The sequence below is a fragment of the Pristiophorus japonicus genome, chromosome 2 (assembly GCF_044704955.1).
Source record: "Pristiophorus japonicus isolate sPriJap1 chromosome 2, sPriJap1.hap1, whole genome shotgun sequence".
Classification (NCBI taxonomy): Eukaryota; Metazoa; Chordata; class Chondrichthyes; family Pristiophoridae; genus Pristiophorus; species Pristiophorus japonicus.
This window is the reverse complement of record NC_091978.1, coordinates 76,694,884-76,766,972: the sequence shown is the minus strand read 5'-3', so window position 1 is coordinate 76,766,972 and position 72,089 is coordinate 76,694,884.

Here is a 72,089-nt window from a genome sequence, read left to right as displayed (position 1 = left end):
ACCTTCAGCCTTCCAAGCTGCCCAGAAGCCGTCCCAAGTGGAGGCTAAACAGGAATTAGCCTGGCCACCCGGAGACGGGTGCCAGATGTACATACAGCAAGTTCTTAATGGTATGGGAATTTAAGTGTGGGGAAGGGAAGTTTAGATAGTTTAGTTTTAGTTATAAGTGACCATGTGAGGACTCGTTCAACCGTGCCAACCCGGAGAATTGTCTCACGGCATGGCTGTCTTTTATGTATCCCTACAGGAATTGGGAAGGAATTTAAAATGGAAAAGGTGCTGCTCCTGCTTGCCCTAATGGGGGTGAGCACCGGTGACCGAGGCGACGTGGAGGAATCCCGCATTTATGGGTGCTCGGGAGCGAGGGCACCAACGGTGACTACTGGGGGTGGCACACCGGGTGTGGAGAAGATCGCGATCTACTTCCACGAGGGGAGGTGGCCAGGGTGGCTGCGGTTTAACTCTACTCGGTACTCCAGCCAGGACGGATTCACCTACGGGGAAGTCTCCATCCCATGCCCCAGGGTACAAATGGTTGCGGCGCAGGTCAGTGTTACTGAAAGAAAACATGTGTGCCTTACCTGTAAAGGACAGATTCCTCTGGATAGGTGGTGGTGGCTCAGGAAGCTGAGCAAGGATGCGGTAGACCACAGAACCGATGGGGAACGACACCTACCGGACGATCACGGGGACCGAGGAGGGAGTGAGTGTGTGTTGGGATAAGTGGTGGGAGTCTGAACAGGGGATTTATGTCTGCATGTGGGGATCAGAGAGGATCTGTCCCGCAGGCATGTCAATTGCCTTTGCCAGACAGAGGGGATGGCGTGGTACTCTCGCCTGCTGGCGTGTGAGGTCCCATATTCTCCGGTCCCAATTAAAGCCACTGAACTGGTAGCACACCCCAAAAAGCCCCTGCCTACTACCCCGACAGTACGGACAGTAATACAAATGTGTCCTACCACCACCAAGGGACCAGAGAATGGATTAGTTCTAGTACCAACCGAAAAGGTACTCTATGCAGTAGCCTCAGTTATCTTAAACCTTACCGAAGTACACTTACGTGCATGGTGCCCCAAAGGAACGGAACAACTATACCAGGCATTACTTAAAGAAATGTTTAGAAAATTTTCCGAATTTGATTTCGGCAATGTAGACAAAACAGAATTATACAATTTAGACACCAGAAATACTATGGGTACCGGGAGACAAAAGAGGGGAACCTGGAACGATGTCTTTATGCAATTCCTCCTCTACCCGAACATCTTACCTCTTTGTTGAAATCTGTGGAAATATCGCAAAAACATTTCTACACTCTGGAACAAAAGACAATTAAGATAGGGAGTGAGATCTTGGCTATCATAGTTCCACCCTGGTGGGACATTTTCAAAAATATAGAAGTCCTTTCTTGGACCAGGATAGCCTCTCATCTTTTGGTAGTATTTCAACTCGGGATAGTGCTCTATCTGTGGTGTTCCAAGTGCAAAGGGAAGAACAGAAGGCACCAATCCCGATATTACAGGGTGGTGGACAAACCTCAGGAACCCTATTAGCAATTTAAGTTTGTAATTTTGTGTGATGTATTTGAAATATGTATTATTCTTGTGAAGTGAAGTGTAACTTGCCTATATGCCTGTAAAGGGAAGAGGATGCAACTGAATGCTGTATCACGTAAAAGGGAATGTATGCTATTGGTGTTTAGTTTAGGTAATTTGCGGGAAGGTTGGCTCTTGGAAGTCAGGAATTTTTGCTCACCTGCAAAGTGACACTATGGTTGGATAGTGTCATAGGGGGGACTGAAGAGTTCCCAAAAATTCCCATGAATCCCTCTCCCTGAAAATTAATGAAAGGCTCCTCTTGGACTGTTAAAAATGAGCTTTGGATTTTTCAAGTGGAGATCTAAGTTTTAAAAGGAAAAAGGCAAAAGGGGGCCAACCTCATGGAACCCCTCCCCCCCACCGCCCAGTGTTTGGACTTTTTGAAAAGAAAATTCAAAATGGACCTAAATTACAGAAGCCTGAGATCCCCTAAACATCTATGGGAAGGAGATATCAATTTTAAGATTCTACAACATTTTGGCTGCAAAAAACAGTTACCGAATACAGGAGGTGGGGCTAACCTCTGTGAAGCAAATTCGTGTATTAAAGATCCCAGACTGTCTGGGGTAACTATGCAGCACCAATTCATCCCCTAAGAGATAATCAAATTACCAGCCATTATCTAAACTACAGAACTCATACAAAATATGCAAGAAGTCAATTACCCAATCAACCACTATGGAAATCATGGGCCCAACTAGATGGCCAGGAAACTGGACAATCCTAAAACAATGCAAAACCAGTGATAGCACATTGTCACACCCTAATCGAGTTACTGCTGACTAGCCCACCAAAAACACTGACAAAGAAGACATTTGAAAATCAATGGACAGAACAGTTTAAACAAAGCCCAAGAACTTATTTGGCGTGAAGATAAGGAAGCCTGTTTTCGTATAATTGAAGGCCTGTTCTGGCAGATAGGTGTGCTTCTAGAGACACTATTGAGGTAGCAGGCTCGTTGCACACCAGCCTCGAAAAGTGGGACCCCGAAACATCAGTGAAAGGAATCTCTAAAACCCAGAAGGACAGCACCACGACAGCAAACAGGTTTTCAAAATGACTATCGGAAAGTTTCGGACCATCGCGACCAATCAAACAGTCAACCGAAACCAACCCGACAAAACCGAAGAAAAAACGAAGATTTTTCCACTCTACAAGCTGGTCCTACGCTACCAAGGGGTACAGACTACAGAACCTGGACAACTAAGGCGAACCCCAGAGTTTGGAACTGTCAAAAGGAAATTGGTGAGCATGGTTGCTGAAACCCCAGCTAGATAGTGGGTCGGGGAGGTTGGGTTTTTCTTACTGTTCCTACCTGTTGATGTTCTGGTGTGTTTTCCCCTTCCAGGTTTAGTGCATAAGTATTTTGGGAGGTGGGAGGACTGTGTTCTTTTAATCTGTTATATGTGTTATGTGTTCTTCCCAAATATAGAGCATTTGAGTTGCCATTTCTCCCTGTTTGTACCTGATTACTGTGATTATTAAAAACGTGCCTTTTTACTCTGTTTGAACACAATAAAACCAGTTTTGCATCCTACCCAACTGACTCTGTCTCAGTTTCTCACAACCCCCAAATCAGTCCACAGTCTAGAATCCAAGGTGTGGGGCGCCTTGAAAACGTCAAGGAGTCAGAGAAACCTGACCAAAACACCACCCCCTATATGGTTGACCCTTGGCGGGTTGTTTCGATCTTGGGTGAGTGGTTGGTGTTTCGTTGGCAATAGAGTGCTGGTGGTTTCTGTTTGTGTGTCCATGACCACTCCATTCTCTGCCCCCCCACATATAGATTTTGCCGGAGGCTCATTACATTCATATACTTTCAATCCAGAAGAAAAAGTGAATTAACATCATTACATTTGTGGTTCAGTTGTGAGGCAAGTACATTCTTGATATGTACTGGGAATCGGTACAGGTGTCAGCACAGGCGCTTAAGGACAAGCTAGTTCCAGAACTGCTGGATGGTGTCCAGGTAGTCTGGTGGTGGTATGGTGCCCAGTGCTGGCAATGGGAACCCGGTTGGTTCAAGTTGCCTGCTCTCGGGGCTTTTGCCGTTGCCCCTCGCGTCGGGCAGGTTCACAGATGCCTGTGACCTCCCTGTCCTTTTCTTGCGCCCTGGGTCACTGCTGCTCCCTGAGGAGCCGTCGTCTAGCAGTGCGCAGGGAACTGCTGACTTGCTAGCCTGGGCGTTGTTTTGGTTTGGGATCCTGGCTGGACCGATCCCATTTGGGAGAACTGTTGCGGATGACCCTTTGTTCCCAGATATGGCCTTGGTGGCGATAAGGTCTGGGGGCTGCGCCTTGGCACAGTTTGCTCTTTCAGGCTCGTGGTGGTTGGTGCCATCGGATGTCTGAGAGGTGGAGCTGATCAGGGACAGGGTACTGAAACCGGTGCCATTGCCCTCCTGAGATCGCTTGCTCTGCAGCTCATATGTATTGGCTGCTTGTGGCCACACTCCATGGTGCATAACTCTGGTCCCAGGGACGCAGGCTACAGCACTGGGTAGCTCGCTGGACCTGTGTGCTCCCAATGGGTATCCGCCCACTGCATTGACTGAATGCAGTTGAAATCCTACATCACACAATGTTTTATTACTCATTGTAAATAACCTATAGCTCCAATCACGATCGCACACCTTTTCTTTGCTTATTGCACGTACACAACTCTGATCATCAATTGCACATTTTACATCTAACTCACAGTTGCTCTTACATTGATTGAAAATGTGGAACTGTCCCTTTAAGTGTGCTGGGTTGCAGGCCTCCTTTAAGAGAGCCTTGCTATCTTTACCCCAATCTTCTTCTCGGTTTGGTGCCACGTGTTGTTCCATCAGCGCTGCACCTCGTGGTCTGGCCGCCGCCATCTTTTTCTTCAGCGCATCACCTCATGGTTCAGGCGCCATCTTTCTTCCATCCATGATGTCGACTGCGGTGATCCACTTCTCCCTGGGTTTTGCCACAGAAGCTGGGAAATCGCCTTTGGATCCGATTTTCTTCCTCCGGAGTCCTGCCACTGGACCTGGAAGGTGCGCTTGGGTCGTCTCAGCTGGATCATCTCCACGCAGTCGTGCTGAGTGGTCTGTGCCTCGGGTGCTGTGCTGGTCTGCTCTCTGGTGCCAGGTCCACCCTCAGGTGAGGGCTTGCTTTGCCTCTGAGCGTGGAGGACGTTGATCACTGGAGGGATGAAGTCTTCCTAACTTCAGTGGATCTTCTCCATCCACCTTCTTCCACGTAGCCTGGGTCCATCACCTGCAACAATCCACAGAGGTAACTTGTGCATCGCGCCATCATGGAGTACCTTTATATCTGCACTACGAATAACTGGGAAAAGTTCATCGGTGTAGGTGCGCAGCTTTGCCTGACCCAGGACCAACTTGGGTTGTTCAGTTTGATTGTCCCATAGCCTCTCAAAGGCTTCTTGATTCATTGCTGACTGGCTCGCTCCAATGTCCATTTCCATGAAGACTGGAACGCCATTTATCTCGACTTCCATCCTCAACGGGGAACACTCAGGTAAACATGCTATATACCTCGTCATGGGTCTGAGCTGCTTCTCTGACTATCGTTTCATAATCTGCGCTGGATTCATGTCCATCTGCAGACTCTTCATCGACACAATGAGTCATATTTCTCTTATACATTCGCTGGAGGTAGTCCTTTGTGCTGCAGCCTTTGCATACATAGTCTTTAAAACGGCACTGGTGAGCCCTGTGATTCCCTCCACAACGCCAGCATGGAGCTACTCGTTTAGCCCCCCTCGGCGGACTCTGAGTTAAGGGACTCGGGGGCCTGTTCTCTTTTGCCTGAGAAGGTTCACGTTCTACAGTCCAGTCTCTAAAAGGCGCCACTCTGTGCACAGTACTTGCCGGGTTTGAGTCCTGAGGGTGAGTCATCTGCCTAGAGCCATAGGTCCAGGTCATGAATGCCTGGCTCACAGAGATGGCCTTCTGCAGTTTGACTGTGATATCCGCAGACAGTAGCTTATGAAGAAGGCCCTCATGGCTGATTCCAATGACAAAGATGTCCCGCAGTGCTTTGGTGAGGTAGTTGCCGAAATCCCACGGTGCAGCCAGTCTGCAGCATATTTCGCGATTTCCTGGCCTTCGGGCCGTCGGTGTGTATAGAAGCGGTGTCTGGCTGTGCGGATGCTCTCTTTGGGGTTGAGTTGCTCTTGGATCAGCATTGCAAGCTCCTCATACGTCTTGGACGTTGTCTTCGCTGGTGCCAGCAACTCCCTGACGAGGCTATAGATGGTGGGCCCACCTGGTTAGCAGGATAGCTCGGCGCTTACATCCAGTGTGGTCGGATTGTCGCCTACCAAGTCGTTTGCTGTGAAGAAATGGTTGAACCTCTCCACAAAGGCATCCCAATCATCACCATTGGCGAACTGCAGCAATGTACCAAGAGTAGCCATTTTCGCGTGAAGGTCCGTAAACTCGTCGCCAATTGTTATGTCTTTAGATGCTCTGATAATGACTCCACTAGACAATGTGTTGTACTTGAACTGTAGTGACCTTAGTCCTTTATTGATAACTCCAGAGTGAGGATCACACATGGTGGCCTGCCTTTTATACTAGGCCAGGCACACCTGTACAGGTAACCTGCAAGTCTCCCACTGTGGTGCCCTCTGGTGGCACACCTTGTAATAGTACAAGCAGTAACCATGTGGGATACATGACAGTACCGGCCCCAAGCATCTCGCCACAGGGCACCCCATTTGTCCCCAGAATGGCGCCGACCCCGCGGAGGACCCGTGGATGCGGCAGGTCTGTTCCATGAGCGCCACATGACAGCGGAGAGATGGTACAGTTGTCCAGGAGGATTGTAGACATTGGTGACCCACTCATCGAAGCATTGGGGGGCATATCCCAACAGCTGTCCACCATGACCGAATACATTCCGCGGATGGCAGAGGCCCTGGATGCGATAGCCAGGAACACTGCTGCCACAGGCCTCCCAGTGGTCCTGAGCATGGCACTCCACCCCTAGGTTCTGCACAACCACTGCGAATGACAGATGAGAGCAAGGACCAAGATCCTGCTTCTGCATCAGAGAATGTTGCTCCCTCGGCACCCCCCGCTCCTGTACCCGTACAATGATCGCATCTGCCTTCATCCCCCCAATGAGGCACTGCCTGAGGAGCTCCTCGGCCAGGCGTCATGGAGCGAGGAGGGGAAGGAGTAGATGTGGGGAGAAGAAGGGAAGGGGGTAAGGAAAGTGATGTGCATGTTCGCAGGTGTTGGGTGTTATATCTCCATCAGGGTGCTGGGGACCATGCTCCTGCTTTGCCTTTGTATTCTGTGTTGCTGGACATGTTGAACATGTGATCTATGTCAATGGTGGAAAAAGTGAGGTTTGGGCAGGGTTTGGGTGTTATTGCCTTTGATACTTATGATTTCAGAACAATGGTGGTGTAAAATTTTTGTTATTGAACATAACTTGTTGCACATTGTCTCAGATATCTGCACTGTTGCACACTGGTGATTCCTTAACATCAAAGGTTTAAATACAACATTAATCAATGTAAACTTTAACTGGCACCAAGATGATGGGCACCATTGATGTCTGAGCTGCACACACACAGCAATGTGTCAGAGTTGTCACTCACATCAACGCTCTTTCAGCAAATCTTTCAGGTCTTAGCTCCACACATAAGAGTGGGATTTTAAACCGTTGGCGTTCGTTCAGAGAAGTTCCACTTTTGTGGGCGAGCGATATTGTGGGCGATATGTGTGCGAGGCGGTGAAAGTGACGCTTGGCAATCTCATGGCCGCTTGTTTGGGTAAATATGCTCTTTACGACAAAAAAAAGTGGGCGGGCTGTATTATTGAATCTCGGTGTTAAATTAACGCTGGGCGATATTATGGGCGTTGATTTCGCCCATTCTGATGATTCCGCCCCAAAAAAGTGGGCAAGCGGTAATATTTTTTCCCGGCATTAAGCACATGGGGAAAGTAACGCTCGGTGATAAGTTTCCTAAAAATAGCCGCCAGTTTCCATTTTGTGGCTAAATGGGCGACATCTGGACGTTATACGTCATTTCAGCGGTAAAAGTGGGCGTTAAGTGGGCGTTGCATGCAAAAAAAGTGGAGGTTCCAGCCCTCTGTCTCATCACATTGAAGTTCAGCCTTACCTAAATCTGGAGTATTAGGCAGTGAAATTGCAAAGTCCCCCGTCCGGGGCGATAACGTTTGCGGTAGCGCATAAGTGCCACAGACGCTCCATGTAGGGCTCCGACATGAACAGCACCTAATCTTGTGCTTCAGTTAAGTGTTACTTCAATAGCAACAATATGTGATGTGCCTGGCTACCATACATAGCAGCCATGATCTTATAAAATGGCGGAGTAGACGCGAGGGACCAGATGGCGTACTTATTTCTTATGTTCTTATTACTTAACATTTACAGAACAAAAACAGGCCATTCAGCTTCACTGGTCTATACCAGTGTTTATGTTCCACACAAGTCTCCTCCCCACTCTACGTCGTCTAACCCTATATGCATATCATTCTATTCCTTTCTCTCTCATGCACTTATCAAACTTCCCCTTAAAGTCATCTATGCTATTCGCCTCAACCACTCCATGTAACAAGTTCCACATTCTAATCATTCTCTGGGTAAATAAATGTTTCCTGAATTCTTTATTGGATTAATGACTATCTTATATTTAAGGCCCCTAGTTTTGAACTCCCCACAAGTGGAAAAATCTTCTTTCCATCTCCCATATCAAACCCATAAAAGGGCGGCAGTCGGGAGAGCAGCTCAACAGAGGGAGAGCGAGGAAGAGGCATATAAATTGGCCAGGAAAAGCAGCAAATCTGAGGACTGGGAGAAATTTAGAATTCAGCAGAGGAGGACTAAGGGTTTAATTAGGAGGGGGAAAATAGAATATGAGAGTAAGCTTGCAGGGAACATAAAAACTGATTGCAAAAGCTTCTATACATATGCGAAGAGAAAAAGATTAGTGAAGACTAATATAGGTCCCTTGCAGTCAGAATCAGGTGAATTCATAATGGGGAACAAGGAAATGGCAGATCAACTGAACAAATACTTTGATTCTGTCTTCACTAAGGCATACACGAATAACCTCCCGAAAATACTAGGGGACCGAGGGTCTAGCGAGAAGGGGGAATTGAGGGAAATCCTTAGTAGTCAGGAAATTGTGTTCGGGAAATTGAAGGGACTGAAGGCCGATAAATTCCCAGGGCCTGATAGTCTGCATCCCAGAGTACTTAAGGAAGTGGCCCTAGAAATAGTAGATACATTGGTGGTCATTTTCCAACATTCCATGGACTCTGGTTCAGTTCCTATAGATTGGAGGGTAGCTAATGTTACCTCACTTTTTAAAAAAGGAGGGAGAGAGAAAACAGGGAATTATAGACCAGTTAGCCTGACATCGGTGGTGGGGAAAATGTTGGAATCAATTATTAAAGATGTAATAGAAGTGCATTTGGAAAGCAGTGACAGGATCGGTCCAAGTCAGCATGGATTTATGAAAGGGAAATCATTCTTGACAAATCTTCTAGAGTTTTTTGAGTATGTAATGAGTAGAATGGATAAAGGAGAACCAGTGGATGTGGTGTATTTGGAGTTTCAAAAGGCTTTGACAAGGTCCCACACAAGAGATTAGTGTGCAAAATTAAGGCACATGGTATTGGGGTAATGTATTGACGTGGATAGAGAACTGGTTGGCAGACAGGAAGCACAGAGTGGGAATAAACGGGTCCTTTTCAGAATGGTAGGCAGTGACTAGTGGGGTGCCGCAATGTTCAGTGCTGGGACCCCAGCTATTTATAATATACATTAATGATTTAGAAGAAGGAATTGAATGTAATATCTCCAAGTTTGCAGATGACAATTAGCTGGGTGGCAGTGCAAGCTGCAAGGAGGATGCTAAGAGGCTGCAGGGGGACTTGGACAGGTTAGGTGAGTGGGCAAATGCATGGCAGATGCAGTATAATGTGGACAAATGTGAGGTTATCCACTTTGGTGGCAGAAACAGGAAGGCAGATTATCATCTGAATGGTGACAGATTAGTAAAAGGGGAAGTGCAACGGGACCTGGGTGTCATGGTACATCAATCATCGAAGGTAAGCATGCAGGTACAGCAGGCAGTAAAGAAAAAAAATGGCATGCTGGCCTTCATATCAAGAGGATTTGAGTATAGGAGCAGGGAGGTCTTACTGCAGTTGTACAGGGCCTTAGTGAGACCACAACTTGAGTATCGTGTGCAGTTTTGGTCTCCTAATCTGAGGAATGACATGCTTGCTAATGAAGGAGTACAGCAGACTTATACTTACTGGAATTTAGAAGAATGAGAGAGGATTTCATAGAAACTTGTAAAATTCTGGACAGGTTAGATGCAGGAAGAATGTTCCCGATGTTGGGGAAGTCCAGAACCAGGGGTGATTGTCTAAAGGTAAGGACCGAGATGAGGAGAAACTTTTTCACTCAGAGAGTTGTGAGCTGTGGAAGTTGTTGAGTCCAGTTCGTTGGACATATTCAAAAGGGAGTTAGATATGGCCCTTACGGCTAAATGGATCAGGGGGTATGGAGAGAAGGCAGGGGTGGGGTGCTGAGGTTGCATGATCAGCCACAATCATATTGAATGATGGTGCAGGCTCATAGGGCCGAATGGCCTGCTCCTGCACCTATTTTCTATGTAACCCCTTCATAATTTTAAAGCCATCTATTAGGTGAACCCTTAGCTTTCTCTTTTCTAGAGTAAAGATCCCCGGCTGTTCAGTCTTTCCTGATAAATATCTCCTTTCAGTTCTGGTATCATCCTTGTAAATCATTTTTGCAACATTTCCAGTGCCTCTATATCTATTTTATAAAATGGAGACTAACCAAGGTTCTATTCATGTTTAACATAACTTCACTGCTTTTGAATTCTATCCCTCTGGAAATGAACCCCAATGCTTTGTTTGCTTTTTTTAGTGTCGCTACTTTTAGTGATTTTTGTATCTGTACTCCCAGATCCCTTTGCTCCTCGACCCCATTTAGACACATATTTACCAAGGAGTATTTGGTCTCCTTATTCTTCCTATCAGAATGTACCACCTCACACTTATCTATATTGAAGTTGTTTTACAAATTACATGTCTATTCTGCAAGTTTATTAATGTGCTCCTGTATTTTGTTGCAGCCCTCCACTGTATTAACTACACCCCCAATTGGGTGGCGTCCATAAATTTTGAAATTGTAATTCCGATTCCTGAGTCCAAATCATTTATGTAAATGGTGAACAACAGAGGTCCCATCACCGATCCTTGTGGGACATCACTTCCCACCTTTTGTCAGACTGAGTAACTACCTTTAACCCTTAATCCCTGCTTTCTGTTTTGTAGCCAGCTTGCTATCCATTCTGCTACTTGTCCCCTGACACTACATGTTTGAACTTAATCATAAGTCTACTATGCAGTACCTTATCAAAGGCCTTTTGAAAATCCAAATATATTACTTCTACTGCATTACCCTTGACTGCCTTGTCTGTTCCTTCTTCAAAGAATTCAATAAGGTTGGTGAAGCATGACCTGCCCTTTGAAAATCCATGCTGACTACTCTTTATTATATTTTTAGTTCCACTACTATTAACGTGGGGTTAAATATAAACACTGTAGTGCAGTTTACATGCTACTATACCGACCCGTGTTACAGATTAGGGCATTACCATGTATTGCTGCAATACTGTGATGCTCATAACAGCTATCCTAAAACTGTTAAACATTTGGGGTTGGATTTTCGGCTTTCGGGGTTTTTCGATGAAAACGGTAGCGATACATTAAACTTACCGTTTGCTCCAAAAAAATCAGCGGATGCCAATAAAACGGCGCCCAATGGTGGCAAAAGTAGAGCCCATAAATCAGGGATGCTCAAGAGGACAGAATTTGAGGAACCAGACATCTCGGGGGGTTGTAGGGCTGGAGGTGATTATAGAGATAGGGAGGGGCGAGACCATGGAGGAATTGAAAATAAGGATGAGAATTTTGAAATCGAGGTGTTGCTTAACCAATGCAGGTCACCGAACTCAGGGGTGATGGGTGAGCAGGACTTGGTGCAAATCATGATACGATCACCTCTAGTTTACATAGGGTAGAATGTGGAAGGCCAGCCAGGAGTGCATTGGAATAGTCAAGTCTAGAGGTAACAAAGACATGGATGAGGGCTTCAGCAATGGATGAGCTGAGGCAAGGGCGGAGATGGGTGATGTTACGGAGGTGGAATGCTGCGGATATGTGGTTGTAAGCTTATTTCAGGGTCAATTATGATACCAAGGTTGCGAACAGTCTGGTTCAACCTCCTACAGAAATTGAGGAGAGGGATGGAGTCAATGGCTAGGGAACGGGGTTTGTGGCAGAGACCAAAAATATTGGCTTCGGTCTTCCCAATATTCAATTGTAGAAAATTTCTGCTCATGCAGAACTGGATGCCGGACAAGCAGTTTGACAATTTAGAGACCGTGACGGGGTCGAGAGAAGTGGTGGTGAGGTAGAGCTGGGTGTCATCAGCGTACATGTGGAAACTGACGCTGTGTTTCCGGATTGTGTCGCCAAGGGGCAACATGTAGATGAGAAATAGGAGGGGGCCAAGGATGGATCTGTTATGTCCTTGGATGTTCTGACAATGACTCCATGAGGCAATGTGTTGTACTTGAACTGTAGTGACCTCAGTCCTTTATTGATAACTCCAGAGTGAGGATCACACCTGGTGGCCTGCCTTTTATACTAGGCCAGGCACACCTGTACAGGTAACCTACAAGTCTCCCACTGCTGTGTCCTCTGGTGGCACACCTTGTGACAGTCCAAACAGTAGCCATGTAGGATACATGACATCACTCTCCCCCAAGCCTTTAGTGCAAATCGCCTCTGCATTGACTGTGCTCTGTGCTTAGCTCTATCTGGTTGACCCTTGGCGGGTCGTTTCAATCTTGGGTGAGTGGTTGGTGTTTCGTTGGCAGTAGAGTGCTGGTGGTTACTGTTTGTGTGTCCCTGACCACTCCATTCTCCCCCCCATCCCGCCCTCACCCACCCCGCCCCCACATACAGATTATGCCGGAGGCTCATTGTATTCATATATGTTCAAGTCCAGAAAAACAAGTTTGCATTATGTTTGTGGTTCAGTTGTGAGACAAGTACGTTAAACTGGTGAGATACATTATCGATACGTACTGGGGATCGGTAACTGGTGCGTAAGGACAAGCTAGTTCCAGAACTGCTGGATGGTGTCCAGGTAGACTGGTGGTGGCGCGCTGCCCAGTGCTGGCAGTGGGAACCCGGTTGGCTCAAGTTGCCTGCTCTTGGGGCTGTTGCTGTTGCTCCTGGCGTCGGGCAGGTTCACAGATGCCTGTGACCTCCCTGTCCTTTCTTTGTGCCCTGGGTCACTGCTGCTCCCTGAGGAGCTGTCATCTAGCAGTGCACAGGGGACTACTGACTCGCTAGCCTGGGCGTTGTTTGGTTTGGGATCCTGGCTAGTCCCGGTCCCCTTTGGGAGGACTGTTGCGGGTGACCCTTCGTTCCCGGGTATGGCCTTGGTGGCGATCGAGTCTGAGGGCTGCGCCTTAGCACAGTCTGCTCTTTCAGGCTCATGGCCGTTGGTGCCATTGGGTGCCTGAGAAGTGGAGCCGATCAGGAGCAGGGTATCGATACCGGTGCCATTGCCCTCCTGAGATCGCTTGCTCTGCAACTCGTGTGTATTGGCTGCTTGTGGTTACCCTCCATGGTGCATAACTCTGGTCCCAGGGACGCAGGCTACAGCATTGGTTAGCTCGCTGGTCCTATGTGCTCTTGATGGGTGTTTGCCCACTGTCTTAGCTGTGTGCAGTTGAAATCCTACATCGCACAACATTTCATTACTTATTGTGAATACCCTGTAGCTCCGATCGCGATCGCGCGACTTTTCCTTGCTTGTTGCATGTACACAATTCTGATCATCAATTATACATTTTACATGATCGCAATCGCACGACTTTTCCTTGCTTATTGCATGTACACAACTCTGATTATCAGTTGCACATTTTATATCTAACTCACAGTTGCTATTACATTGGTTGAGTGTGTGGAACTGTCCCTTTAAGTGTGGTGGGTTGCTTGCTTTCTTTACCCCAATCCTCTTCTCCATTTGATGACACGTGTTGCTCCATCAGCGCTGCACCTCGTGGTCTGGCCGGCGCCATCTTTTTCTTCAGCGCATCACCTCATGGTTCAGGCGCCATCTTTCTTCCATCCATGATGTCGACTGCGGTGATCCTCTTCTCCCTGGGTTTTGCCACTGAAGCTGGGAAATCGCCTCTGGATACGATTTTCTTTATCTGGAGTCCTGCCACTAAAGCCGGGAAGGTGCACTCGGGTCGTCCCAGCTGGATCAACTCCACGCAGTTGTGCTGAGCGGTCTGTGCTTCGGGCGCTGTGATGGTCTGTTCTCTGGTGCCGGATCCAATCTCAGGTGAGGGCTTGCTTTGCCTCTGAGCGCAGAGGACGTCGATCGCTGGAGGGGTGAATTCATCCCACTTCCAATGGATCTTCTCGATCCACCTTCTGCCGATTAGCGTTGGTCCAACAATCCACAGAGATAACTTGTGCATCGCGCCATCATGGAGTACCTTAACATCCGCACTACCAACGACTGGGATAAGTTCATCGGTGTAGGTGCGCAGCTTTGCCTGAACCAGGACCAACTTGGGTTGTTCAGTTTGATTGTCCCAAAGCCTCTCAAAGGCTTCTTGATTCATTACTGACTGGCTCGCCCCCGTGTCCACTTCCATGAAGACTGGAACGCCATTTATCTCGTCTTCCATCCTCAACGGGGAACACTCGGTGGTGCAGGTAAACATGCTACATACCTCATCGTGGGGCTGAGCTGCCTCTCTGACTATTGCCTCATAATCTGCACTGGATTCATGGCCATCTGCAGACTCTTCATCAACACAGTGAGTCATATTTCTCTTACACATTTGCTAGAGGTGGCCCTTTGTGCTGCAGCCTTTGCATACACAGTCTTTAAAATGACACTGGTGAGCTCTGTGATTCCCTCCACAACGCCAGCATGGAGCTACTCGTTTAGCCCCCCTCGGCGGACTCTGAGTTAAGGGACTCGGGGGGCCTGTTCTCTTTTGCCTGAGAAGGTTCACGTTCTACAGTCTAGTCTCTAAAAGGCGCCGCTCTGTGCACAGTACTTGCCGGGTTTGAGTCCTGAGGGTGAGTCATCTGCCTAGAGCCACAGGTCGAGGTCATGAATGCCTGGCTCACAGAGATGGCCTTCTGCAGTGTGACTGTGGTATCCGCTGACAGTAGCTTATGAAGAAGGCCCTCATGGCCGATTCCAATGACAAAAATTGTCCAGCAGCGCTTCGGTGAGGTCGTCGCCAAAATCACACAGTGCCGCCAGTCTCCTGAGGTCTGCAGCATATTTCGCAATTTCCTGGCCTTCGGGCCATCGGTGGGTGTAGAACCGGTGTCTGGCTGTGAGGGTGCTCTCATTGGGCTTGAGTTGCTCATGGATTAGTCCTCGTACGTCGTACGTCTTAGTCGTTGTCTTTACTGGTGCCAGCAAGTCCCTGACGAGGCCATAGATGGTGGGCCCACAACATGTTAGCAGGATTGTTCTGCGCTTGCCAGCCAGTGTGGCCGCGTTGTCTCCTGCCAGGTCGTTTGCTGTGAAGAAATGGTCGAGCCTCTCCACAAAGGCGTCCCAATCATTACCATCGGTGAACTGGTGCAACGTACCAAGGGTAGCCATTTTCGCGTGAAAGTCCGGAATCTCATCGCCAATTGTTATGTCCTTGGATGCTCTAATAATGACTCCACAAGGCCATGTGTTGTACTTGAACTGTCCTTTATTGATAACTCCAGAGTGAGGATCACACCTGGTGGCCTGCCTTTTATATTAGGCCAGGCACACCTGTACAGGTAACCTAGAAGTCTCCCACTGCTGTGCCCTCTGGTGGCGCACCTTGTGATAGTACAAACAGTAGCCATGTAGCACAAACAGTAGCCATGTAGAATACATGACAGGATCTTTGAGGGACACCAGAGGTAATGAGAGGGTGGGAAGAGAAGCCATTGCAGACGATTCTCTGACTACGATTAAATAGATAAGAATGGAACCAGTCCTACCCAGCTGGACGATGGTGGAGAGGTGTTGGAGAAGGATAGAGTAGTCAACTATGTCAAAAGTTGGAGATGTCAAGAAGGATGAGGAGGGATAGTTTGTCTTTGTCACACTCACAAAGGATGTAATTTTTAACTTTGATAAGAGCCATTTCGGTACTGTGGCAGGCGCAGAAACCAGATTGGAGGGATTCAAACATGGAATTGCGGAAAGATAGGCACGGATTTGAGAGGTGACAACACATTAAAAGACTTTGAAGAGGAAAGGGAGGTTCGAGATGGGGCGGTAGTATGCAAAAATGGAGGGGGAGGGATCGAGCGTTGTTTTTTTGCTAAGAGGGGTGATAACCGCAGATTTGAGGGAGAGGTGGACCATGAACTGGAAACAGGGTGCAATCGACTGTACCCACATCGCCTTGAGAGCACCTTTGGACAACTCCGAGGTTTATCGCAACGGGAAAGGGTTCCATTCCCTAAATGTGCAGCTCAAGTGCAACGATCTGCATCGGATCATGGCAGTGGATGCCAATTACCCAGGTAGTATCCATGATGCTTTCATCCTACGCAAGAGCGTTATATCTACCATGTTTCAGGAGCTGCCAGAAGGGCACATCTGGTTGCTTGGGGACAAAGGGTACGGGCTCGCCACCTGGTTTATGACGCCCCCTACGAATCGCAGCACTGAACCAGAGTGTCGGTACAACATGTCGCACATAACGACATGGAGCATCATAGAGTGGACAATTGGCATACTGAAGCAGCGTTTCTGATGCCTGGACCACTCTGGAGGCTACCTGCAATACGCCCCTCACCATGTCGGTCAGTTCACTGTCATGTGCTGCAAGCTGCACAAATTGGCCATTATGAAGGGCCAGGCCCTGGACACTGAAGGTCCTCCTGAGGAGAGAAGGGGGTGATGGGTGATGGGGAGGAAGAGCAGGATGAGGAGGCTGACAACGAGGTCGAGGAGGACCAGCAGTGAGGAGGAGGACAAACCCATGCCACCACCTCAACCTGCAGGACGATGGCGGAGGAGGCAGCCTCGTGCAGCTATAGCCTTAGCTAGAGACTTGCGTCAGTGGCTAATCCATGATTGCTTTGCTGCCTGAAGGCTAAATGGCCCAGCAGTGTTGACTCTTTGCACCTGTTAGTGTGAAAAAATAATGTACATCATATGTATGTAATGTTGTGTTGGTTTATATTGCTTTAATTCAAAAAATAATGCACAGGATTCTGCTTAAATTTAAATAATAATTAGGTTTATTAAATATTTGTACAGTTTTACTTAACTTTAATAAAAAGTTTGTATCAAACTTTGGACTTTTCAATGAAGAAAACAACAAGTAGCAGCAACAAACAAACAAACAAACAAACTCTAGCTGCAGCCATCTCTCCTCCCCCTTATTCAAAGACCGTAACGCTGTGTGCCCCTCTTGCCCCTGTTGTTGCCTCTACCCCAACCCATGCCCATTGTCTCAGACTTCTGCTTCCTCACCATGACCCCAAGGTTTTTCTGTTTTCTGCGTGAAGGTGCATTTATTGTTGGTGGAGTTGGACAGGGACAGGGACAGACCTAGCAGACAGCTTTGTGGAAGGCCCGGGTTCATTGTCAGACTCTTCTTCAGCCTGTGGATCAACCCGCGGTACACTACCTGAGGTTAGTCTGGGGATTGGAAAGTGAGTGTCAGCAGTTGATGCTGCCAATTGCTGTCGGGCAATGACAGCCTGGGTGTGTCCACATATCGCAGCAGCTATCTCTGATATTCCCTCCCTAATCTGTCCCGACACTGCATCGGCTGCCTCCGACATTCCCTCCCTCATCTCGACATCCCCTCCCTCATCTCCGACATCCCCTCCCTCATCTGTCCCGACACTGCTCCCATTCCCCAAACAGTGTAGCTACTTCTACTGAAAGTCCTGCTAATTCTACCCTCACCCCACCCATGGTGTCCAGGAGCGATCTCGTTAGCTCAATGGTCTCCATACTCATTCCCATGATCTGTCCTATGTCCCCTGCATCCTGCATTTCAGGTTGAGCTCACCTTCCCACCCTCCTCAGCCGTCTCCCAGGTGTGGCTTGCTGCAACCCACTGGGACCCGCAGCCTCAGACTGTACCCCATGAAATGTCACGTCGGTTGTATCGCTCAGCAAAGGGCTTGGCGTCCTCAGGGGGTTCACTGGCTCCAATTGCAATGTAACTATCTCATCATTGGGTTCTTCCTGCTGTCCTTCATTGTCCAGCTCATCCTCATCCTGAAGTTGATGAAGAATATCTGGACTGACGGCCTCCTGATCTTCTGCTTCAGCTTCTGTCTCTTCCTGATGTGCAACATCTGCAAAACATAACAGAGCATTTGGTTAGCAGCAGGGAAGGGAGCAGAGGGGGCAGGGTGACGTGAGTATGCGGGTCACACAGCGCAGGCTCTTTTCAAAGACCACGATGCCAACCCAGACTGTGTAATTTGCAGGACTTACCCACTCGGTAATCTGGGCCCAGTGTCCACATTGGTGGTTGATCTTCTTGTAAAGTCCTGTCCCTGTAGTACAGATTCACATGAGGCACATACTGAAGTCAAGGTCACTCAGGAGCTGCACCTTTATTACACAGCTCTCAAATGCCACACTTGCCTGAGACCTGTCCTTATATATCTGTCTGGGACAGGTATCCAGTGTCTCCTGCAAGTGCACCCCTGGTGGTAAGGTAAGCTTGTGGTTACAGGTCATATCTAGTTACAGTCATATATAGCATGGTAAGATACAGTTATGTACAGTAGTGTGAGATACATGACATCACCCTCCCCCAAGGTCTTATTGTCTTTATAGGTTCAGTCTCTCAGGTGGTCTATGCTCTCGCGTGGAGCATCTTAGTTGTGGTTCAGTTGTTTGCCTTGGTGCCTGTTTTTCTTTCGGTGTGATTGCCGGTGTCTCACCTGGGCTGTCTGTTGGGATTTCCCTTTCCTCAGGTTGTTCCCTCTGCCTGTCCACCAGGTATGGTGTGAGTTCCACGTTGTAGTCTGCTTCTGGTTCAGCAGTGTTGTTGGTAAATCTACTTTTGACTTGGTCTACATGCCTCCGGCAGGTTTGGCCATTGTCCATTTGTACCACCAGTAGCCTGTTTCCTTCCTTGCCTGTTACTGTTCCTGCAAGCCATTTGGGACCCCTGCCATAGTTTAGCACAAACACTTTGTCCCCTATCTCGTTCCACCTCCCCCTCGAATTTCAGTCAGGGTACTCAGTTAGCTTACAGTGCTTTGCCTCAACGATTTCATGCATGTCTGGGAGGATTAATGAGAGCCTTGTCTTTAAGGTCCATTTCATCAATAGTTGCGCGGGGGGAACTCCAGTCAATGAATGCAGATGAGATCTGTATGCCAGCAGCAGTCGCAGCAGGTAGTCCCTGCAACGTGGGACCTTGGATTTTGAGCATGCCTTGTTGAATGATCTGCACTGCTCGCTCTGCCTGGCCGTTGGAGGCCGGCTTGAACGGTGCCGTCCTAACGTGATTTATGCCGTGGTCACTCATAAAATCTTGGAATTCTGCCCTGGTGAAGCACGGACCATTATCACTGACCAATGTGTCAGGAATGCCGTGCATTGCGAACATGGTTCCAAGGCTCTCCACAGTGGTGGAGGTGGTGCTCGAGTTTAAAATGGTGCATTCGATCCACTTTGAAAATGCATCTACAACTACGAGGAACATTTTGTCCATGAATGGGCCCGCATAGTCTACGTGCACGCGCGACCACGGTTTGGTGGGCCAGGACCAGGGGCTCAGGGGGGCCTCCCTGGGGGCATTACTAAGTTGGGCACAAATGGTGCACCTTTGGACGCAGAGCTCCAAGTCCGCGTCAATGCCAGGCCATCAGACGTGGGATCTGGCTATGGCCTTCATGAGAACGATCCCCGGGTGCTCGCGGTGGAGCTCCCGGACAAATGCCTCTCTGCCTTGCAGAGGCATAACTACTCGGCTGCCCCACATCAGGCAGTCTGCTTGTAGTGATAGCTCATGCATGCGCCTGTGAAAGGGTTTGATTTCCTTGAGGCAGGCATCGCGAGCCTCTGCCCAGTCACCAGTTAAGACACATCTTTTTATTAGAGATAAACTGGGGTCGCTGGTCGTTCAGGCTCTGATTTGGCGAGCCGTCATGGGTGAACCTGTGGACTCAAAGGCATTGATTGCCATGACTATCTCACAGTTCTGTTCGTCAGACCCTTCCGTGGTCGCCAGGGGTCACCTGCTAAGCGCGTCGGCACAGTTGTCTGTGCCTGGTCTGTGCCTTATGGTGTAACCTTTGAATGCGCGCCGAGGCGTTGGCAGTTATTGCCTTGCTCTTGAAAAGTAGGGACGTGAGTGGCTTGTGGTCAGTTTCTAATGCGAACTTGGCCCCGAAAAGGTATTGGTGCATCTTTTTGACACCGTACACGCACGCGAGCACCTCCTTCTCCACCATACCGTACCCGCGCTCCGCCCGCGAAAGTGACCTGGAGGCATAAGCTATTGGTTGTAATTTACCCGCACTATTGAAATGTTGTAAAACGCACCCGACCCGTACGCTGACGCATCACATGTAAGAACTAGCTTTTTACCTGTATCAAAGAAAGCCAAAACACTGTTGGAACACAGAAGGTTGCATGCCTTATTGAAGGCGCGTTCCTGGGCGTCCCCCCAAAACCAATCGCACCCCTTTCTGAGTAGCACGTGGAGAGGGGTGTTAATAAAGGATGATATCAGGGCTGTGGTGAAAGATGATATTGGCTCTAATGAACAAAATGTTGAATCATTGTGGGTGGAGATTAGAGATAGTAAGGGGAAAAAGTCACTGGTGGGCGTAGTTTATAGGCCCCCAAATAATAACTTCATGGTGGGGCGGACAATAATCAAGGGAATAATGGAGGCATGTGAAAAAGGAACGGCAGGAATCATGGGGGATTTTAACCGACATATTGATTGGTCAAATCAAATCGCACGGGATAGCCTTGAGGGGGAATTCATAGAATGCATACGGTATTGTTTCTTAGAACAGTATGTTTCAGAACCTACAAGGGAGCAAGCTATCTTAGATCTGGTCCTGTGTAATGAGACAGGAATAGTAAACGATCTCCCAGTAAAAGATCCTCTCGGAATGAGTGATCACAGTATGGTTGAATTTGTAATACAGATTGAGGGTGAGGAAGTCGTGTCTCAAACGAGCGTGCTATGCTTGAACAAAGGAGACAACAGTGGGATGAGGGCAAAGTTGGCTAAAGTAGACTGGGAACACAGACTAAATGGTGGCACAATTGAGGAACAGTGAAGGACTCTTAAGGAGCTCTTTCATAGTGCTCAACAAAAATATATTCCAGTGAAAAAGAAAGGCAGTAAGAGAAGGGATAGCCAGCCATGGATAACCAAGGAAATAAAGGAGAGTATCAAATTAAAAACCAATGCGTATAATGTGGCCAAGGTTAGTGGGAAACGAGAAGATTGGGAAAATTTTAAACGACAGCAAAGAATGACGAAGAAAGCAATAAAGAAAGGAAAGATAGATTACGAAAGTAAACTTGCGCAAAACATAAAAACAGATGGTAAAAGCTTTTACAGATATATAAAACAGAAAAGAGTGACTAAAGTAAATGTTGGTCCCTTAGAAGATGAGAAGGGGGATTTAATAATGGGAAATGTGGAAATGGCTGAGACCTTAAACCATTATTTTGCTTCGGTCTTCACAGTGGAAGACACAAAAACCATGCCAAAAATTGCTGGTCACGGGAATGTGGGAATGGAGGACCTTGAGACAATCACTATCACTAGGGGTTAGTGCTGGACAGGCTAATGGATCTCAAAGAAGACAAGTCCCCCGGTCCTGATGAAATGCATCCCAGGGTATTAAAAGAGATGGCGGAAGTTATAGCAGATGCATTCGTTATAATCTACCAAAATTCTCTGGACTCTGGGGAGGTACCAGCGGATCGAAAGCAGCTAATGTAATGCCTCTGTTTAAAAAAGGGGGCAGACAAAAGGCAGGTAACTATAGGCCGGTTAGTTTAACATCTGTATTGGGGAAAATGCTTGAAGCTATCATTAAGAAAGAAATAGTGGGACATCGAGATAGGAATAGTGCAATCAAGCAGACGCAACATGGATTCATAGAAACATAGAAACATAGAAAATAGGTGCAGGAGTAGGCCATTTGGCCCTTCTAGCCTGCACCGCCATTCAATGAGTTCATGGCTGAACATTCAACTTCAGTACCCCATTCCTGCTTTCTCGCCATACCCCTTGATCCCCCTAGTAGTAAGGACCTCATCTACCTCCTTTTTGAATATATTTAGTGAATTGGCCTCAACAACTTTCTGTGGTAGAGAATTCCACAGGTTCACCACTCTCTGGGTGAAGAAGTTCCTCCGCATCTCGGTCCTAAATGGCTTACCCCTTATCTTTAGACTGTGAAGGGGAAATCATGTTTAACTAATTTACTGGAATTCTTTGAGGATATAACGAGCATGGTGGATAGAGGTGTACCGATGGATGTGGTGTATTTAGATTTCCAAAAGGCATTTGATAAGGTGTCACACAAAAGGTTACTGCAGAAAATAAAGGTACGCGGAGTCAGAGGAAATGTATTAGCATAGATAGAGAATTGGCTGGCTAACAGAAAGCAGAGAGTCAGGATAAATGGGTCCTTTTCGGGTTGGAAATCGGTGGTTAGTGGTGTGTCACAGGGATCGGTGCTGGGACCACAACTGTTTACAATATACAAAGATGACCTGGAAGAGCGGACAGAGTGTAGTGTAACAAAATTTGCAGATGACACAAAGATTAGTGGGAAAGCGGGTTGTGGAGAGGACACAGAGAGGCTGCAAAGAGATTTAGATAGGTTAAGCGAATGGGCTAAGGCTTGGCAGATGGAATACAATGTCGGAAAATGTGAGGTCATCCACCTTGGAAAAAAAAACAGTAAAAGGGAATATTATTTGAATGGGGAGAAATTACAACATGCTGCGGTGCAGAGGGACCTGGGGGTCCTTGTGCATGAATCCCAAAAAGTTAGTTTGCAGGTGCAGCAGGTAATCAGGAAGGCGAATGGAATGTTGGACTTCATTGCGAGAGGGATGGAGTACAAAAGCAGGGAGGTCCTGCTGCAACTGTACAGGGTATTGGTGAGGCCGCACCTGGAGTACTGCGTGCAGTTTTGGTTACCTTACTTAAGGAAGGATATACTAGCTTTGGAGGGGGTACAGAGATGATTCACTAGGCTGATTCCGGAGATGAGGGGGTTACCTTATGATGATAGATTGAGTAGACTGGGTCTTTACTCGTTGGAGTTCAGAAGGATGAGGGGTGATCTTATAGAAACATTTAAAATAATGAAAGGGATAGACAAGATCGAGGCAGAGAGGTTGTTTCCACTGGTCGGGGAGACTAGAACTAGGGGTCACAGTCTCAAAATACGGGGAGCCAATTTAAAACCGAGTTGAGAAAGAATTTCTTCTCCCAGAGGGTTGTGAATCTGTGGAATTCTCTGCCCAAGGAAGCAGTTGAGACTAGCTCATTGAATGTATTCAAATCACAGATAGATAGATTTTTAACCAATAAGCGAATTAAGGGTTATGTGGAGCGGGCGGGTAAGTGGAGCTGAGTCCACAGCCAGATCAGCCATGATCTTGTTGAGTGGCGGAGCAGGCTCGATGGGCTAGATGGCCTACTCCTGTTCCTAATTCTTATGTTCTTATGAGGCTCCAGCAGCGTGCTTAAGTTCTGCATAAAGTTCCCAAAGTAATTGAGTAGCCCGAGAAAGGCACGCAGTTCTGAGACATTCCGGGGCCTGGGTGCCAGGCAAATTGCTTCGGTTTTGGACTCTGTTGGGCAGATTCCATCAGCGGCAATCCTTCTGCCCAAAAATTCAACCTCGGGTGCAAGAAACAGGCAGTTGGATTTCTTAACTCCAAGCCCTACCTGATCCAACCGCTTTAGTACTTCCTCCAAATTGCGGAGATGGGAGTCGGTGTCCCTGCTCGTGATAAGTATGTCGTCTTGAAATACAACTGTCTACGGGATGGACTTGAGCAGACTCGCCATGTTGCGATGGAATATAGCAGCTGATGATATGATGCTGAATGGGAACGATTGTATATGAAAAGGCCTCGATGTGTGTTGATGGTGGTGAGTAGCTTAGACTCATCGGTCAGTTCTTGCGTCATATACGCAGATGTGAGATCTAGTTGTGAGAAAAGTTTTCCTCCCGTCAATGTGGCAAATAAGTCCTCCACTCTGGGCAGCGGGTACTGGTCCTGTAGGGAGACTCTGTTTATAGTAGATTTATAGTTCCCACAGATTCGTACGGATCCATCAGGCTTCATGACTGGGACGATGGGACTTGCCCATCGCTAAATTTCACGGGTGAGATAATACCTTACCGCAGAAGCCTGTCCAGTTCATGTTCAATCTTTTCCCTCATCACATGGGGCACAGCTCTAGCCTTGTGATGGATCGGTCTTGCATCCTGTGTGATGTAGATTTTGACTTTAGCCCCTTTGAAGGTGCCCACACCTGGCTGAAAGAGATGTTCAAATCGACTTAGAACTGTTGAGCAGGAGGTCTGTTCCTCTGACAACATGGCGTGAACATCATCCCATTTCCAGTTTCGTTTTGCCAGCCAGCTTCTCCCCAGCAGTGCTGGGAGATCTCCGGGGACAATCCACAGGGGAAGTTGGTTCACTGTCTCTTTGTGTGTGACTGAGAGCATGGCGCTGTCAAGGACTGGGACGATTTCTTTGGTATAGGTCCTTAGTTTGGTGTCCTTGTGAGCTTTGGTCTGTCTCTTTTGTGCGGCCACAGCTGTCCAAATTTTTGAGCGCTCATGAGAGATTGACTCGCTCCTGTATCCAGCTCCATGTTGACGGGTATCCCGTTGAGTAGCACCCTCATCATTATAGGAGGCGTCTTATTGTAGGAGCAGTGGCCATTGATCGTGTTGACCAGCTGTACCTCGGTGTCCCGGGCACTGTCCCCACCGTCTTCTGGTTCGCTTGCTGACCCTTCCCAATTGTATACCAGCCGAGCTGCCGTTTATCTGCACATGCGGGCCAGATGCCCTGTATAGTCGCAGTTTCTGCAAACAGCATGCTGAAATCGACACCCCCTTGATGAGTGCCTTCCCCCACATCTCCAGCATAGATCGCTTCCATTGTTTCCAAAGGATGAGCTGCGACTAGCTGATCTCTCTTGAGCTTCTCTCAGTTTGTAGTTGATTACTTGCATTGTGGGTTGATGAGGTGTGAATGGCCGTTCATGTGGCCCTTGATGGCTTCTGGGCGCCACTGCCTGCTGTTGAGGGCCTGCTGTTCTGCCTTTGTCTGTGTGTGGGGGTAGCGGCTTGTTTCCCGCTGTGAACCCCTTGTTCCGATGTTTCGTTAGTTGTCGTACCCGCAGTGTAGATCAACCTCGTTGCTTCTTCTCCTGTCAAGAATGTCTGTGCAACCAGTGCTGCTGCCTCTAGGTTCAAGTTCTTGGTCTCTATGAGCTTTCGGAATATGCCTGCGTGGCCTATTCCTTCAATGAAAAAGTCTCTCAGTACTTCTCTCCTTAGTTCATCGGAGAACTCACATAACTTAGCCAACCTCCGAAGTTCCACCACGGAGTCGGGTATGCTCTGGCCCACACAGCGTCTGTGGTTGTAGAACCTGTGTCTGACCATGTGTTGGCTGCTCGCTGGCTTCAGGTGGTCTCTTACCAGTGTGCTCAACTCGTCAAACAACTTGCTTGCTGGTTTCTCGGGTGCCAGCAGGTCCTTCATTAAGGCGTATGTTTTTGAGCCACAGCTGGTCAAGAGATGGGCTCTTCTCTTGTCTGCCTTATCGTCGCCTAACCAGTCTTTGGTTACAAAGCTTTGCTGGAGCCGTTCTATAAAGTCCTCCCAATTATCTCCAGCATTGTATTTCTCATCTGAGCCGTTGGTTGCCATTCTGTGGATTCTGTAATCCCGTAACTCGTCGCCACTGTAAAGTCCTGTCCCTGCAGTACAGATTCACACAAGGCACATACTGAAGTCAAGGTCACTCAGGAGCTGCACCTTTATTACACAGCTCTCGAATGCCACACTTGCCTGAGACCTGTCCTTATATACCTGTCTGGGACAGGTATCCAGTGTCTCCTGCAAGTGCACCCCTGGTGGTAAGGTAAGCTTGTGGTTACAGGTCATCTCTAGTTACAGTCATGTATAGCATGGTAAGATACAGTTATGTACAGTAGTGTGAGATACATGACACTTCTCTTGCGAGATTGAATCATATCAGCGATCCTCTGTTCCACGGCTGTTAGTTGCAGCCTACTTGGCGCATCTCTTCCAGTTTTTGACCTTTCTCAGTTGATCTGTGACACCTTCCTCTGCAAAGATGAAAATATAACTTTTTAAGAGAGAGTCCTTCTGCTGTGGTGGCCACACACACACACACATTAGTCACATTTACAAATATAATTGCAGTGCATAAATACTTACAGTAACTGCTTGGCCAAGGTCCTGCCACTTCTCTTTGATCTGTGTGCCGCTTCTCGGGGTCATGGCCACTGAACTCTTCTGCAACTTGTTTCCAAAGCTTTGCTTGTTGAGAGAGTTTCAGTTTCTTTTGTCCCATTCTTCCTTTGTTCTCCAGCACATCCCATCTCCTCTCAATGATGTCCACCAGGGATTCAATTTCTTCTGCTTGAAATCTCTTGGCCCTTCGCCCCTCCCCTTCCCTTGGATTCATCTTTTTCAGCTAAAATTTAAACGTCCAGCTCCAATCCCAATGTGTTCTCACAAGCTGCTGATCCAGACCAGGAAGTTCACTGTGGATGTGCGGACACACCCATCATCTGGAAAAAGTTTTAGTGTCCGGTATATGCTCACTGACTTTTCGGCACACACTTGAAGCTCCAGCCCCAGATTTAACTTCGGGTACCGCAGCGGCAAAATAACATTTTATTTTGGTGAAAAAAATGTTTTCGGCACAAATGGGCACAAAAAAATCGGCTGTACATCCTCCTGGCTGCCAAAAATCAGCAAAGAGGAAAATAGAGCCCATAATCGCTCAACTAATGGTGGTTGTGTCTTCTGTTGAATTGGCCCTAAGCTCTGAAACTCCTGCCCTAAACCTCTCCGCCTCTCTACTACTCTTTCCACCTTCAAGACCCTCCTTAAAACAGGACTCTTTGATCACCTGCGCTAATTTCTACTTATGTGGCTCAGTGTCAATTTTTTTTTACCTCATAATACTCCTGTGAAGTGCCTTGGTACATTTCACTATGTTAAAGGTGCTATATAAATACAAGTTGTTGTTATTGTTTTGTTCAATCTAGTCTTTTTTCTCAAGTAATTAAAATAGTATTCATTATAGGTGCAGATATATGCCTGTCGGCAACACCTTCCAGCACTTTGCTGATGATTGTGAGTAGACTGAAGGGGTGGTAATTGGCTGGATTGGATTTGTCCTGCTTTTTGTGGTCAGGACATACCTGGGCAGTTTTCCATATTGTCAGGCAGATGCCAATGTTGTAGTTATACTGGAATAGCTTGGCTGGAGGCACAGCTAGTTCTGAAGCAAAAGTCTTCAGCACGACAGCCGGGATGTTGTGGGGGCCCATAGCCTTTGCTGTATCCAGTGTTCTCAGCCGTTTCTTGATATCACGTGGGGTGAATTGAATTGGATGAAGACTGGCATCTGAGATGGTGGCAACCTCAGGAGGAGGCCGAGATGGATCATCCAGTTGGCACTTCTGGCTGAAGATGGTTGCAAACGCTTCAGCCAAAGAGGACTACTGCTGTCGCTGTGCCTCCTTAAATTCCAGACCTCTTTAATGTGAAGTTGTGTAGGAAGCAGCACCACAGGATGAAATGGGTGACTCTTTGTGGGGAACATTGAAGGGGGGGGCACCAGACCTGTCGAGACACCTGAAACTCTGCTTCAGCATTCCTATCGTGTCCTCAATAATGATCCTGGTTGCCCCCTTGCCTTGATTATACATGTGTTACTCAGGCATGGAGGGGCTGTGGGGATATCCTTTGTCCCTATCAGTCATCGTACCAGCTTCCTGGGAGCGTCAGATATTGGGAGATGGAACAGTGTCACAAGATTACGCTCTCCAAAAACCTGAATGTAATGTACAACATTTTAAAGTATCCAATAAGTAAACAAACTACATAGGATTACATGGGATATACAGCACAGAAACAGTCCATTCGGCCCAACCAGTCCATGCCGGCATTTATGCTCCATTCGAGCCTCCTCCCGTCTTTCCTCATCTAACAATCAGCATAACCCTCTATTCCCTTCTCCCTCATATGCTTATCTAACCGCTCTTTAAATACATTGATACTATTCGCCTCAACCACTCCCTGTGGTAGCGAGTTCCACATTCTCACCATTCTCTGGGTAAGGAGGTTTCTTCTGAATTTCCTATTTGATTTCTTGGTGACTATCTTATATTGATGGCCTCTAGTTTTGCTCTTCCTCATTAGTGGAAGCATTCTCTCTGTATCTACTCTATCAAAACCTTTCATGATTTTAAAGACCTCTATTAGGTCACCCTTCAGCCTTCTATTTTCAAGAGAAAAGAGACCCAGCCTGTCCATCCTTTCCTGATATATATACCCTTGCATTTCTGGTATCATCCTTGTAAATCTTCTCTGCACCCTCTCCAGTGCCTCGACATCCTTTTTATAATATGGTGACCAGAATTATACGCAGTACTCCTAATGTGGTCTAACCAAGGTTTGATACAATGTCCTGCAGAAGGTTTTATGGTAGACATTATTGTTCATTCCCTTTTCAGAATTCTCTCTTCCTTTGAAGGGTTAATATGTCACTTGGAAAGCAACAGAATTTTTTTCACCATAGAAGTCACTGCTAAGCTGGCAAGACAAAGGTTTTTAAGTATAAATCAATATGATAGGCATCATATTGAGAGAGGTTACAGGATTCAGAGAAGCTTAAGAGCTCCATTAGCCAGATAGGCCAGTAAATTTAGTGTATCGCGTGCAAGCAAAATTAGGTTTCTGAGTACAGAAGTAGATTAATTATATTGAGAGAATTAAGGCGAGAGGGAGAAAGATAGACGACAACACCAGACTTCCATCACCAATGTCCAGAAACAAACCTAGATTACACGCTCAAGTCCTGGAGTGGGCCTTAAACTGTAGACTCTCATAATTCACTGGCAAGATTGCTACTCCTCAGCCAAGGCTATTTTTGTTCGAGTTACTCTCGTCCAGTTCCATCTCAGCTGACCTCATGTCCTGGCAGATCCAAGGGAAAGGCTGATGTGACAGCCAACCCTTGGGATTGATGCACATTTCACCTTGGGTATTATTGTTGTTTTAATAAAATATCCTTTAGCATGTTCACATGCTCGTTCCATTACATCAGTTACATATGACAGCAAATTCAATTTTTTTTGACAATAAATTGTTCTCAAGGGGTTTCATTCGAAATGTGCAAGGATAGAATTTTCATTCATGCTCAACAGCTATACAACTTTCCTGAAATATAAGCTTCAGATTTCAGGATAATGCACCACATTTTTTTACTCTCCCCCTTCCTACAGTCATAGAAACATAGAAACATAGAAAATAAGTGCAGGAGTAGGCCATTCGGCCATTCGAGCCTGCACCGCCATTCAATGAGTTCATGGCTGAACATGCAACCTCAGTACCCCATTCCTGCTTTCTCACCATACCCCTTGATCCCCCTAGTAGTAAGGACTATATCTAACTCCTTTTTGAATGTATTTAGTGAATTGGCCTCAACAACTTTCTGTGGTAGAGAATTCCACAGGTTCACCACTCTCTGGGTGAAGAAGTTTCTCCTCATCTCGGTCCTAAATGGCTTACCCCTTATCCTTAGACTGTGACCCTTGGTTCTGGACTTCCCCAACATTGGGAACATTCTTCCTGCACTCACGCCATGCTGGTCACTGTTAAACTTTAATACTTCCAATTCTTCGTCTCCTTGACATACACACACACCCTTTCAGTTCCTGAGCTGTTTTCAAATGGTGACATCATCCGAGAACACAGCGTCAGTTTCCACGTGTACATTGACAACACCCAGCTCTACCTCACCATCAGCTCTCTCGACCCCACCACAGCCTCTAAATTGTCAGACTGCTCATCCAATATCCAGTACTACATGAACAAAAATGTCTTCCAATTAAATATTGGGAAGACTGAACACATTGGGGGGGATATTTACCCCCCAAAACGGGTAGATTGGGGTCAGGTGGAGGTTGAAGTGTTAAAAATTTGAATCCCAGCCCCAACCCACCTCTAAACTGCCCACTTCCGGTTTTAACAGCGGTGGGATGGGGGTGGGGGTGGGTGGGGTTGGGCAGCCAACCTGCTTGAAGGCACTTTAAATATTATAATGAGGCTGCATGCCTCGTGTTGAAGCTCCATTTTAAATTTAACTGTTGGCAACCAGGCTTCCCAGGCCACAGAGAACCTGGCAGCTAAAAGAAGGCGGGGTCTGCTAGATCCAGGAGGTAAGTGTCTTTCCACGTACCTGCTGGATCCAGCTTTTCTGCCTCACCAACCTCCCGTGATTGGACACCCCCTGCCCCCCCCATCTCACCCTGATCTCCCCCCAATTTCCCCCTGGCCTTCTATATCGGCCCCTCCCCCGTGACCAACCTCCAACCACCTCGAATCTCCAAAGTCTCATCTGGCCTCCCAACTCTCCCACCACAACTCCCAGCCTTCCGACACCCCCAGACGATCCCTGGAACCAGACCTCCACCAACAATCCCTGGCCTCGACTCACTCGACAATTCTGGCATCTGACCCTCTGATATTCCTGGCACCGACCTTCTCCGATGATCTCTTGCCTCGACCCCCTCCCACAATCCTGTCCTTCATCCTCCCAGGCCGACTCGCCCGACAGCCAGCCAGCCTCTCAATCTGACTGGCTGTCAGCAGGAAACAGATTAAAACATTTTAATCAGACCATGCCATTAAATTCAGCAGGGCTTGAGGGAAACCTATTCTCCCGGGTTTCCCTTCGCCATTCCAGCTGTGTCCCCCATCCCCTACATGCTTCCAAGTAAAATTTCGGCCGTCGACTTTGGCCCCCACCACAAATTTCTTTCCCTAGCCACCGACTCCATTCCTCTCCATGGCAACTTTCTGAGACTGAACAAGACTGTTCGCAAATTTTGTGTCATATTTGACACCGAGCTGAGCTTCCGACCACATATCTACACCATCACTAAGACCGTCTATTTCCACCTCTGTAACATCGCCCATCTCTGCCCCTGCCTTATTCAAAACTCGGCTGCCCATGTCCTAACTCGCACCAAGTCCCGCTCACCCATCACCCCAGTGATCGCTGACCTACATTGACTCCCGGTTAAGCAAACCTCAATTTTAAAATTCTCATCCTTGTTTTCAAATCCCTCCATGGCCTCGCCCCTCACTATCTCTGTAATCTCCTCTAGCCCTACCATCCTCTGAGATATCTGCGCTCCTCCAAATCTAGCTTCTTGAGCATCCCCAATTTTAATCACTCCAGCATTGGTGGCCATGTTTCAGCTGCCAAGAACCTAAGCTCTGGAATTCTCTCCGTAAACCTCTCCACCTCTCTACCTCTCTTTCCTCCTTTAAGACTCTCCTTAAATGCTTCCTCTTTGACCAAGCTTTTGGGGACACAATCTTAGGATAAGGGGTAGGCCATTTAGGACTGAGATGAGGAGAAACTTCTTCACGCAGAGAGTTGTTAACCTGTGGAATTCCCTGCCGCAGAGAGTTGTTGATGCCAGTTCATTGGATATATTCAAGAGGGAGTTAGATATGGCCCTTTCGGCTAAAGGGATCGAGGGGTATGGAGAGAAAACAGGAAAGGGGTACTGAGGTGAATGATCAGCAATGATCTTATTGAATGGTGGTGCAGGCTCGAAGGGACGATTGGCCTACTCCTGCACCTATTTTCTATGTTTCTCTGTTTCTATCTGCCTTAATATCTCCTTATGTTGTTCAATGTCAAATTTTGTTTGATAAGAGAAGGGATAACCATCCGTGGCTAACTAAGGAAATAAGGGATGATAGCAAATTGAAAACAAGGGCATATAATGTGGCCAAGACTAGTGGGAGGCTAGGGGATTGGGAAACTTTTAAAAGCCAGCAGAGAACGACTAAAAAAATGATAAAGAGAAGGAAAATAGATTATGAAAGTAAACTAGCACGGAATATAAAAACGATAGTAAGAGTTTCTACAGGTACATAAAAAGGAAAAGAGTGGCTAAAGTAAATGTTGGTCCCCTAGAGGATGAGACTGCGGAATTAATAATGGAGAACAGGGCAATGGCAGAGACGTTGAATAAAATATTTTGTATCTGTCTTCACGGTCGAAGACACTAAAAACATCCCAATAGTGGATAATCAAGGGGCTATAGAGAGGGAGGAACTTAATACAATCACTATCACTTAAGAAGTAGTACTCAGTAAAATAATGGGACTAAAGATGGACAAGTCCCCTGGACCTGATGGCTTACATCCTAGGGTCTTAAAAGAAGTGGCTGCAGAGATAGTAGATGCATTGGTTGTAATCTACCAACATTCCCTGGATTCTGGGGCGGTCCCAGCAGATTGGAAAACCAAAAATGTAATGACCCTATTTTAAAAAGGAGGCAGACAGAAAGCAGGAAACTATAGACCAGTTAGCCTAACATCTGTTATCGGGAAAATGCTGGAGTCCATTATTAAGGAAGCAGTAGCGGGACATTTGGAAAAGTATAATTCAATCAAGTAGAGTCAGTTTGGTTTTATGAAAGGGAAATCATGTTGGATAAATTTTTCTTTGAGGATGTAACTAGCAGGGTGGATAAAGGGGAACCAGTGGACGTGGTGTATTTGAATTTCCAGAAGGCATTCGATGTGCTACATAAGAGGTTACTGCACAAGATAAAAGTTCATGGGGTTGGGGGTAATATGTTAGTGTGGATAGAGAGTGTGGATAAACGGGTCATTTTCCGGTTGGCAAATGGTAACTAGTGGGGTGCCGCAGGAATCGGTGCTGGGGCCTCAACTATTTACAATCTAAATTAATGACTTGGATCAAGGGACCGAGTGTAATGTAACCAAGTTTGCTGATGATACAAAGATGGGTGGGAAAGCAAATTGTGAGGAGGACACAAAAAATCTGCAAAGGGAAATAGACAGGCTAAGTGAGTGGGCAAAAAATTGGCAGATGGACTATAATGTGGGATAAAGTGAGATTATCCACTTTGGCAGAAAAAATAGAAAAGCAAATTATAATTTAAATGGAGAAAAATTGTGAAGTGCTTCAGTAGAGAGGGACCTGGGGGTCCTTGTGCATGAAACACAAAAAGTGAGTATGCAGGTAATCAGGAAGGAAAATAGAATGTTGGCCTTTATTGCAAAGGGGATAGAGTATAAAAGCAGAGAAGTCCTGCTACAACTGTACAGGGTATTGTTGAGGCCACACCTGGAGTACTGCATACAGTTTTGGTCTCCGTATTTAAGGAAGGATATACTTGCATTGGAGGCTGTTCATAGAAGGTTCACTAAGTTGATTCCGAAGATGAGGGGTTTGACTAATGAAGGTATGTTGAGTAGGTTGGGCCTATACACATTGAAGTTCAGAAGAATGAGAGGTGATCTTATCGAAACATATCAGATAATGAAGGGGCTCGACAAGGTAGATGCAGAGAGGATTTCCACTCATAGAGGAAACTAAAACTAAGGGATATAGTCTCAGAATAAAACTGAGATGAGGAGGAATTTCTTTTCTCAGAGGGTTGTGAATCTGTGGAATTCTCTGCTTCAGAGAACTGTGGAGGCTGGGTCATTGAATATATTTAAGACGGAGATATACAGATTTTTGAGCGTTAAGGAAATAAAGGGTTATGGGGAGCAGGCAGGGAAGTGGAGCTGAGTCCATCATCAGATCAGCCATCATCTTATTGAATGGCGGAGCAGGCTGGAGGGGCCGACTTCTGCTCCTATTTCTTATGTTCTTATAATGCTCCTGTGAAGCTCCTTGAGAAGTTTTACTATGTTCAAGGTGCTATATAAATACAAGTCATTGTTCTTGTTTCATGATTCTTGCTGTCTTTGCTCAAACCCTTCACATTATGTGCTGGTTTGTCCTACAGAAGTAGAGGGCGAGAGTTAGTGATACGCCATTGAGGATGATATATTTGATAAAAAACAATAAGGACTGGTTGACTGGCATGTTTTCCTGCTGTTATCTCTGTGTTTCCAATGCTGCATGCCTCCTTGAATTACATAGGACTAGGAGTAGGCCATTCAGCCCCTCGAGCCTATCCATCATTCAATGTGATCATGGCTGAATTGATTGGGTCAGTATCACCACCACCGTTCATTGATAATGCTGAGTTCTACAAACATATTCTAATGTTTTCAGATTGGTTTTAAACCTTTTTCCCATTCTTTCCCTTTATCTACTCCCTCTATATTATAATCCTTTATAAGAACTCTCCAGAACTTTCTTGATTTCTATTCTTATATCCATGCCACTCTTTTAATTCCAGAGCTGTGCTAACTCTTTGGGCTGGATTTTCGATTGTCGAAAGCCGAAGATAGCGGCCAGAGGGGGCGTTAATGCGAGCTTTAGAGCTTAGCAATCGGGCGCAGCTTTTAACACCCCAACGAAAAATTCATTAGAAGCTCATCGAGGGCACAAACCATTAGTGCCCGGTGGCTGACGATCACTCCGATCATGACATAATCCTGGTGCAATGCGCACGCTTGCATCCGGTCGCTAAATTTGGTGCGGCGCCTCATTGAGTGTCCACCAATAACAACATCTGGAAAAAAAGTCGGTACAAGCTTGCAGAGTCGTTAACTGGTGGCTACTTAAAGGGATGAGAAAGTGCTTCCCTCAGTGATCACAGTCAGTGCAATGTTTACACAGCATGGTGCGTGAGCCTTCAAATCTGCAGTGGCAGACACAAATAACAGTTCATGAAAAGTCATTTGCTAAACTTTGATGGGTGGATTACTTTGCCACAAGCATCGCATTGTACATGCTCTAGCAAGACGGCATCAACAGTGAAGGGCTGTTGGTCATGTCTGCGGCCGAAGTAGGACAGTCCTTAGACGTCAGTGCAGGAGGCTATACAGCCCACGGCTTCACCGATGGCAACGCTCATACCTGCAGGTAGTTGGAGAGATATGCCATCTCCTGCAGGCAGACCTGCAGCCTCACATCAGCACCAGGACTGCGCTGCCCGTCGCAGTGAAGGTCACAGTGACACTCACCTTCGGTGCCTCCGGTACCTTCCAGGCTGCATCAGGGGACATATGCAGCATCTGACAATTTGCAGCACATCACTGCATCCGCGATGTCACACAGGCTCTCTACAGCCATTGAATGGACTTCATTACCTTCCAGAGGAGCAGGGAGAAAGAGAATGAGTGCACATGTGGATTTTCCAGGATAGCGCGGTTCCTGAGGGTGCAAGGAGCAATTGACTGCAGCACATGGCCTTGCGAGCACCATTCCAGAATGCAGAGGTTTTCAGAAACAGAAAGGGATACCACTCCCTAAACGTGTAGCTAGTGTACGACCACACGCAGCTCATCCTCACAGTCAATGCTCGCTATTCCGAAAGCACACATGACACCTTTATCCTACGGGAGAGCACTGTGCCTCGACTGTTTCAGCCACCGTGCTAAGGCCAAGGCTGGCTGCTCGGGGACAAGGGATACGGCCTGGCAACCTGGCTACTGACCCCCCTCCACAACCCCACCACACAGAGCCGGAGGAACGCTACAATGAGAGCCATGCCGCCACTCGCAGCATCATAGAGCAGACAAGAGGGCTGCTGAAGCAACGATTTCGATACCTGGACTGCTCTGGAGGCAGCCTTCAATACTCCCCTCAACACATCTCAGTATTCATTGTGGTGTGCTGCATGCTGCAAAACTTGGCCATCATGAGGGCCCAGGCTTTGCCAGTTGGCATTGTAGGCCCACCTCAGGAGGAGGAGGAGGAAGGGGAGGAGGAACAGGAGCCTGGCGACCCCCCGAATGTCCAGCAACATGACACGGACCAACAGCAGCCACGGGGGAGGCAGCGTGCCAATGTTGGTGGTGCCATGGCTATTCGGCAGCGGCTCATAAGGGAATGCTTCGCTTAACTGGAGATATCTGAGGGATGCAACTAATAATGACCACGCATTCTGCCACGATAATGCCACCGCTCCGTCACAACAGGACAGTCAGACACAGGAGTTTGAAGGAAACGGTTAAACTAACATTTTATTTGGCAAACATACCTCAAAACAACCCCAAAAACACCACACTCTCCAATAAAATAAAATGGAGCACCTGCCCCTTCAAAAAACACAACAGATGCTGAAACTTCCCAACATATATACATAGGTCCCATGGGGACACATTTATTAAGTGCGTCTTCTGCTGGCATTTCCCACCCTTCTGCCTCACCTCCCTCCCTCATCTACTGCTTCTCCTTTTTGGGTCCTCAGTGCCAACAGCAAGGCCGCTTGAGGGCTGATGTGTGTCTGAGGGATACAGGACAGATGGCCTAGCACGACGCCCTGGATCAGCTCTGGGCCTGGAAGGCAAGGCTGCTGACAGCCCTGCCTGAGAATGGGCTGCACCAGTCTTGAATAGCTGGTGTCCAGACTGTGGCAGGTGCAAAGGCAGAATGGCAGTGCTGGGAGCCGGAATGAGGTGCTCCTGAGAGAGGACATCAGGGTCCAGCTCAACCGACTGGCTGCCACTCCCCCGGGCCAGAGCCTCAGCATCCGGAGCAATCTGTTGGAGATTGCTGGCTTACTTTGGCACCAGTACCTCCCCGTTGGACTGAAGGGGACCCAGACATGATGGCAGCAGTCAGTGCTTGTGTGGCATCAATTTGACTGCATCGGAGCTGACAGCGCAATGATGCCACCATGCACTGATGACATGGCAGGTTTAGCATGGTTTCAGCCTGCTGCTCAATGGCTACTACCACATCAGGTGTGGCCTGCGACATCATGTCTGGGACCCCATGGTCACTTGTGGCATCCATCATCCGTTGGTATCTACCAAGGATGGGCTCGATGGGCTCCTGAGACACAAATGCAAATGTTGAGACGGCCTCTAGCACACTCAAAGCAAGTGCATCCATGCTCGGCGGTATCCTCGCCAATGCACCCATTAGTTCGCTGTGCATCTGCATTGACTCCCTGGACATAGCCTCAATGTCCAGGTGCTCATCTGCCTGTCTGTCCGCTGATGGGCAGGCTGCCACTCTGTAAGCAACAGAAATGCGGTTATCAGCTGGGGAGGGGGCAGGAGGTAAGAAGTAGGGGAGCATCGTTATTTTGGTTGCAACATGTTGTAAGGCATGTGCCTCAAGGCTAAGGGGACTCACACAAAATGCAATGGGTCCACAAAATGTACCAACCAAACTTTCGTTATCGCTCCCCAGCTCTGGTGTGTAATGGTTGATTTAGCACCTCTGTCAGCTCTTCGTCTGATTCTGATCACTTTCTGGGTGGGAGGTGCAAACCTTTGAAGGAGCTAAAAGTACCGCTCCGCCTGGATTAACGCCGCATTAGTGGCATGACCAAATTTCTCCCCTTACAGTACACAGCCTATCAGGTGTCACTTAATCACAGATTGTTGATTGATCCCTACTCTTTTCTACCTTTGTGGCATGCCTACATAAGCCTTGCCCCCTCACCAAGCATTAACAGTAAATAAAAATACTCCCCATTTCATTTTCACTCCATGTTTGTGGATGGGGGAAAGACAGACTAAGATACCAGTAGTCATCTTCCTCAAGCAGGGAGTCAAGAGAGAAGATGGATTGAATTTGTATAAGTCTCGTTTTCCTGTGGCACTGCTTGCAACATAGCTACCATCCCAAGTCTATTAAAGTGCGGTTTAAATCGTATGTGTTTATTTGTTTCTCATGTATTAGCTTAGCCAGCTCAATTTTATTTCTCCCTGCAGGGAAATAAGCTTCTGTGTTTTCCCATTTTTTCTACTCCTTAAATTTAGGATTATTTACTTCTCATATAAATGTTTATTGCTTCCCAGAATTTGAAAATCTCTCCTGTGTTGTAAATAAACAAACTCAGCCTGAAGGAAAAATATAAAACTGGGACCTTGAAGCAGATATTTCTTTAATCTCAGGCAATTCCATTTCAATGTGGCTGGATTTACTAATAGGTTCAATCTAGCCTGGCTCTGATTAGAAATAGTAATAATCCCTGATATCATAAATATGTTACAAGGAACACGAGGATTGACTGTTAGGGTTGAATGATACGTGAGTGAGATCAAAATAAAACGAGTCCGTTGACATGTGCAGCACCAACATCTGTGAGACTATTCCAATCATCAGTTAGAATAAAAAGTAATGATGAATAAATCTGATGTTATGTCTGCCAAGACGAGCCAAGACAAATTAACTATTCACATTTAAAATTCTAGAAATAGCCCGTTGATGTATTTTGTTTACATATGTAAGTGTTGACTTTGGCTCAGTTGGTAGCACTCTTGCTTTGAAGTTAGAAGTTCGTGGGTCCAGGTCCCACTCCAGAGCCTTGAGCATATAATCCAGGCTGACAGTTCAGTGCAGTACAGAGGGAGGTGCTGTCCTTCAGATGAAAGGTTAGACTGAGGTACTGTCTGTTTGCTCGGGTGGTTGTAAAGATTCCATGGCATTTTCAAAGAAGAGGAGAGGAACTGTCCTGCCCAACATTTAGCATTCAACCAATACCATTGAAACAAATTATCTGAGGCGAGAACCTCCACTTTTTTTGCATGCTTAACGCCCACTTAATGCCCATTTTACCACTGAAATGACATATAACGTCCATTTTTCACCCATTTTGGCACAAAATGTAAACTGACGGCCATTTTTAGGAAACTTATCACCGAGCGTTACTTTCCACATGTGCTTAACGCCGGGAAAAAATATTACCGCCTGCCCACTTTTTTTGGGTGGAATCATCAGAATGGGTGAAATCAACGGCCATTATATCGCCCAGCATTATCTTCCGCTTGGAATTAACGCTGAGATTCAATGATACCGCTCGGCCACTTTCTTTTGTCGTAAAGAGCACATTTGGTGAAACTCACGCCCAGGAGATCGCCCACCGTCACTTTTACCGCCTTGCACACATATCACCCACAATATCGCTCGCCCAAAAAAATGGCCATAAAAAGTGGAACTCTTCTGAACGAACGCCAGCAGAGTGGCTGGCATTTTTTAAATCGCAGGTCGCTTCATTCAAAAGGCTGCCTCAACTTCGGGGGAGTTTGCATTGACTCTGGAGTTCTCAGATGAAGTGAACATCTCAACAGACATATTTTCAGACAGTGAGGCTTTACTCCAGGTGTATTTTAGTGAGGAAATCATTGCTTCTGATTAATTGCTATTATACTTTCAATGCAATGGGACCACCAAACAATAACTGTGCTTAAGCAGAGCTTCAGATGTCTTGACCGCTCAGGAGGGGAGCTACAATATAACCCTGAGAAAGTAGGTAAATTTGTGGTTGTGTGCTCGATGCTGCACAACCAGGCTAACATGAGGGGCCAAGAATTGCCAGAAGGCAGTGATGTTCCACCTCAGGAGAGAGAGGAAGAGGACGTCGAGGGGCTGGACGCTGACCTAGGGCCAGACAATCAGGCTGGCTATGCAACCATGCCCACGACCCCCTCCAGACCGCAGGAAAGGGCCTGTGGTGGCTACATAGCTGCAAGACTCTTACGTGAGGAGCTGATATCTGAACGATTTGCCTGAAAGAGTGTTGATGTGAGTGACAATGCTGACACACTGCTGTGTGTGTGTGCAGCTCAGACATCAATGGTACCCATCACCTTGGTGCCAGTTAAAGTTTACGTTGATTGATGTTAAGTTGTATTTAATCCTTTCATGTTAAGGAATTACCAGTGTGTAACGGTGCAGCTATCTGAGACAATGCGCAACAAGGTTATGTTCAATAAAAAAAAATTTATACCAACATTGATCTGAAAGCATATGTATCACAGCCAATACACTCAAGCCCCGCCCACACCTCACTTTTTCCACCATTGACATCAATCAAATGTTCAACATGTCCAGCAACACAGAATACAAAGGCAAAGCAGGAGCATGGTCCCCAGCCCCCATACATTACAACAAATTGCATACACCCAGATGGAGATGTAACACAGCCATCACTTGCGGACATGCACCTCACTTTCCTTCCCCCCTCCCCTTCTTCTCCCCACCTCTACCCCTTTCCCTCCTCACTCCATGGCGCCTGGCCGAGGAGCTCCTCAGGCAGTGCCTCATTGGGGGGATGAAGGCAGATGCGGTGGTTGCATGGGTACGGGAGCGGGGGGGGTGCCAAGGGGGCAACATTCTCTGATGCAGAGGCAGGATCTTGGTCCTTGCTCTCATCTGTTGTTCGCAGTGGTGGTGCGGAAACTAGGGGTCCACTGGGAGGCCTGTGCCAGCAGTATTCCTGGCTATCGCATCCAGGGCCTCCGTCATCCGCAGAATGTACTCGGTCATGGTGGCCAGCTGTCAGGATATGCCTCCCAATGCTTCGATGAGCTGGTCATCAATGTCTACAGTCCTCTTGGACAACTGTACCATCTCTCTGCTGTCATGTGACGCTCATGAAACAGACCTGCCATGTCCACGAGACCTCCGCGGGGTTGGCGCCGTCCTGGGGACAAATGGGGTCCCCGGTGACGAGGTGTTTTGGACCGGTACCTCCAGAGTGGAGGCGGGAATGACCGGAGGACCACTAGATGGTCTTGGGGTGGAATGGCTTCTGGAGCTTGGCAATGCAGGTTCCTCGAAGTCGGCGCATTCATCCGTGGAGAACAGACCCAGTGGATTGACGGTCGAGAATCGAAGCTCCTCAGCACCAGATGTTGGATCATCTGGACAGTCGGGCCCCGCAACCCCACATTCTGACCTCTGTGACCTTGGGACGTGCTGCTGACTGAGCTGCAAAACACAAATGAGGTTATTAGAGGAGAAGGGGGTGCTTTGGTCACAAGGTGAGTCCAGTGCTACACACATCATTTGCACGACAAAAGCACCACCGCTCTCAAACTCATTGCAGACATCACATTTCATGACCATCAACACATTTGCATTGCAATGATTTTCATTAGGCCATCATTCTTTCTATGACAATTTTAGAAATCATCTATCATATATGATTGTTCGGATATGAGTGGGCGTGGCATCTATTGACTTCACACCATGCAATGGTGTAAGCTTTACTCACATGGCATCACTTCAGGGTCTGCAGATACGTCCAGGGGTGCTTCCCCACAAGTGCGAGCACCCGCTCCTCCATCTCAGTGATGTTGCTGGGGTCTGGTGGCCCCACACCCATTCGCCTCTGTACGGACCTCATCGTCGATAGCTTCTTCTGTAAAAGGTGACACGATGACATGGCATGAGATCATTGCATGATATCATTGCTAGATACTGTCACAGAGACTGATACAACACATAACTGACAGACGTAATCAATATTATTATGAAAATTGTCATTCTTTATCTAAAGATGTACATCGTGACCGCAGGCTTTGAGTAAAACATTCCCGGTAAAAGTGAAAGACCTCACATCTGATGATAATCACTCATGACTGTTACAAATCAAATTATATAAATACATCAGTACATGTAAATCAATGTAATACTTACTCTTGCGGATCCCACAAGGTCGTTGCATTGTTTACGGCATTTGTTGCCCTCATGCACCTTGTTGGTCGCTGATGAGACCACCTCTGTTATCTCAGTCCATATCCTCTGGTAGGCCTTTGGGATGGGCTTCCCTCACCCTCCCTGTGTCAACTCACCCCAGCGTGACTTGACCTCCTGCAGGAGGGAGGCATTTGCCTCATCCGAGAACCTCCTGGCTCTTTTGCGCCCTCCAATGTGCTCCTCTCCCACCTCACTGCTGTCTCCAACATCAGTCTCCACAGCGTGCTATGATGCCTTCTCTTCTCTCTCCATTATAGGCCAAATTTGGGCAAATATGTTGATGGTAACAGCTAATTTTTGTTTTTCTACTTGCTATGAAGCTCTAAAGTCTCCCTCCTTCCTCCTAAAGCAGACACACCACACCCAGACACGCCTTCAGTCCCTCTGAGCTCCCTCTCATTCTGTCTCCTCTTCTGCGCATGTCATGATGCCACTTGACCTCCTGAATCACAGGAATCGAGCATTGCCATGCCATTGCTAAGGACGGCCAAACGTCACGGCAGATGGTCAAAAAAATTTAACGCTACTGCCCATTTCATATCGCTTGCGGTCACGCCCATTTTCAAAAATGGAGACAAGGTGCTTTGAGAATGGGCGAGAAGCCAGCAATCTGAAAACTTTTTTACAGTCCACGCCGGAAATATCGCCCTAGTTCAAAAATGGAGGCTCTCGCCCCTGATCATTCATCTCTGCTGTATGTAAATCGGTTACTGCGTTTGACTACATCAGTGACTACATTTCAAACATGACTACATTGGCTGTACAGTGCTTTTGGACTTCATGATGAAGCATCAAACAAGAAATTAGGGATGCTGCAATAAAGGTACAGCAGTTATCATGGGCGACTTTAATCTACATATAGATTGGGCTAACCAAACTGGTACCAAAGCAGTGGAGGAGGATTTCCTGGAGTATATTAGGGATGGTTTTCTGGACCAATATGTCGAGGAACCAACTAGAGTGCTGGCCATCCTAGACTGGGTGATATGCAATAAGAAAGGACTAATTAGCAATCTTGTTGTGCGAGGCCCCTTGGGGAAGAGTGACCATAATATGGTAGAATTCTATATTAAGATGGAGAGTGACACAGTTAATTCAGAGACTAGGGTCCTGAACTTAAGGAAAGGTAACTTCGCTGGTATGAGTCGTGAATTGGCTAGAATGATACTGAAAGGGTTGACGGTGGATAGGCAATGGCAAACATTTAAAGATCACATGGATGAACTTCAACAATTGTCCATCCCTGTCTGGAGTAAAAATAAAACGGGGAAGTTGGCTCAACCATGACTAACAAGAGAAATTAAGGATAGTGTTAAATCCAAGGAACAGGTATGTAAATTGGCCAAAAAAAGTAGCAAACTTGAGGACTGGGAGAAATGTATAATTCAGCAGAGGAAGACGAAGGGTTTAATTACGAGGGGGAAATAGAGTATGAGAGGAAGCTTGCTGGGAACATAAAAACTGACTGCAAAAACTTCTATAGATATGTGAAATGAAAAAGATTAGGGAAGACAAACGTAGGTCCCTTGCAGTCAGATTCAGGTGAAATTATAATGGGGAACAAAGAAATGGCAGACCAATTGAATAAATACTTTGGTTCTGTCTTCACGAAGGAAGACACAAATAACCTTCCTGAAATACTAGGGGATCGAGAGTCTAGTGAGAAGGAGGAACTGAAGGAAATCCTTATTAGGCGGGAAACTGTGTTCGGGAAATTGATGGGATTGAAGGCCAATAAATCCTTGGGGCCTGATAGTCTGCATCCCAGAGTACTTAAGGAAGAGGCCCTAGAAATAATGGATGCATTGGTGATCAATTTCCAACAGTCTATTGACTCTGGAAAAGTTCCTATACACTGGAGGGTAGCTAACATAACACCACTTTTTAAAAAAGGAGGGAGAGAGAAAACGATTAATTATAGACTGGTTAGCCTGACATCACTAGTGGGGAAAACGTTGGAATCAATTATTAAAGATGAAATAGCAGCGCATTTGGAAAGCAGTGACAGAATTGTTGCAAATCAGCATGGATTTATGAAAGGGAAATCATGCTTGACAAATCTTCTGGAATTTTTAGAGGATGTAACGAGTAGAGTGGACAAGGGAGAACCAGTGGATGTGGTGTATTTGGACTTTCAAAAGGCTTGTGACAAGGTCCCACACAAGAGATTGGTGTGCAAAATTAAAGCACATGGTATTGGGGGGAATGTACTGGTGTGGATAGAGAACTGGTTGGCAGACAGGAAGCAAAGAGTCAGGATAAACAGGTCCTTTTCAGAATGACAGGCAGTGACTAGTGGGGTGCCGAGGGGTTCATTGCTGGGAGCTCAGCTATTTACAATAAACATTAATGATTTCAATGTTTGCAGATGACACTAAGCTGGGTGGCGGCATGAGCTGTGAGGAGGACACTAAGAGGCTGCAGGGTGACTTGGACAGGTTAGGTGAGTGGGCAAATGCATGGCAGATGCAGTATAATGTGGATAAATGTGAGGTTATCCACTTCGGTGGCAAAAACACGAAGGCAGAATATTATCTGAATGGCGGCAGATTAGGAAAACGGTAGGTGCAACGAGACCTGGGTGTCATGGTACATCAGTCATTGAAAGTTGGCATGCAGGTACACAAGCAGTTCAAAAGTCAAATAGTATGTTGGCCTTCATAGCAAGGGGATTTGAGTATAGGAGCAGGGAGGCCTTACTGCAGTTGTACAGGGCCTTGGTGAGGCCTCACCTGGAATATTGTGTACAGTTTTGGTCTCCTAATCTGAGGAAGGACGTTCTTGCTATTGAGGGAGTGCAGCGAAGGTTCACGAGTCTGATTCTCGGGATGGCAGGACTGACATATGAGGAGAGACTGGATTGACTGGGCCTGTATTCACTGGAGTTTAGAAAGATGAGATGGGATCTCAGAGAAACATATAAAATTCTGACGGGACTGGACAGGTTAGATACAGGAAGAATGTTCCCGATGTTGGGGAAGTCCAGAACCAGGGGACACAATCTAAGGATAAGGGGTAAGCCATTTAGGACTGATATGAGGAGAAACTTCTTCACTCAGAGAGTTGTTAACCTGTGGAATTCCCTACCGCAGAGAGTTGTTGATGCTAGTTCATTGGATATATTCAAGAAGGAGTTAGATATAGCCCTTACGGCTAAGGCAATCAAGGGGTATGGAGAGAAAGCGGGATAGGGGTACTGAGGTGAATGATTAGCCATGACCTTATTGAATGGTGGTGCGGGCTCGAAGCGCCGAATGGTCTATTTTCTATGTTTCTATGTTTCTATAAAAGGTGCTGTCCAAATGCAAGCTCTTTCTTTCTGTATAATGAAATTTTGGTGAAAGTCAGCACTCAAAACTAAAATGGTGAATGATAACAGAAATGTTCGGAGACCGCTTCAGCAGTTTTCACACTGATCCCAAAGTATAGTTTGGGTGGTTACTGGCTGAGAGTCAAAGATTCTCTTCTTTTTTATGGTTTGTTCATCAACATATAGCACTTTTAACAGGACTACTTCAAATATCTCAAATGCTCCACACCAAGACTGATGAAATCCATCTGTCCAAAATAACGCACTTCTACCCCTACATGACCTGCCAATGCTGCTTAATGCGTTATTCACACTTTTGTTATCTCCAATGCCTTCGTCATCAGTCTCCCAAGCATCATGCTACAAAATCTGTGACACAGTGAGTCCTACTTTCCCATCACCCCAGACCTTGTTGATCTCCACAGATTTGCCATTGCCTGGTGTACCAAATACAAGATCTTCATCCTTGCCTTCAAATCCTTCTATGTTCTTGCCCCAGTCTGCCTGCTGAGATCCTTTGACCCTATTTCTCCACCTGTTCTCTTACTTCCTTGGATTCTGGCATCTTGTGCATGCTCCACAACTGCTCCTCTATCGGTGTCAGACGCTTCAAATACCATAACTCTACTACCGACTCTCTGAAACTCCCTCCCTTAACCTCTCCACCTTGCTGCTTCACTTTCTGCCTTTGAAAATCACCTCAAAACCGATCATAACGACCAAAATTTTTTCTTTATCTTCCTGACTTTTCAACCACTGCTCGGTGTTCATTCTCCTGTCTAAAGTGCCTTGGGGCATTTAATAACATTAAAGATAGTATATCATTAAAAGTTGTAGTTGTGCAGCGTTTAAAAAATGATGCCCATACAAGAGATTTTCTACTGATACTTGCCCTGTGTGTGATATATTCTTACAACCTCACTGACACACTCGACAAGATGGCTCCAACACAGAAACTGTCATCATGTGATGTTGTCACATGACCCTTTTATTATTTATATCAATAGTTGCATTCCACAGTAGTCAACTAGATGGAGGAGAAAACCATGAGAGGGAGCTCTATTACACTTCTCCCTCCTTATTGAAGAAGTAATCACAACAAATAATCATCATACATAATTTGTATTGTTACACACTCTAAATTCTCCCTCCTTTCTCCCAAAGCAGCCGCACCACACCCAACCACACCTTCAGTCCCTCTGAGCTCCCTCTCTCTCTGTCTCCTCTTCTGCGCATGTCATGGTGACCCTTGACCTCCAGAATCGCGGGAATCAAGCATTGCCATGCCGTTGCTAAGGACGACCACACTTTACGGCAGAAGGTCAAAAAAATTTAACGCTACTGTCCATTTGATATCGCTCACGGTAACGCCCATTTTCAAAAATGTAAACTAAGTGTTTTGAGAATGGGTGAGAAGCCGACGATCTGAAAACCCTTTTTTACCGCCCACGCCGGAAATAACGCCCATTTTTGGGCGATGGGCACAAAATGTGAATAAATGTGAGGTTATCCACTTTGGGGGCAAAAACATGAAGGCAGAATATTATCTGAATGGCGGCAGATTAGGAAAAGTGGAGGTGCAACGAGACCTGGGTGTCATGATTCATCAGTCATTGAAGGTTGGCATGCAGGTAAAGCAGGCGGTGAAGAAGGCAAATGGTATGTTGGCCTTCATAGCAAGGGGATTTGAGTATAGGAGCAGGGAAGTCTTACTGCAATTGTACAGGGCCTTGGTGAGGCCCCACCTGGAATATTGTGTGCAGTTTTGGTCTCCTATTCTGAGGAAGGATGTTCTTGCTATTGAGGGAGTGCAGCGAAGGTTCACCAGACTGATTCCTGGGATGGTAGACTGACATATGAGGAGAGACTGGATCGACTGGGCCTGTATTCACTGGAGTTTAGAAGGATGAGAGGGAATCTCATAGAAACATATAAAATTCTGACGGGACTGGACGGGTTAGATGCACGAAGAATGTTCTCGATGTTGGGGAAGTCCAGAACCAGGGGACCTAGTCTTAGGATAAAGGGTAAGCCATTTAGGACTGAGATGAGGAGGAACTTCTTCACTCAGAAAGTTGTTAACCTATGAAATTCCCTACCGCAGAGAGTTGTTGATGCCAGTTCATTGGATATATTCAAGAGGGACTTAGATATGGCCCGAGTGGCTAAAGGGATCAAGGGGTATGGAGAGAAAGCAGGAACTGGGTACTGAAGAAATGATCAGCTATGAACTTATTGAATGGTGGTGCAGGCTCGAAGGGCCGGATGGCCTACTCCTGCATCTATTTTCTATGTTTCTAAGTTAAGGAGAGGTTCCTTGTCAAGGAACCAACTAGGGTGGAGGCCATCTTAGACTGGGTGTTGTGTAATGAGAGAGGATTAATTAGCAATCTCATTGTGCGAGGCCCCTTGGAGAAGAGTGACCATAATATGGTGGAATTCTGCATTAGGATGGAGAATGAAGCAGTTAATTCAGAGACCATGGTCCAGAACTTAAAGAAGGGTAACTTTGAAGGTATGAGGCGTGAATTGGCTAGGATAGATTGGCGAATGATACTGAAGGGGTTGACTGTGGATGGGCAATGGCAGACATTTAGAGACCGCATGGATGAACTACAACAATTGTACATTCCTGTCTGGCGTAAAAATAAAAAAGGGAAGGTGGCTCAACCGTGGCTATCAAGGGAAATCAGGGATAGCATTAAAGCCAAGGAAGTGGCATACAAATTGGCCAGAAATAGCAGCGAACCCGGGGACTGGGAGAAATTTAGAACTCAGCAGAGGAGGACAAAGGGTTTGATTAGGGCAGGGAAAATGAAGCACGAGAAGAAGCTTGCAGGGAACATTAAGACGGATTGCAAAAGTTTCTATAGATATGTAAAGAGAAAAAGGTTAGTAAAGACAAATGTAGGTCCCCTGCAGTCAGAATCAGGGGAAGTCATAACGGGGAACAAAGAAATGGCGGACCAATTGAACAAGTACTTTGGTTCGGTATTCACTGAGGAGGACACAAACAACCTTCCGGATATAAAAGGGGTCGGAGGGTCTAGTAAGGAGGAGGAACTGAGGGAAATCCTTATTAGTCGGGAAATTGTGTTGGGGAAATTGATGGGATTGAAGGCCGATAAATCCCCAGGGCCTGATGGACTGCATTCCAGAGTACTTAAGGAGGTGGCCTTGGAAATAGTGGATGCATTGACAGTCATTTTCCAACATTCCATTGATTCTGGATCAGTTCCTATCGAGTGGAGCGTTGCCAATGTAACCCCACTTTCTAAAAAAGGAGGGAGAGAGAAAATAGGGAATTATAGACCGGTCAGCCTGACATCGGTAGTGGGTAAAATGATGGAATCAATTATTAAGGATGTCATAGCAGTGCATTTGGAAAGAGGTAATATGATAGGTCTAAGTCAGCATGGATTTGTGAAAGGGAAATCATGCCTGACAAATCTTCTGGAATTTTTTGAGGATGTTTCCAGTAGAGTGGACAAGGGAGAACCAGTTGACGTGGTATATTTGGACTTTCAGAAGGCTTTCGACAAGGTCCCACACAAGAGATTAATGTGAAAAGTTAAAGCACATGGGAATGGGGGTAGTGTGCTGACATGGATTGAGAACTGGTTGTCAGACAGGAAGCAAAGAGTAGGAGTAAATGGGGACTTTTCAGAATGGCAGGCAGTGACTAGTGGGGTACCGCAAGGTTCTGTGCTGGGGCCCCAGCTGTTTACACTGTACATTAATGATTTAGACGAGGGGATTAAATGTAGTATCTCCAAATTTGCGGATGACACTAAGTTGGGTGGCAGTGTGAGCTGCGAGGAGGATGCTATGAGGCTGAAGAGCGACTTGGATAGGTTAGGTGAGTGGGCAAATGCATGGCAGATGAAGTATAATGTGGATAAATGTGAGGTTATCCACTTTGGTGGTAAAAACAGAGAGACAGACTATTATCTGAATGGTGACAGATTCGGAAAAGGGGAGGTGCAAAGAGACCTGGGTGTCATGGTACATCAGTCATTGAAGGTTGGCATGCAGGTACAGCAGGCGGTTAAGAAAGCAAATGGCATGTTGGCCTTCATAGCGAGGGGATTTGAGTACAGGGGCAGGGAGGTGTTGCTACAATTGTCCAGGGCTTTGGTGAGGCCACACCTGGAATATTGTGTACAGTTTTGGTCTCCTAACCTGAGGAAGGACATTCTTGCTATTGAGGGAGTGCAGCGAAGGTTCACCAGACTGATTCCCGGGATGGCGGGACTGAACTATCAAGAAAGACTGGATCAACTGGGCTTGTATTCACTGAAGTTCAGAAGAATGAGAGGGGACCTCATAGAAACGTTTAAAATTCTGACGGGGTTGGACAGGTTAGATGCAGGAAGAATGTTCCCAATGTTGGGGAAGTCCAGAACCAGGGGACACAGTCTAAGGATAAGGGGGAAGCCATTTAGGACCAAGATGAGGAGGAATTTCTTCACCCAGAGAGTGGTGAACCTATGTAATTCTCTACCACAGAAAGTTGTTGAGGCCAATTCACTAAATATATTCAAAAAGGAGTTAGATGAAGTCCTTACTACTAGGGGGATCAAGGGGTATGGTGATAAAGCAGGAATGGGGTACTGAAGTTGCATGTTCAGCCATGAACTCATTGAATGGCGGTGCAGGCTAGAAGGGCCGAATGGCCTACTCCTGCACCTATTTTCTATGTTTCTATGTTTCTATGTTTCTATGTTCCAGCCCTAAGATTTTTAAAACATATAAAAATTAAATTTTATCACTCATTTTTATATTAAAATTCCTGTCCATTCAGGTAAATTTATTTTTAACCCTCTTAAAACTTATTTTAAAAACTTCAAAAAAATTAAAACATTTCTAAAACATTTAATTTAATTCAATTTCAATTAATTTTAACTATATGACGTCTTTTCTTTATTTATTATGTTGTGTTTGGATGTTTTGGGGGGTTTTCTCGTTGATAGTAATGGGAACTCAGAAACGAAGTTCCTATTACTATCACTGAGAATACTGCACCGTGATTGGTTGTCCAGACCCACGTGACTCCAGCTTGAACTTGCGTACCTTGAATACCGGAGCGCGCTGCGATGTGCGTGAAAAGAAAGCCTCCGGCCAGAATCGAAGGCGCCTCCCAGAAATTCATAGAAAAATTTCGGGTCAGAGGTGTTCATCCGAAGGAAGCCTCCGACTGGAATTTCAGGGCTATCATAAAAAAATATAGAGGCACTGGAGAGGGTGCAGAAAATATTTACAAGGATGATACCAGAAATGCGAGGGTATACATATCAGGAAACGATAAACAGGCTGGGTCTCTCTTCTCTTGAAAAAAGAAAACTGAAGGGTGACCTAATCGAGGTCTTTAAAATTATGAAAGGTTTCGATAGAGTGGATACAGAGAAAATGTTTTCATTTGTGGGGAAGAGCATAACTAAAGGCCATCAATATAAGATCGTCACCAAGAAATCCAATAGGGAATTCAGAAAAAACTTCTTTACCCAAAAAATAGTATAGATGTATTTAGGGGGAGACTTATCAAGCATATGAGGGGAAAGGGAATTAAGGGTTACACTGATAGATTTAGGTGAGGAAAGATGGGAGGAGGCGTGAGAGGAGCATAAACGCCGGCATGGACTGGTTGGGCCGAATGGCCTGTTTCTGTGCCGTGTATCCAATGTGATCTAATGTAATCCAATGAGTACTGAGGGAACGCTATATTTTTGGATGCCGTCTTTTAAATTAGTTCCTGTCTGCATGTAAAAAATCCCAAGACACTATTTGAAGAAGAGCAAGGGACTGCTCCCAGTATCCTAGTCAATATTAATCCTTCAACTATCACCCGTAAAACAGGTCATTTATCTCATCTGCTGTTTGCGGGGCCCTGTTGTATGCAATTTGGCTGTCACATTTACATACATAACAACAGCTGGTACATTTCAGAAGTAATTCATTGCCTCTGAACTGCTTTGGGCTGTCCTGAGGACATGCACGGTGCTATTTAAATGCAAGTTCTTTCTTTCTCTATTTTTCTACTCCCTTTGTTTTTGGAGTGGAAATATAATGTTGTGTTTATCAAGGTGTGGGTTATCAGTGAACAGAACCTGAACTCAAATTTCTAGCATGTTTACTGTACGCCAGTCATTCCCTGTGATAGAAGGAGGTCCTTTTAGGCCACAGGGTTCCCTCAGTACTCATTGAATTACATTAGATCACATTGGATATATGGCACAGAAACAGGCCATTCGGCCCAACCAGTCCATGCCGCTGTTTATGCTCCACTCGGGCTTCCTCCCGTCTTTCCTCATCTAAATCTATCAGTGTAACCCTCTATTCACTTCTCCCTCATATGCTTGTCCAGCCTCTCCTTCAATGCATCTATACTATGTGCTTCAACCACTCAATATGGCCTAAATCACTGAGTCTAACACATTTATTATTAAGCATATGCTGTTTGGACACATGTCGGTCTGACAGCTGCGGAGTATGCCAGCCCTGATAGAACTCATTTCTATCATTTCAAGAATGTGGCTGGCATGGAATAGATGGAATGTTTCTAACATTTTCCAACTTAACTCTCTGTTATATTTGTTAGAGAGAGCTAAGTTGTATACATATATTGATAAATTGCAAAATGTTAGAAAACATTCTATTAGAAATAATATATATTATTATTTTATATATTATTTCTAACATGAATAGAGTACAAATGTACAAAATTCACAAGTTTTCAGTAAGGTTAGAGACCAATTAAAACTTCTTTCCCTATGGAAGCATGGGTATGTGGGACAAACTGTCAGCTAAGGTAGTTGATTCTTTGTAAATTGACTCTATAAAGAATAAGCTGGCTTGATATCTTTTGGGAAGGGAGATTGAAAGTTAATGAATCGCAATGCTTGATATTTTTTGCAGAAGGGATCTAGCACAGGTGAACTGAAAACAAAGATTAGCAAGGAAGACAGTAAATGATCTGTGGCAGGCCTTCAAGGCAGTGATAACTCGGGTACAAGCCAAGCATATTTCCAACTAGAGCTGGCTGGTTGACAAAGGAAATGGAGGTTAAAGTAAAACAAGAAAAGGTGGTTCATAGAAATGTTTAAAATTCTGACGGGTTTAGACAGGTTAGATGCAGGAAGAATGTTCCCAATGTTGGGGAAGTCCAGAACCAGGAGTCACAGTCTAAGGATAAGGGGGAAGCCATTTAGGACCGAGATGAGGAGAAACTTCTTCACCCAGAGAGTGGTGAACCTGTGGAATTCTCTACCACAGGAAGTTGTTGAGGTCAATTCACTAAATATATTCAAAAAGGAGTTAGATGTAGTCCTTACTACTAGGGGGATCAAAGGGTATGGTGAGAAAGCAGGAATGGGGTACTGAAGTCGCATGTTCAGCCATGAACTCATTGAATGTCAGTGCAGGCTCGAAGGGCCGAATGGCCTACTCCTGCACCTATTTTCTATGTTTCTATGTTTCTATGTCATCCTCGGTTCGAGGGACTGTCTATGATGATTCTGCATAAAGTACTTCTTTGACTGTGAAGCATTTTGGGATGTCCTGAGATTGTGAAAAGTACCATCTAAAAGCAACTTCTTTCCCCTAGTTTGTATAGGTGGAGTCCAGGTTGAAAGTGACGGGATTTAGGATGGGTGGCATCATCCGTTGTAATCCCTTCATTTGCATGGCTTCACTGAACAGTGACTGGGTGCTTCTCTTTTCAGCAGCAGAACGGGTCGGAAAACCTGACAGATTGGAACGTGGGCCCAGATCCAGAGCTTGCAAAAATTCTGGTCCTCCCAAAAACTTCCATCCTTCTTCCATCTTCGCCATGCATCGGAATTTTAGGGTCTCTTGTGTCCAAGTTACTGCAGGACGTTGCATGAATCTTCAGAGCTAGGAGCACAGCCAACACCCCTGAGATTCTGGGTTGATAAGTGGAGGAATTTAGCTCGGGACAATCACAAAGCAACATTATTACATCAAAAAAAATGTCTACAGAGAAGATTAAGCAAATGAGATGTGCATGTTCTTTATTGTACTGTACTTCCAAAATTTAAAAAACAAACAGAGCGTTTATCATGAAGGGAGCAGAGCATAAGAAAACAAAATAATAATCAACAAAGAGGAAACAAAAAAGGCGAAGCGATTAGCCCAGATTGAAAATGAGAGATAATGGCCCAGAAATTGGATCATGCAGTGCCTGTTTTTATGTTTATATTTCTTGCAACATTCCACACCGGGAGAACACAACATGCCAGCTTGTAACTAGCGCTGGATCCATTTCCAATACAAATCCACGGTCTGAAGTCAGTTTCAGGCCCCTTCCCCATATTGGAACGTGCCTAAATGCAACGACAGTCAGTTTCCTTGGGCCCAAAGCAACCACTGGAGGCTGCCACAAAAGGGTTTTTAAAAAATTTTATTTTTCTGAATGTCCTGCTCTTCGTAACTCCATTTTGAAACTGTGGGCTGGCCACCAATTGCCCCTTTCCTGATCTATTCTCTCTCCCAGACTCACCATGGGGCCAGTGTTGGTGTCACCACTGACCGACTTTCTTCCTCCTCGTGACCTGTGCACTGCTTCCTGAGGGTCACCAGGCCAGTCATGCTCTGATGACCAATTTTACAAGATCCCCTTGTGCATTAACTTAGGTGTGGCAGTTGCACCTGAATTCAAGTCCAAACCGATGTCGAGGCCTTTGTCTCCTTAAACTTTAAAGGAGTTGTAACGTAATAGTGAACAGAATTTGCTGCAAATTTCTGAGCTCTCCTGCTGACGGAAAGTGATGTACTGGTTAGCCCTGGCGAACGGGACATTGGTGACCTGCTTAATGCGGCTGTGCACTGCAGACTGAGGGACGTGGCTGGCGTATCCTGTAGCAGCCTGTAAGGAGTAAGTGGCAAAGAAGTTAAGGGCTTTGGTGGCTTTGACAGAAGCTGACCAAGCATGGGCATCACAGCCCCAACCCCCACACCCAGACCAGCAGGCAGTAGGTCTTGTTGCAGGAGACTGCAGAGGTCTGCAATAGCATGTTTGGAGCAGTGCCCTGATGCTCCAGACAGATCGAAGAAACTGGCTCTTGGCCTGTGCACCCAGTGTGCTGGGTACACCATCCTACGAGCAGCCCCCTTACCTGCTGTCTTCAGATAGATCCAGCTGCTGCTTGTGCTGGTAGCTGAGGCTACTGCTGCTGTTCCTCTTCCTCCACCTCTTCATCTAATTGAGACTGGCAATGATGGCAGCCATTATAAACAATTACTGAGGGTAAGTAAGGCAAAAATTGTTTAAAAAAAACAATGTAGAAGTTGGAAACTCTCCCGGCAGTCTAAACAGTGCAATGGCACACAAATCCTATGATCAAAATAATCTGCATCAGAAATCTCCTTTAAGTACTGTTACTGAGGTTCTGGGAGAATAATCCTGCTAGATTTTTACTAGTGGGTTTAGACTGGGTATGTCTTTAAGATTTTAGATAGAATCGCATTAGTGTGCCAGTGATATCATAGGACCCTTATTTGTATGCATTCATGAGGCACCTATCTGTCTGTAGTTGGCACCTTGGCAAACTAAAAATCTATCAGGTTAAAATGGCATTGGGAAGGAATGGAGCTATAAGTGTGCTGCAGTGATTTTAAATGTCTGCCTGCCCCATTTCCACCAGGTGGGGTGGGTTAAAATCAACCCTCTTGTTTCTCAGGTTTATATTTATGCTATTGTGTCTTTTATGGCATGATTGAGAACAGGAAGGGACGAGCTATTTAGGGATAATGTTTGCCAGATTCAATCTGCAAATGACAAAAACTGGAGGCCTGTTTTTAACTGTCCCTGCCTGGCGGAAACTGGGCAGGGAGGGAATTTAAAATAAAGGATGCAGACAAAAAGCAGGAAACTATCGACCAGTTAGCTTACATCTGTGGTTGGGAAAATATAGTAGTCCATTATTAAAGAAGCAGTAGCAGGACATTTGGAAAGCAAAATTCGTTCAGGCAGAGTCAGCATGGATTTATGAAGGGGAAGTCATAGAAACATAGAAACATAGAAAATAGGTGCAGGAATAGGCCATTCGGCCCTTCTAGCCTGCACCGCCATTCAATGAGTTCATGGCTGAACATGCAACTTCAGTACCCCATTCCTGCTTTCTCGGCATAACCCTTGATCCCCCTAGAAGTAAGGACTTCATCTAACTCCCTTTTGAATATATTTAGTGAATTGGCCTCAACTACTTTCTGTGGTAGAGAATTCCACAGGTTCACCACTCTCTGGGTGAAGAAGTTTCTCCTCATCTCGGTCCTAAATGGCTTATCCCTTATCCTTACACTGTGACCCCTGGTTCTGGACAACATTGGGAACATTCTTCCTGCATCCAACCTGTCTAAACCCGTCAGAATTTTAAACGTTTCGAAGAGGTCCCCTCTCATTCTTCTGAACTCCAGTGAATACAAGCCCAGTTGATCCAGTCTTTCTTCATAGGTCAGTCCCACCATCCCGGGAATCAGTCTGGTGAACCTTCGCTGCATTCCCTCAATAGCAAGAATGTCCTTCCTCAAGTTAGGAGACCAAAACTGTACACAATACTCCAGGTGTGGCCTCACCAAGGCCCTGTACAACTGTAGCAACACCTCCCTGCCCCTGTACTCAAATCCCCTCGCTATGAAGGCCAACATGCCATTTGCTTTCTTAACCGCCTGCTGTACCTGTATGCCAACCTTCAATGACTGATGTACCATGACACCCAGGTCTCGTTGCACCTTTCCTTTTCCTAATCTGTCACCATTCAGATAATAGTCTGTCTCTCTGTTTTTACCATCAAAGTGGATAACCTCACACTTATCCACATTATACTTCATCTGCCATGCATTTGCCCACTCACCTAACCTATCCAAGTCGCTCTGCAGCCTCATAGCATCCTCCTCGCAGCTAACACTGCCACCCAACTTAGTGTCATCCGCAAATTTGGAGAAACTACATTTAATCCCCTCGTCTAAATCATTAATGTACAGTGTAAACAGCTGAGGCCCCAGCAAAGAACCCTGCGGTACCCCACTAGTCACTGCCTGCCATTCTGAAAAGTACCCATTTACTCCTACTCTTTGCTTCCTGTCTGACAACCAGTTCTCAATCCATGTCAGCACACTACCCCAATCCCATGTGCTTTAACTTTGCACATTAATCTCTTGTGTGGGACCTTGTCGAAAGCCTTCTGAAAGTCCAAATATACCACATCAACTGGTTCTCCCTTGTCCACTCTACTGGAAACATCCTCAAAAAATTCCAGAAGATTTGTCAAGCATGATTTCCCTTTCACAAATCCATGCTGACTTGGACCTATCATGTCACCTCTTTCCAAATGCACTGCTATGACATCCTTAATAATTGATTCCATCATTTTACCCACTACCGATGTCAGGCTGACCGGTCTATAATTCCCTGTTTTCTCTCTCCCTCCTTTTTTAGAAAGTGGGGTTACATTCGCTACGCTGCACTCGATAGGAACTGATCCAGAATCAATGGAATGTTGGAAAATGACTGTCAATGCATCCACTATTTCCAAGGCCACATCCTTAAGTACTCTGGGATGCACTCCATCAGGCCCTGGGGATTTATCGGCCTTCAATCCCATCAATTTCCCCAACACAATTTCCTGACTAATAAGGATTTCCCTCAGTTCCTTCTCCTTACTAGACCCTCTGACCCCTTTTATATCCGAAAGGTTGTTTGTGTCCTCCTTCGTGAATACCGAACCAAAGTACTTGTTCAATTGGTCTGCCATTTCTTTGTTCCCCATTATGACTTCCCCTGATTCTGACTGCAGGGGACCTACGTTTGTCTTTACTAACCTTTTTCTCTTTACATATCTATAGAAATGTTTGCAATCCGTCTTAATGTTCCCTGCAAGCTTCTTCTCGTACTCCATTTTCCCTGCCCTAATCAAACCCTTTGTCCTTCTCTGCTGAGTTCTAAATTTCTCCCAGTCCCCGGGTTCGCTGCTATTCTGGCCAATTTGTATGCCACTTCCTTGGCTTTAATACTATCCCTGATTCCCCTTGATAGCCACGGTTGAGCCACCTTCCCTTTTTTATTTTTACGCCAGACAGGAATGTACAATTGTTGTAGTTCATCCATGTCTGCCATTGCCCATCCACAGTCAACCCCTTAAGTATCATTCGCCAATCTATCCTAGCCAATTCACGCCTCATACCTTCAAAGTTACCCTTCTTTAAGTTCTGGACCATGGTCTCTGAATTAACTGTTTCATTCTCCATCCTAATGCAGAATTCCACCATATTATGGTCACTCTTCCCCAAGGGGCCTCGCACAACGAGATTGCTAATTATTCCTCTCTCATTACACAACACCCAGTCTAAGATGGGCTCCCCCCTAGTTGGTTCCTCAACATATTGGTCTGGAAAACCATCCCTTATGCACTCCAGGAAATCCTCCTCTACCGTACTGCTTCCAATTTGGCTAGCCCAATCTATGTGCATATTAAAGTCACCCATGATAACTGCTGCACCTTTATTGCATGCACCCCTAATTTCCTGTTTGATGCCCTCCCCAACATCACTACTACTGTTTAGAGGTCTGTACACAACTCCCACTAACGTTTTTTGCCTTTTGGTGTTCTGCAGCTCTACCCATATAGATTCCACATCATCCAAGTTAATGTCCTTCCTAACTATTACATTAATCTCCTATTTAACCAGCAATGCTACCCCATCTTCTTTTCCTTTTATTCTATCCTTCCTGAATGTTGAATACCCCTGGATGTTGAGGTCCCAGCCCTGATCATCCTGGAGCCACATCTCCGTAATCCCGATCACATCATATTTGTTAACATCTATTTGCACAGTTAATTCATCCACCTTATTACGGATACTCCTTGCATTAAGACACAAAGCCTTCAGGATTGTTTTTTTAACACCCTTCGTCCGTTTAGAATTTTGCTGTACAGTGGCCCTTTTTGTTCTTTGCCTTGGGTTTCTCTGCCCTCCACTTTCCCTCATCTCCTTTCTGTCTTTTGCTTTTGTCTCCTTTTTGTTTCCTTCTGTCTCCCTGTATTGGTTCCCATCCCCCTGCCATATTAGTTTAACTCCTCCCCAACAGCACTAGCAAACACTCCCCCTAGGACATTGGTTCCGGTCCTACCCAGGTGCAGACCGTCCGGTTTGTACTGGTCCCACCTCCCCCAGAACCGGTTCCAATGCCCCAGGAATTTGAATCCCTCCCTGCTGCACCACTGCTCAAGCCACGTATTCATCTGCGCTATCCTGCGATTCCTACTTTGACTAGCACGTGGCACTGGTAGCAATCCCGAGATTACTACTTTTGAGGTCCTACTATTTAATTCAGCTCCTAACTCCTTAAATTCGTTTTGTCGTACCTCATCCCTTTTTTTACCTATGTCGTTGGTACCAATGTGCACCACGCCAACTGGCTGTTCTCCCTCCCTTTTTAGAATGTCCTGCACCTGCTCCTTGACATCCTTGACCCTTGCACCAGGGAGGCAACATACCATCCTGGAGTCTCGGTTGCGGCCGCAGAAACGCCTATCTATTCCCCTCACAATTGAATCCCCTATCACTATCGCTCTCCCACTCTTTTTCCTGCCCTTCTGTGCAACAGAGCCAGCCACAGTGCCATGAACTTGGCTGCTGCTACCCTCCCCTGATGAGTCATCCCCCTCAACAGTACTTAAAACGGTGTATCTGTTTTGCAGGGGGATGACCGCAGGGGACCCCTGCACTACCTTCCTTGCACTGCTCTTCCTGCTGGCCTTCCATTCCCTATCTGGCTGTGGACCCTTCACCTGCGATAAGACCAACTCACTACACGTGATACTCACGTCATTCTCAGCATCGTGGATGCTCCAGAGTGAATCCACCCTCAGCTCCAACTCCGCAACGCGGTCCGTCAGGAGCTGGAGGCGGATACACTTCCCGCAGATGTAGTTCCCACATGGTACAGGAGGAGCATATCACGTGACTGAGCTCTCCTGCCATGACTTAACGCTTAGATACCCTTAAATTGACAACAACAATGTTAAAAGTTACTGACTGATATAAAAAAGAAAAAGAAAAACTACTCACCAATCACCAGCCAATCACTTACCCCCTTGGCTGTGATGTCACATTTTGATTTCTTTCTACTTCTTTTTGCTTTCTCTCCCAGCTGGAGCTGCACAAGCTCCGCCTCTCTCCCCGGACTGCCCGACTGCTGAGCCTTTATAGGCCGCTGCCTCTCACCGACTCCCGCCTCTCTCCCCGGACTGCCCGACTGCTGAGTCTTTATAGGCCGCTGCCTCTCGCCGACTCCCGCCTCTCTCGACGCTCCCCGGACTGCCCGACTGCTGAGCCTTTATAGGCCGCTGCCTCTCGCCGACTCCCACCTCTCTCCCCGGACTGCCCGACTGCTGAGCCTTTATAGGCCGCTGCCTCTCACCGACTCCCGCCTCTCTCCCCGGACTGCCCGACTGCTGAGCCTTTATAGGCCGCTGCCTCTCGCCGACTCCCACCTCTCTCCCCGGACTGCCCGACTGCTGAGCCTTTATAGGCCGCTGCCTCTCACTGACTCCCGCCTCTCTCCCCGGACTGCCCGACTGCTGAGCCTTTATAGGCCGCTGTCTCTCGCCGACTCCCGCCTCTCTCGACGCTCCCCGGACTGCCCGACTGCTGAGCCTTTATAGGCTGCTGCCTCTCACTGACTCCCGCCTCTCTCCCCGGACTGCCCGACTGCTGAGCCTTTATAGGCTGCTGCCTCTCACTGACTCCCGCCTCTCTCCCCGGACTGCCCGACTGCTGAGCCTTTATAGGCTGCTGCCTCTCGCCGACTCCCGCCTCTCTCCCCGCTCATAGTTGACAAATTTGCTGGAATTCTTTGAGGATGTAACGAACAGCATGGATAAAGGGGAACCAGTGGATATGGTGTATTTGGACTTCCAGAAGGCATTTGACAAGGTGTCACATAAAAAGTTACTGCACAAGATAAAAGTTCACGGGGTTGGGGTAATATATTAGCATAGATAGAGGATTGGCTAACTAACAAAAAACAGAAAGTCGGGATAAATGGTTCATTCTCAGGTTGGCAATCAGTAACTAGTGGGGTGCTGCAGGGATCAGTGCTGTGACCCCAACTATTTACAATCTATATTAACGACTTGGAAGAAGGTACCGAGTATAACGCAGCCAAGTTTGCTGACGATACAAAGATGGGAGGAAAAGCAATGTGTGAGGAGGACACAAAAAATTTACAAAAGGACATAGACAGGCTAAGTGAGTGGGCAAAAATTTGGCAGATGGAGTATAATGTTGGAAAGTGTGAGGTCAAGCACTTTGGCAGAAAAAAAATCAAAGAGCAAGTTTTTATTTAAATGGGGGAAGATTGCAAAGTGCTGCAGTACAGCAGGACCTGGGGGTACTTGTACATGAAACACAAAAGGTTAATATGCAGGTTCAGCAAGTGATCAGGAAAGCCAATGGAATCTTGGCCTTTATTGCAAAGGGGATGGAGTATGAAAGCAGGGTATTGGTGAGGCCACACCTGGAATACTGTGTGCAGTTTTGGTTTCCATATTTACAAAAGGATATACTTGCTTTGGAGGCAGTTCAGAGAAGGTTCACTAGGTTGATTCCGGAGATGGGGGGTTGAGAAGGTTGGGCCTCTACTCATTGGAATTCAGAAGAATGAGAGGTAATATTATCGAAACGTATAAGATTATGAGGGGGTTTAACAAGGTGGATGCAGAGAGGATGTTTCCAGTGAAAGGGGAGACTAGAACGAGGGGGCATAATCTTAGAATAAGTGGCCGCCCATTTAAAACTGAGATGAGAAGAAATTTCTTCTCTCAGAGGGTTGTAAATCTGTGGAATTCGCTGCCTCAAAGAGCTGTGGAAACTGGGACATTGAGTAAATTTATGACAGAAATAGACAGTTTCTTAAACAATAAGGGAATAAGGGGTTATGGGGAGCAGGCAGGGAAGTGGACCTCAGTCCATGATCGGATCAGCCATGATAGTATTAAATGGCGGAGCAGGCTCGAGGGGCCGTATGGCCTACTCTTGCTCCTATTTCTTATGTTCTAAGTCAGTTACCCCCACCAATCCTGCTTTCTTACCATTGTGTCTCCATATTAACCTGCTATTTTGAGCAGGCAAGCAGGTCACCCACAGGATGGAAGCGGGCTCCTGATTTAAATATGCAGATCAGGTCCGATGATTTCAGCTGGACCCGATCTGCAATTTCAAACTGAATCCTGAACGGCGGGCAGCAAGGGAGCGAGAGGGGCGCAGTGTCGGCTCCAGGGACAGGCAAAACCTGCTGGAAGTCAGCTCCTGGGCCAGAAGAGGTCCAGAAGGTAAGTTCTTAATTTATTTTTCATGACTCCTTGTGGGCCAGGAAGGGCAGGAGTGCTCCACTGGGCCTCATAAAGAAGCCGCGGGCTTTCCTAGAGCCAAGCTTCTCACTCCTCCCGCCACACCATACCTCACCTCCCCACGATCATGATCAGCAACCCCCCCTCCCCACGATCAGCCCCCCCCCCACCACTCCCCGCGATCATGATCAACAACCGCTCCTCCCGGCAACCAACCCCCCGCCCCCACCCCCGCGATACTGGCCAGAACCTCACCCATCTCTAGCATAGTGGCCAGACACCCTCCCCGTCCCCGCAAATGTAACGCCCCTATTTAAGAAAGGAGTGAGACAGAAAGCAGGAAACTATAGACCAGTTAGCCTAACATCTGTCATTTGGAGAATGCTGGAATCCATCATTAAGGAAGTGTAGCAGGACATTTAGAAAATCATAATGCAGTCAAGCAGAGTCAGCATGGTTTTAGGAAAGTGAAATAATGTACAACAAATTTGGTGGAGTTATTTGAGGATGTAATGAGCAGGATGTATAAAGGGCAACCAGTAAATGTTGTGTATTTCGATTTGCAGAAAGCATTTGATAAGGTGCCACATAAAAAGTTACTGCACAAGATAAGAGCTCACAGGGTTGGGGGTAATATTTTAGCGTGTATAGAGGATTGGCTAACTAGCAGAAAACATAGAGTCGGGATAACCAGGTAATTTTCAGGTTGGCAAAGTATCACTAGTGGGGTGTCACAGGGATCAGTGCTGGGGCTTCAACTATTTACAATTTATATCAATGACTTGGATGACGGGACCGAGTGTAATGTAGCCAAATTTGCTGATAATACAAAGATAGGTGAGAAAGCAAGTTGTAAGGAGGATGCAAATAATCTGCAAAGGGATATAGATAGGCTCAGGGAGTGGGCAAAAATTTGGCAGATGGACTACAATGTGGAAAAATGTGAAGTTATCCACTTTTGTAGGAAAAATAAAAAAGCAAATCATTATTTAAGTGGGGAGCGATTACAAAATGCTGTAGTACAGAAGGATCTGGGTTTTTTTTACATGAAATGTCAAAAGTTAGTATGCAGGCACAGCAAGTAATCAGGAAGGCAAATGGAATATTGGCCTTTATTGCAAGGGGGATGGAGTATAAAGTAGGGAAGTCCTGCTCCAACTGTACAGGGCATTGGTAAGACCACATCTGGAGTACAGTGTACAGTTTTGATCTCCTTATTTAAGGAGCGATATACTTGCATTGTTGGCAGTTCAGAGAAGGTTCATGAGGTTGATTCCTGAGATGAAGGGGTTGTCATATGAAGAACAGTTGAGCAGGTTGGGCATATATGCATTGGAGTTTGGAGGAATGAGAGGTGAACTTATTGAAGCATGTAAGATTCTGAGGGGGCTTGACAGGATAGATGCAAAGAGGATCTTTCCCCTCATAGGGAAATCTAGAACTATGTGGTAGTTTCAGAATAAAGGGTCATCCATTTAAAACAGATATGAGGAGGAATTTCTGCTCTTAGAGGGTCGTGAATCTTTGGAAATCTCTACCCCAGAGAGCTGTGGAGGCTGGGTCATTGAATATGTTTAAGGTGGAGATAGACAGGTTTTTGAATGATAAGTGAGTCAAGGGTTATGGGGAGAGAGCGGAGAAGTGGAGTTGAGGCCAGGATTGGATCAGCCATGATCTTATTGAATGGCGGAGCAGGCTCGAGGGACCAAATGGCCTACTCCTGCTCCTATTTCTTATGTTCTTACGATTTTGGTCAGACCCCCTCCCCTCAATCATGGCCAGACACCTTTCCCCGCAATCACAATCAAACCGCCAGTGATTGTACCCCCCCCCAATCCCGATTGTGGCCAGAGCATCCACCAATGGCCGGGGACCATTCCCACACGATCTTGCCTGCAGCCTCTAGCCACAAATGAATGCTCCTGCCTGGCGGCCAGGCTCTCAGTCTGTCCGGCTGTTGGTCAGGAGTCCACATTCTTTTATTTAAATGAGTCCCTGCAGTTAAGATCAGCAGGGCCTCCATGCCCCTGGCCTTGCCGGATTTTCCCACGCTCCCGCACTCACCCGCACGCCCCCACCCCCCCTGCCCTCCTCTTTAATTGTCGGATCCTGTGGTTCTACAACTTTTTCTAAGAACATACATCACATTTAAGCAGGGGCACTAAGGCTAACTTCACAAGACTCTGCAGCAACATTCAAGTTCTCTATTGTAAAAGGACAGATCTTTGTTTGTGTGCAGTTCCTGATGGCTGGTTATTTTGGTACAATTTGGCAGCAATGCAATGATTGTCAAGGGAAAATCTTTGGCCTTCAGCATTTCCATGGATCAGTGTCTGATAACATTACTTCAGTCTGTCTGCAAACTATGTATTACCAATTCAGTTGCCAATGCACAGTTACAATTAATGTCTAGTTCATATCACCCACATTTTGTAAGACAACTTGATTGCATTTTTGAAGTCCTGAATGTTTCCTTGCTTTAAGCAATTATTTAACTGAAACATTGGCCCAGAAATCCCAGCCTCCCTGGGTCCGTATTCACTCTGTACCAACCCGGGAAGGCATCGCAAAAGCCGGTTTTCAGCGCACAATGCGCATGTGCCGAAAACCAGCTTTTCTGATCTGTCAAGTTTCTGGCTTGACAGATCGCATGCGTCTCTGGAGCGAGGACATTTGCATGGGCATGATTGCGGTATTTACCCATATCTTGCCCAGCAATTATCCTGAAAACTCTTGTGCCTGATAAAAGCAGGCGCATAGTCTACTTTACAGGCAGATGAGTTTTAAAACACACAAAAACATAAAATCAAATTTAGAAAACATATTTTATTGTTTAAAACCCTCCCCACTACAGTAATTTTATTTTAAACCATACTTAAAAAAACTTGAAAAAAAATCGGGAAAATATTTTTTTTTTATAAAAGACATAAATAACTTTAATTTAAATTAATGTTTAATAAGTGGTGTATTTTTTCTATTTTTTTATTAGTGTTTTGGGTGTGTGGGGGGGGGGGAGGGTTCTCAATCATAATAATGGGAACTCCAACTTACAGAGTTCCCATTATTATGAATGAGAAAATATTTTACCTGGATTGGCTGCCCAGAACCATGTGACTGCAATTCCAGCTCTGCGGACTTCCCGATGTGCACGCGCTGCGACATGCAGTGAGTGGAGGCCTCAGGCCGGGATTTCTCGTGGGCGCAGCAGGTTCTGATAAGTGCGCATCTTTTTTCCCTTTTTTAGCCGATCGCCTGCGGGGTGCAGCCTACTGGGATTTCTGGGCCATTGTGTGTAAGTATTGTATACTGCTACTGAAGCATGCTGCTCTGTGTTATGTTTTGAAGTGCGGAAACCTATAAACTCCAAGTTACATTTAGTTCTACTCCAGGCATATGCAGTGCTGAGGAGCTTCATGACATGCAGAGTGGAGAGAACCAACAGCTTGAGACAGCAAGGAGCACTGATTAAAATGGAAGCCATGAGCTCAATATATTTGACACAATGGGGGGAATTATAACACCCTGCCAAATCAGGATGAGTGGGAGACGGATGGGTGGGGGGGTGGGGGGGGGGGGAGCGGCAGGATTCAATTTTGAAAAACCTGAAACCCGACCCCAACCCACTGCGAACATCTCTACTTCCGGTTTAACCGGGCAGGTTTGGGGGCTGGGTGAGTAACCTGTTCTCGTGAGGTGGGACAGTAACTTACATATGCTAATGAGGCTGTGGTCCTCAGATTTTCACAGCCCTTTAGATTTGTCATGTAACTGTAACCTTCATGCAACTCCTGTACACTGTACTTATACCTTAGAAATGCACACTCTGACCACAGGGGGCGAACTTGTGGGAGACACTCCTCACCTGGGTTTCCAGATATAAAAGGGGAGGTCCCATCCAGGGTCAGCACTCCTTGGTCCTGGGAATAAAGGTTAAGGTCATGCAGTGACTGTCTGCAGTACATGCCTCGTGTGATTTTGTAGTAAGGTGCAGGGACACTACATTTGGCGACGAGAAACGGGAATCACTGATCCACGCGGATGGTCACTGGTAGCACAGAGGAACGTTACTGTGTGGGTGAGGACTGGGACGACTTCGTGGAGAGACTCCAGCATAGCTTTGTCATGAAGGACTGGCTGGGAGCGGCAGCGGCTGACAAGCGGAGGGTGCATCTACTGACCAGCTGCGGACCACAGACGTATGCGCTGATGAAAGACCTGCTCCCACCCCAAAAGCCAGCGGACAAGTCCTTCGAAGAGCTCAGCCAGCTGATCAGTGAGCATCTCCAGCCGGCGAGTAGCGTACACATGACCCGGCACCGGTTCTACACACACCGGCGTCGGGAGGGGCAAAACATCTCGGACTTCGTTGCGGACCTGCGGCGCTTGGCCAGTCTCTGTAAGTTCACAGACACCTGCAGGGGGGGAGATATTAAGGCATTTCTTCATTGAGGGCATTAATCATGCTGGGATTTTCAGGAAGCTCATAGAGACCAAGGACTTGACTTTAGAAGGGGTGGCGTTGATAGCTCAGACCTTCATGGCAGGGGAAGAGGAGACCAAGCTAATTTACACACGCAGCCCTGGTCCCAACGTGGCAATGGACCAGGGAGTTAACATGGTGAACCCGGCTCGGGACCCCGCAGGCAGACAAGGGCATTTCGAAACTGCCCAGGCAGCAACAGACTCGAGGGTGCGCCCGCAACAGGGACAATGGAAAGGGGATCGGCAATTCACGCCATCACGAGGAACAATGCGTCCCATGATGGGACCATTAACACCCACCATCAGTGCGCTTAGAAACAATCAAATGGGCAATCAGAGAGGAATGCCTGGTAACAGTCCTTTTGTTAACAACAATCTCAGCTCATGCTGGAGGTGCGGGGGTAGACATACTGTGAAAAGCTGCAGGTTTCAGCAATATATCTGTAGGATTTGTAACGTCAGTGGACACTTGGCCAGGATGTGCAAAAAGGCTGTAGCGAGGCTAATCTGCAAGACAGAGGAACCAGACGAGGGGTCTGCAATGCAGGATGATGCCTGGGGGAAAGGCAGGGATGCTGAAGTTCAGCGGGTTCATGTGGCTGACGTCCACAGCTCATACACTAAAACACCACCCATGATGATGAAAGTTTTATTGAATGGCATCCCGGTGCGCATGGAGCTGGATACGGGAACTAGCCAGTCACTTATGAGCGGCCAACAATTTGAGAGACTATGGCCACACAGAGCTAGCATGCCCAAACTGGAACGCATTGACACGCAGCTACGGATGTACACCAAAGAGATCATCCCAGTGCTAGGCAGTGCAAACGTGGTGGTAACACATAATGGATCACAGAACCAGCTGCCACTCTGGATCATCCCGGGAAATAGCCCCGCGCTCTTGGGGAGGAGTTGGCTAGCCAAGATGAATTGGAAATGGGGGGATGTGCACGCCATTTCATCTGTGGAGCGAAGTTCATGCTCACAGGTCCTACAAAAATTCAGGTCACTGTTTTAACCCGCTGTTGGAACGTTCAAGGGCACCAAAGTAGTGATACGCATCACTCCGGACGCCAGACCAGTGCACCACAAAGCCAGAGCGGTGCCGTATGTGATGCGTGAGAAAATTGAAAGTGAATTGGACAGGCTGCTCAGAGAGGGCATCATTTCGGCCGTTGAATTCAGCGACTGGGCAAGTCCCATCGTTCCTGTCCTTAAAGCAGATGGCTCGGTCAGGATTTGTGGCGACTACAAAGCCACCATCAACTGAGTGTCGCTGAAAAACCAATACCCGCTCCCAAGAGCGGAGGACCTTTTTGCCACGCTGGCAGGTGGTAAGCTGTTCACGAAGTTGGACCTCACTTTGGCCTACATGACTCAGGAACTGGCTGAAGAATCCAAGCTTCTGACCACCATCATGACGCACAAAGGACTATTTATCTACAACAGGTGTCCGTTTGGCATTCGTTTGGTGGCAGCCATCTTTCAGAGGAACATGGAAAGCTTGCTCAAATCCATACCTGGAACAATCGTATACCAAGACGACATCCTTATAATGGGGCGAGACACCGAGGAACACCTCCACAACCTGGAGGAGGTGCTATGCCGACTGGACCGGATAGGCTTGCGGCTGAAAAAGGCCAAGTGTGTGTTTTTGGCCCCAGAGGTCGAGTTTTTGGGCAGAAGGGTTGCCGCAGACGGGATCCGGCCCACTGAATCAAAAACGGAGGCAATCCGCCGGGCGCCCAGGCCCGGCAACACATCGGAGTTGCGATCATTCCTTGGACTTTTGAACTATTTCGGGAACTTTTTGCCGAACTTAAGCACATTGTTGGAGCCGTTACACATGCTCCTGCATAAAGGTCGTGAATGGTTTTGGGGGGACTGTCAAGAATGGGCTTTCAATAAGGTGAGGAACCTGCTGTGTTCCAACAAACTGTTGACTTTGTATGACCCCTGTCAAAAACTGGTTTTTACGTGCGATGCATCATCCTATGGGGTTGGGTGTGTGTTGCAGCAGGGTAATGATGAGTGCCGACTCCAACCAGTGGCTTGTGCCTCCAGGTCACTCTCCCAGGCAGAGCGTGGATACATCATGGTCGAAAAGGAAGCACTCGCTTGTGTTTACGGTGTGAAAAAAATGCACCAGTATCTTTTCGGTAGACGGTTCGAGCTAGAAACGGACCACAAGCCGTTAACATCCCTGTTGTCGGACAGCAAGGCTGTCAATGCCAATGCGTCAGCTCGCATACAGCGAAGGGCTCTCACGCTGGCTGCGTAGTACAACACCATACGGCACTGGCCTTGCACCGAAAATTGCGCTGACGTGCTCAGCAGGCTCCCACTGGCCACCACTGAGGGGGTGTCGGAGCAAAGCGCTAAGATGGTCATGACCGTTGAGGCTTTTAACACTGCATGCTCCCCCATCACAGCCCTCCAGATCAAACTCTAGACCAACAGAGACCCCCTCCTATCCATGATAAAGAAATGTGTTCTGACTGGGGATTGGGCGCCCGCACATGGGGCGTGCCCCGAGGAGGTCAGACCGTTTCAGAGACGGGTGGATGAGCTTTCCATCCAAGCCGACTGCCTGCTATGGGGCAGCTGGGTAGTCCTGCCCCAGAAAGGAAGGGAAGCATTCATCAGGGAACTCCACAGTGAGCACCCTGACATCGTGCTAATGAAGGCCATTTCCCGGTCACATGTATGGTGGCTGGGGATTGACTCAGACCTGGAACACTGGGTTCGCAGGTGCACGACGTGTGCCCAGCTGGGCAATGCCCCCAGGGAGGCCCCACTCAGCCCGTGGCCCTGGCCCACCAGGGCATGGTCACGTAGTCATGTAGACTATGCGGGCCCGTTCATAGGGAAAATGTTCCTGATCGTCGTCGATGCATACTTGAAATGGATCGAGTACATCATATTAACCTTGTGCATGACATCCATCACCATGGAGAGTCTGTGTATGGCTTTCGCGACCCACGGCTTGCCGGACATCCTGGTCAGCAACAATGGCTCGTGTTTCACCAGCCATGAATTCCAGGAGTTTATGTTGGGTAATGGTATCAAACACATCCGGACAACATCGTTCAAGCCGGCTTCCAATGGCCAGGCGGAACGTGCAGTCCAAGTCATAAAACAGAGCATGCTATGCATCCAAGGACCCTCCCTTCAGTACCGCCTAATGCTGGCCTACAGATCCTGCCCGCACTCGCTCACAGGAGTCCCGCCAGCAGAACTCCTCATGAAATGCACACTTAAGACGCGGCTGTCCCTCATTCACCCAGCCCTGGCAGACATCGTTGAGGGCAAGCGCCAGACCAAAATCGAGTTCCATGATCGAAACTCAAGGGGGAGGTGTATAGAAATAGATGACCCAGTATTTGTTCTTCACCATGTTTTGGGACCCAAGTGGCTTGAGGGCACAGTAATTGACAAAGAAGGGAATAGGTCATAGTAGTCAAACTTAACAATGGGCCGATATGCCGCAAACACTTGGACCAAGTAAAGAAAAGGCTCAGCATAGACACGGAGGAACCTGAAGAAGAGCATGAGATGTCACCCACACCACTCCCAGTGGACGAGCAACAAGGACAGTCCACAGCATGCACAGTCCCTGCAGCCAGCCCGGACAGGCCGGAATCACCTCAAGTGACAGAGATGCATGCCAATGCTCAGCCACCAGAGCTCCAACTGCGGCGCTCCACGAGAGAGCGTCGACCACCTGAAAGACTTAACCTTTGACACAAAAAGACATAAGGGGGGAGGTGATGTCATGTATGTAACCATCATGCAATAGTAACCTTCATGTAACTAACCTTCATGCAACTCCTGTGCACTGTACTTATACCCTAGAAATGCACACCCTGACCACAGGGGGTGAACTTGTGGGAGACACTCCTCACCTGGGTTTCCAGGTATAAAAGGGGAGGTCCCACCCAGAGTCAGCACTCCTTGGTCCTGGGAATAAAGGTTAAGGTCACGCAGTGAATGTGTCTGCAGTACATGCCTCATGTGATTTTGTCGTAAGGTGCAGGGACACTACAAGATTTAACTTTAGCTTTAGGCTTGGGAAACCCAGCAGCTGAAGGGAGACAAGAACTGCCGGATTCAGCATGTATGTGCTTTTTATAGCATTCTTTGTGCACCAGGAGGAGCAGGAGTGATTCCTCACCCCTTCCCCCCCGGCAATCTCCCCCTCTCACTCGTAATCTCCCGGCCCTGCAATCTCGTCCTCTCTCCACTGCGACATACCTTGGTGTCAGCAGCTCAAATCGAGCGAATTATTTAAGAAGGCCCAATTGATGTCCTGCAGCTCGCCTGCTGAATTTCAATGAGGTCGGAACTTCAAAACAGGAGGGGGTTGGCCTCTTCGATTCCGGAATGGGCAACCGGCCAAAGCTCAAGGAAAGACCCCAGTGTGCTCTGTAAATTGTGATTTCCAAATGCAACAATAAAAAATGCTCTCAATTTTCAACAGGACTTCGAGCTTCCAAATAAAATATATATTACATTTCAAGTGGGTAGCTTTATATCAGGTGCAATTCTTAACGACCATTGCAGTACAACCTTCATTGAAACAAATGTGAATTAAACCAAGGGCAGAGTATCATTTTCATCATCAACAAAATACTGTAATTCTGTGTGATAAATTTTTTTTAATAAACATATAAAATGTACTCTCGTTAATTTTGAGGGGCCTGGATATAATGGATAGCAAGGGCCTATTTCCCTTGGTGGATGGGTCAATTATGAGGGGGCATAGTTTTTAAGGTGGTTGGTGGAATGTTCAGAAGGGATTTGAGGGGGGGAGGCGGGGAGGGGGGACTTCTTCATGCAGAGGTTTGTGGGGGTCTTGAACTTACTGCCTAGAAGGGTGGTGGATTCAGAAACCCTCACCACATTTAAAAGGTTCTTGGATGGGCACTTAAAGTGCCGTAACCTGCACAATTACGTATCTAGAGCTGGTAAGTGGGATGCGACTGGATAACCTCATGTTGGCTGGCGCAAATACGATGGTAAGTACTGCAGGGAATCGACTATGGCCAAGGTGATCTCCTGGACTAATTTCAGTCGCCTTGGAGAGGAATTTTCCCAGATTTTTTTTCCCCAATTGGCCTGGGTTTTTATCTGCTTTTTGCCTCTCCCGGGAGATCACATGGCTCTGGTTGGGGTGGAGTATAGAATGTTTCAGTGCAAGGGGTGTCGTAGTTGTGTGGGGCAGACTGGTTGGGCCGGATGCTCTTTACCGTTCCGTCATTGTTCATTGTTCATAGGTTTATATGTAACCTTCAGGGCTGCTGACCAAGGGCTATGTGGCTCTTTGTCAGCCAGCGCGGACACGATGGGCCGAAATAGCCTCTTTCTGCGCTGTAAATTTCTATGTTTCTATGTTTCTAATCTAAAAAGAAAATGTGAATTTTGCGCTTGAGAATGGAGATCCTTTAAATTTTAGTAACTTAGTGTCAGCACCAGGAACGGAAGCACAGTGTCTGTGTTACTAGACTAGTAATCCAGAGGACTAATGTCCTTTAGGAAAGGAATTCTGCCGTCCTTACATGGCCTGGCCTAATTGTGACTCCAGACTCACAGCAGTCTGTTGACTCTTAATTGCCCTCTGAAATGGCCAAGCAAGCCACACAGTTGTAACAAACCACTACGAGAAACAATAAGAATAAAACCGGATGGACCACCCGGCATCAGCCTCGGCTCCGGCAACAGACACGACAACAGCACACCGAGCCCAGTTGACCCTGCAAAACCATCCTCACAAACATCTGAGGAGTTGTGCCAAAATTGGGAGAGCTGTCCCACAGACTAGTTAAGCAACAGCCTGACATAGTTATACTCACAGAATCTTACATTTCAGCCAAAGTCCCAGACTCTTCCACCAGATAATAGACTGTCTCTCTGTTTTTACCACCAAAGTGGATAACCTCACATTTATCCATAGAAACATAGAAACATAGAAAATAGGTGCAGGAGTAGGCCATTCGGCCCTTCTAGCCTGCACCGCCATTCAACGAGTTCATGGCTGAACATGCAATTTCAGTACCCCATTCCTGCTTTCTCGCCATACCCCTTGATCCCCCTAGTAGTAAGGACTTCATCTAGCTCCCTTTTGAATATATTTAGTGAATTGGCCTCAACTACTTTCTGTGGTAGAGAATTCCACAGGTTCACCAGTCTCTGGGTGAAGAAGTTTCTCCTCATCTCGGTCCTAAATGGTTTACCCCTTATCCTTAGACTGTGACCCCTGGTTCTGGACTTCCCCAACATTGGGAAAGTTCTTCCTGCATCCAACCTGTCTAAACCCCGTCAGAATTTTAAACGTTTCTATGAGGTCCCCTCTCATTCTTCTGAACTCCAGTGAATACAAGCCCAGTTGATCCAGTCTTTCTTGATAGGTCAGTCCCGCCATCCCGGGAATCAGTCTGGTGAACCTTTGCTGCACTCCCTCAATAGCAAGAATGTCCTTCCTCAAGTTAGGAGACCA